The 65,152-nt window shown below is 41.2% G+C and overlaps 3 protein-coding genes across 3 annotated transcripts in view; 1 reads left to right on the top strand and 2 right to left on the bottom strand.

Moving 5' to 3' along the window:
• lysmd2 (LysM, putative peptidoglycan-binding, domain containing 2) overlaps window positions 1-3,733 on the bottom strand; it is a 9,206-nt gene extending 5,473 nt beyond the window's left edge. The window contains exons 1-2 of the mRNA XM_085273565.1: window positions 3,259-3,733; window positions 905-1,254 (exon numbers count right to left, since the gene is read on the bottom strand). Coding sequence (XP_085129691.1) covers window positions 905-1,254; window positions 3,259-3,504 — 596 coding nt within the window. The 5' untranslated portion in view covers window positions 3,505-3,733. The remainder of the gene's footprint in view (window positions 1-904; window positions 1,255-3,258) is intronic.
• A 12,155-nt stretch (window positions 3,734-15,888) lies between these two features.
• Window positions 15,889-32,820, bottom strand: tmod2 (tropomodulin 2). The gene is made up of 10 exons (XM_085273530.1): window positions 32,670-32,820; window positions 27,094-27,313; window positions 25,857-26,013; window positions 20,270-20,392; window positions 19,845-19,919; window positions 19,628-19,758; window positions 19,444-19,551; window positions 19,220-19,363; window positions 18,937-19,081; window positions 15,889-18,352 (listed from the first exon to the last, which is right to left on the bottom strand). Exons 2-10 carry the CDS (start codon window positions 27,217-27,219, stop codon window positions 18,321-18,323), a joined length of 1,041 nt encoding a protein of 346 aa, XP_085129656.1. The 5' UTR covers window positions 27,220-27,313; window positions 32,670-32,820; the 3' UTR covers window positions 15,889-18,320.
• A 2,474-nt stretch (window positions 32,821-35,294) lies between these two features.
• On the top strand, window positions 35,295-44,922 carry leo1 (LEO1 homolog, Paf1/RNA polymerase II complex component). Its single transcript, XM_085273517.1, has 14 exons — window positions 35,295-35,379; window positions 36,540-36,691; window positions 36,995-37,275; window positions 37,482-37,690; window positions 37,958-38,059; window positions 38,169-38,263; window positions 38,427-38,575; window positions 38,684-38,768; window positions 38,860-38,954; window positions 39,054-39,188; window positions 41,725-41,860; window positions 44,010-44,202; window positions 44,335-44,432; window positions 44,623-44,922. The coding sequence occupies exons 1-14, from the start codon at window positions 35,322-35,324 to the stop codon at window positions 44,734-44,736; spliced, it is 1,902 nt and encodes a 633-aa protein (XP_085129643.1). The 5' UTR covers window positions 35,295-35,321; the 3' UTR covers window positions 44,737-44,922.
• The last annotated feature ends 20,230 nt before the right edge of the window (window positions 44,923-65,152 follow it).

The raw sequence follows: 65,152 nt of genomic DNA, 5'->3' as shown, positions 1-65,152 counted from the left end.
GGATCGAACTGGAGGATCTTTTGCTTGTTGGGCGAATGTGTGAACCAAATATTGAAGTTAAATACTAGATAGCGGGAGCAATATGACTCACAGCGTGACTCAGTCCTCCAAAGTGATAGTACCAACAAAGCCCGTTTCTCTATGAACGCTGTACGCCAGGCACTTACTGCTGCTTCACTACTGAGCAGACGCGACCGGCTTCTCTGCCTCAGCACGCAGAGGTAGGACGTGCGAGGGCAAGTCAGATCTCACACTAAATACCTGACTAGTACTGCAGAACGGCAAAAACCTGTACTCCTAGCTTCGATCTTCTCTCTGTGAGAACATTTTAAAAGGGCTTATTCATGCTGACTGGGATTTCTGACGAGCTCCCGCTGAGCTCAAAGAGAAGATGAGAGCGGTTCACTTCAGACGACGCTGCACTGTAAGCCGTTTCCGCAAATTCACTGCAGCCCTGAACTTTTCTGGACTGCGCCCATGTGAGAAAAGAGCAGGAAGCTGTCTGGAAAATTAAAAGCAAGTGTGCGAGCCCCTGCAGTGACATCTGTGTGGGGACACGTGAGAAGGTGAAACATTGGTCAATCGAGGTCAAAACACGCAAACATTATGCGGTTTTCTGTCTACTACGCTTGAAAAAAAATGACTTGGCATTTATGTCGTGTCATTGGTTGATACCAAACCAAGACACAGTATCAGTTTTTGCATCTGACCATGAAGCAAAGGTCAATCAGAACAAAGTCTGATTGGATGCAATGCTTAGAAGAAAGCACCAGTGTGAGAAGCAGCGGCCCAGAGGAAAAAACCTGAAATGAGCAATGGTGCTCACAAAAATAGTATGAAAGTGGTTACTTATCAGCACACATAAAAGAGGAAGCAGTTTGCTGGCTGTTGTTTAACACCTCACCTCACTTCTTCTTCTTCTTTCAGTCTGCGCGCAGCCTGCTTTGACTGTTTAATTTGCAAGTCCAGTCTGTGTAAGAAGTCTTTGGCTGACAGCTCCTCTGGCTGAGGCTGAGCAGGTCTGGAGTGCTCACGGGGCGGGGAAGGGGGCGGCGAGGGTCCCTCGATGTCCTGCGTGATAATACAAGGTGCGTCTGCCTCCTGGCAAGCCGTGTCACCATCCCCATCAGGAGACTCGAGAGACAGTCCATTAAATATGGAGCGCTTCTCTGACACCACGGGGATGTTGAGGCTGTTCCTCAGGAAGATGCAGTCATTGCTGAACAGCTTATTGGCTCTCTTGATCTGCTCCATCTGGAAGATGACAGCAAAAAAAAAAAAAAAGAAAGAAAGAAAGAAAGAAAGAAAGAAAGAAAGAAAGAAAGAGAAATGTTAAAACTCTATTTAATCAATTCTGATGAAATTCTCACTACACACTTATTTTGATGGCACCCCTGCCTCTCATCTGAAAAGAAAATCATCTTATATCTGCGTATCTATATTTGATAGCAGTATTTTAAATACAATCACTGACCACATGGTTAGTTATACCTTGCTGGTACCGGTTTGAATCGCCTTTTGCCTTCAGGACTGACTTAATTCTTCATGGCACTGAAAACATTCCTCAGAGATTTTGCTCCATATTGACTTTAAAGCGTAGCATCATACAGTTGCCGTGGATTTATCGGCTGTACGTCAATAATGAGAATGCCCTGTTCCACCCCGTCAATATGATGCTCCGCTAGATTTAGATCTTGTGACTGTGGAGGCCATTTGAGTACAGGAAACTCACTGTCACGCTCAAGAAACCAATTTGAGATGACTTGAGCTTTGTGATCCTGCATAAAGCAGCGACAATACTCAGGTAGATGTGACATTCAATCTGATGTACCGTCCACAACCACTGGAGACAAGAGGGACATAACCTTTTGTGTTGTTTATGATCAATTCTGACCCTATCCACACATCTCAGCAGAAATCCAGACTATCTAAACTACAGCCAGGCTCTACCGCCTGGCTGTAGTTTAGATAGGCGGTAAAGCAGGTCATCTACTGATTGGAAGGTTGGTGGTTCGATTCCTGGCTTCCCCTAGTCTGCATGCCAAATATCCTTGGGCAAGATATTAACCCCAAATTGCTCTCCGATGCATCCATCGGAGTATGAGTGTGTGTGGATGTTACTTAGAAAGCACTTAGAAAAAATGTGCTTGTGCAAATGGGTGTGAATGCACAAGTTGTGCAAAGCACTTTGAGTGCTCAGAAGAGTAGAAAAAGCGCTATATAAGAACAAGTCCATTTACCATTGTTTGAAATCTTCTTTCATCCTATTTTGATGACCCTGTGGAAACTGTAGGCTTTGTTTCTTGTTCTTAGTTGACAGGAGTGGACCCCAATGTGGTCTTCTTCTGCTGCTGTAGGCCATCTGCTTCAAGATTCAACATGATGTGCACTCAAGATGCTCTTCTGCTTCTTCTTGAATGTAACAAGCAGTTATTTGAGTTAATGTTTCCTTCCTATCAGCTCGAAGACGTCAGGCCATTCTCCTCTGATCTCTAGCAGTAACGAGGCATTTTCTCCCTGAGGATTGACTCTCGCTCTCTGTTTCTTATTCTTCATTCTCTGTAAACCCCAGAGTTGTGTGGGAAAATCCCAGTAGATCAACGGTTTCTGAAATACTCACAGCTGCCCATCCTGAACCAGCAACCATGAAATGTTCAAAGTAACTTCTATCATTCTTCTTCCCCTTTCTGATGCTCAGCAAGTCATCGTGACCATGTCTATATGTCGCAATGCACAGAGTTGCTGCCATGCGAGTGGCTAATTACACACTTGCTATAACCAGCAGCTGATGTATCAAATGAAGTGGCTGATGAGTGTATATGGTATTTATTTATTTTACACAAAAGCCCAGTCTTTAAACTTAAATATATTAGTAATATATTAGAGGAACACTTTCACTCCCTGAAGTCACAGCAGTCTGAACATCAGTCAGTTCTGTCAGCAGCCCTTCAAACAAAGTAAAACTTGTGTTTTACATTTGGAAGTGAGCTTCTGTTCTCTCAAGGTGAACGGAAATAGTCCCCAGGTGTTCAGTCACAATGCAGAGAGTTTACGGACAACTTTCTGGGCTCGGATTTCTTAGTGCGTGACTTTTAGTAGAATCAGAGAGTGGAAAGTAAGAGAAAATGCCTTCCCTTGTGTCCGTTTCAGTGTTTGCTCCTCTTATCTGTCAGTGTGGTGTGTTTAATGCAATCTCTAGTTCCGCCAAGGTAAACATCAACGCATACACTGCTATCTATGGCCGAGAAGCGACCTTACCGTGACACCGTATTTGAGAGCAATCCCTTGCAGAGTATCGCTGTCTGTAACCCGATGCTCTATGTATTTCTCCCCCAGGGAGGCCGTGACGCTGGCTGTGCTGCCGTACGAGCGGATCTTGGTCCGGGCCAGACTCTGGGACAGTTCACTCTCTGACTCGGAACCGGACCTGGACCGAGGGAAGATGGGCTGGGCAAATCGTCCTCCTCCATCCCGCATCGGCAGGACGGGCGAGAACTCCGCCATCTTCTCTTGAATAAATAAACAGCCCGTTAGCCTCTGTTTGTTTTAACGCTCCAGCTCCGTCGCTTCAGTGAACTAAATCGCTGATTTAGGCGGCGGAGAGAGTCCCATCCCGGGTCATATGGAGCATGCAACCCCGGGGAAAACAGGCATGTTTAGGGGGGCACTACCACACAGCCCTCTTTTGTCATTGATCCGCTACATTGACGTATGAACGTACAGAACGCGTGCAGGGGGAGACTATAACACAATTTCCGGTTACTGCACTTTCAAAATAAGTGAAGCAGAACCGATTTAGGGCACGGGCTTTATCTGTTCGCTGTTGGTGTGAAAAATTACAAGCAATGACTGAAATATTTCTAAATAATAAGCTCACAAATAGGAGGAAATTAATTGACCAAAGTATCTTGTAATACAATGAGATAAAATTTAGATGTCCTATTTCGCCTGAAAGTGCTAATGTTTTCGTGGTCCTTCATTTCCTGTCCACAGACGTTATGTGAGAATTCCACTGGCAAAAAAGAGGAAGTTAGTAGTAGGCTATAATTTCCGTGGGATTTTTAAAAACATTACTGTAGACCTTTGGGCTTTTTTTTTTTTGTATGTGTGTGTGTGTGTGTGTGTGTGTGTGTGTGTGTGTGTGTGTGTGTACAAATTATACTATAAGAAATAAAGGACTTTATAATAGTTTTTTTTTTTTAAAAAAACAACAACAGATAATGTGTGTGAATCCACTTGTTGCATTGTTTCAGAGTAAAAACCAGCAAATTTTATTGTGAATAGTGAAAAAAAGGAGCTTATCTGTCTTTAAACTGAGTACTAACAAGAAGATATCCACCACATTGGTTTTTGTTTTCTAACTTGGTAAATGGGCAGACAGTGGGGTGATGTCTTTGCCATTAAAAATTAGGTCTTTGTCATTATTCGTAGTAGTGGTATTACTATTATTAAATGTAGACATGTTTGTCAATTTCACCACTAAAATGAGGCCAAAAGCAAAGAGCAGTGCTTTTATCTCATCTTTTAGCTTCGTCTTGTAGAGGCCCAGGATAAGAATCTAGGTTTTGGCCTTCTGGGGGGATGGTGCATTTTTTTCCATTGCTGAAACTATGTGGGTATGTGCTGTTTGCACTTCTGTTTGTCAGCAAGAGTGTGCAAGAACTACTAGTGCAAATTTCATGGAACTTGTCTGGAGGTAATGCATGAGGAAAGAGGAAAAACGAATTACATTACATTACAAATCACTTTCTGAAAACTGGAAAAATACAGCACTGGCTTTGGTGAACGATGTGCTTTTAGTTAAAAAATATCAGCACAGACTGAGTTTTGATTGGTGGCATCAGTCATGCCCTGTACTAGAAAAAAAGACTGCACTAACTCACTTTTCTCATGTGTGTGTTTTGCATCAGGAGCAATGTTATTATAGTCAACTCAAAAACAGGCGTGGAGAGAAAAAACATTTGAATTAAAAGAAATACACTTGAACAATAAAACAAAATGGACTATAACTGAAACAGCACTTTACAAAACTAACTAACTAAATGAAGCAGAACATGTCTTTAGTTCTGGTCTCTAATCAGGTCATATTGCTCAAACCTGTCAACACATCCAGCACTAAGACTGAGATGTGCACATGACTGTGAATCATGCGCCTTCACAAACCTATTCTGAGCTTCTTTTTCTATACATATATGTCCCAAATTATATTAAAACATTAGAACTATAATATTACAGCTAATTAAAACTTAAGCGAAAGAGTGAACCATCATGGAAAAAATCATGGAAAATCCAAACAATAATAAAGCTGATGTGCTGAACACCAATGAGGACTGGAACAATACTTTACACTGGGTGGGAACATTTGGCAGGTTTGTGTGACTACCAACCGCTGCATGTGACATCTGAGGAGGCTTCTGTGGGAGGGACATGGTCAACAGTCATATGACCGACCATCAATGATAGCAGCATATTTTCCATCATCGCTAGACAGCACGCGGTACAAAAGCATTCGAGGGATTTTCCCAGGCTTGGAAATAATCGGGTCTGCCAACAGAGGAGCTGGCTGTGTGTAGACAGAAATAAAACATTGCCATACTCCCTGCTATTCTGTTGATCTATGTTTTTGGAGACATGGAATGTAAATATGCCTATAAAGCACTCAGCTTCTGTTGTTTAAATGTGCTACAGGCTATAAATAAAAAGAATTTGGCAAACAGCACAAAAACACTCCGATATTTTTCATAGTGCTTTTTAATATTTGAAGTATTTTTTTTTCATTTCAGTAATAATAATAATAAATGTAACACAATTCAGTGTCAATTGCGCTACATACTGAACTTAAAGGATTTAAACAAAGGATCGATCCTGTACCAATACCAGCGTTGGTATCAATTAGTCATTTCTGGTGTTTGTACAACCACAGTGAGAGCTTGGCTGGCAGACTGGTCAGACAGGTATTATATCATGTTATAACAGGCTTAATGTCAAAATGTGGGTAAACAATTGTGTTGCTAGGCAACATGGTGTGCTGCAGTAGTAGTTTTTACATTCATTTCCATCAGGTCAAAAAGACGTCCGTGGTGATTCAAAGGATAAATGGGCATAATTATTATAAATTTTTATCTCACACGGCCAAAGATTCAGTGTTGGATGAATGAGGCCATAGGAAAAGTCATGAAATATGAGAATTTAGTCTAACAGAGTTACACTACAACCACCAAGGGGGTCAAATTAACCCAAAATGACCCCTTTGGTGGTTCTAGTGCAAGAACAGAATCTGACCCAAATGCTTTAGAGATGGGCGCATTTACATTCTAGATCTTCATAAAAACCCAGTTTTAATACACATGAAAAGCTGAAAGGTGTGTTTTTCTGTTTTATCTAATTACTGTGGAAAGTAAAAATCACAGGGATTTAGTGGTCATTAAAAATGTGTTCAGAATTTGCAAATTGATGATGATTCATTTCATAAGTCATGACACACTGCTGTCCCCTACATGCGCTACCTTTATATAAAAAAGTATCAGTATTGGTATTGGTATCAGCAATACAGGTACTGATTTAATTTGGTATAAAAATATGCAATATTGCAATCGGGATGACTCCTGGGTGAGGCCAGGGGCCCCAGTCGGTGCTGCATGCAAGTAAAATATGTCAGTAGAAAGAGAATTAAACAGCCCAATAATGTGAAAGCCAATCTGTGGATGAACAGAAGTCTTCTCATTGTGCATTCATTCGCTGGAAGCCGGATGGAAAGTTTCACTGCATTCTGTCCCTGCTGTCTGTGCACGCCGTGTGGCTCATGGTTATTAAGAATCCAAAGATGCAGTGAAATCTGTTGTTTGTCCTTTATCCAGTTTCCATTTTGGTTAGTTAGTTTTCACTTATTAGTTGATACATGAGTGCCAAAATGTAACTTTCGGGAACGGTTCTAGCTACATTTTGGTTTAAATGCAGATGCTATAGCCTATGTTGCATTTCTATCAGGCCCGTCTTCTATGGAACAACTTTCCAGTTTGCATTCAAGAGACAGATGCCCTCTTTAGTCTTAAGATTAAGCTTAAAACTTTCCTTTTTGATGACGCTTATGGTTAGGGCTGGATCACGTGACCCTAAACCCTCCCTTAGTCCTGCTGCAATAGGCTACTTGGGGCTTCCCATTATGCACTTAGTGTCTGTTCTTTTCTTACTTCTTTTCACTCTCCATGTGTTTATACACTACTCTTTATTTAATCATTAGTTATCATTCATCTCTGGCTCTCGTCCACAGTCCTGTCTTTCTGTCTTTAGACTGCCATTTGGCTCATTGAATCTTTTCCCTTCATGACAGTATAAATATTTTCTTCTACTGCACTTTCCATGAAGTACTGCATTTATTGTCTAGACTACTGTCTGTCACACAAAATGCCCTAATAAAGTTTTACTGTTCTTTCCACTGTTTGTTGGAAGTGGAAAGCATGGATGGTGTAAACATTATTAGCATATTAAGTAATTTCAAGCTGTTGCTGTGTATATGTTATCTAACACAAAGGGTGCAGGTGCTAATCTGGGATGCACAGGATGTACCTCTGTAAAACCTAATTCACTGAAGAACAACAAGTGGATCGACGATCTCCCGATGATTAATTTATTCAATTAGCTTCTCTTGGTTAGAGACGATGCTGAGGTAATCTCACGGGCTGACATTTTCTAATGGAAATCATGTCATTAAACTTGGAGTACAAAGAGAGAGTGGGAAGTAGGAGCTCGGGGCATTCATTATTCATGTTGCTGTCGTTATGAGATCACACTTTTTTTTATTAAACGGCTCGTTGTTCAGGTCATATTTGCGCCACATCTTTCTCTGAGCACAAGCATATAGGAGGGAGAGACGTTTTTATTGTTTTTAATGGTTGTTTTGTTGCGGAAGTGAAAGCATCACAATTAAAATATAACCCACCTTTTAATCTAAATTGAGCTCTCGGGATTTACTGAGAGGTAAAAATAGCAATAGCAGATTGACATTGCCTGGCCTGCAGCAAGAATCGGATTGCATCACTTGCTTTTTGGGGGGGGGGGGCGGACAAAGCAAACAAAGGCGACTAGAAAAAGAGGATGACAACCAATAGCAGTGGGTCATCTGTCACATCTGTAACCATGACAACAATGTCTGTAGCCGCCTTACAGTCTGAACCTTTCACAGCAACGTTACTCCTAAAGCGGTTTACCTGCAAGGAGGTTGGTGCCCCCACTACTTCCAGCACGTGGGTTCTAGTTTTAAGGTGGTGCGAGGGGCTGAAGTCAGTTTTACGTGTTAACTCATTAAGCCTCACTGCTGTCTCGCGTTCACCATCAAATGAAACGTTCCACAAAATACTGAGAACACGCTCCGCTTGAGACCCCTACAGGAGCACTTTGGATGATACCCAAAGAAGTGCATTTACTCTGACCCCTACTGGACCATTTTAAATATTGCACCAACGCCAAGTGCCATATATTTTCAACCACCAGGGGGTGTAAGTTAGTCACAAGAAAAGCCTACGACTTTTTGAAACCAAAAAGGGCGTCTGTGACCTCTGAACCCCTGCATATACACCTCTAATTCACTCTGCATTTCTTAGTAGAGTCTTTTCGTAATGAGATCTGTTTGGCTTGGTTTGATTTGATAATAAACAGGTTGTTTGGGAGGGTTTGGTGCCCCAAAAATCTCTAACAGACAGAGTGAAAGACAGTTTCAGAACCACAGTTCAAGTAAAAATGATATAGCACTCACACTGAGAAACACAAATAGCCAGGAGGGTGTGTTCCTACATACAGTGTCTGCACCATAGCCCTCTCAAACCTTTATTACAAACGACCCACTGGTTTATGGCACTGCTTATGATTAGTTTTCCACCCTGAACAGGAATTGCACTGGCAGTCTCCCTCGGCAGATTGTTCCTCACATTATGAGGATGACATAACTTCTATTTTTAACACGAAAGAGAAGGAATCTAAAAGTACACTGTTGCTGTGGCTGCAAAGCTGACATTTATGACAGGATGCACTTTTTATTTTTCATTAGAGCTATTTTTACATAAGTGTTAGTAGAGATGTAAAAACATTCTCTCCAACATCTCTTACATAACCTGATCTGTCTGCTCCACCTGGAGATAAGACAAGATATGGTTTGTTTCTTGTCAAACACGTACTCGCACATGTTACTTATTTCGTCTCACTTAGTTCACAGACTCCTAGTTATTACATAATCATGTCAGGTGGGTCAGGTATGAGCCCGTGTTGAAGGACAACATCAAAGCCCTCTTTGTTCTAGTTACATACAGTATCAACGCTTAACTTGCAATTAAGATTAAGAGGGCCTTTTAACCTGTTAGGAACTGAATATGGTGTACTCTAAAATAAACATAGTGGTATGTAGCACTTTATTCAGTGTACCTATCTACAATAAGTTTGAAGTTTGTGAATGCAGTACAAGTGCCTTTCCTGTTCTCTCCTCTCCTTTGTAATCTGCAGGCCTTTGTTTAATGACTGCATAAGGTCAGAATGGATAAGGACTTCTGGGAGCTTTGTTCTGGGCTCGCAGGGCTAATTACAGTTCTCATTCTGGTGGAAAATCAAATTGACAACTGCAGGTGAACACACCTGTTTAAAGAGCAAACAACAGAGTGTGTTTGTGAAAGATGAGGAAGTCTGAGGTACAAAATATAAGCATGAAGTGAACACCACTCGTAATGTGCTATAATAGAGTGACATCCTTCAGTGTCCTGTGGAGAAGGTACGTGTACAGGCCTATCTTGAGTTTTCCAGTAAAAGAGAGGCTTGGGGAAAAGTGCTGTGGTCAGATTAAACCAAAATCAAGCTCTTCAGCATCAACTCCACCTGCCATGTTTGCAGGAAGAGTTAAGTATGACCAAAAGGGCATGGAGGTGGAAACAATATGCTTTGGGTCTGTTTTTCTGCTAAGCTTACGGAACAACTTCAGTAAAAATCTCCCTTTAAATCTTCGATGAGAACTTCCTTCCCTCAGCCAGAACACTGAAGATGGGTTATGAATGGGTCTTCCAGAATGACAATGAGCCAAAACATACCGCCAGTGCAAAACACGAGTGGCTAAAAAAGAAATGTGTTTTTATTTCTGTCTCCCTCAATTAAAATGAAACTATCATAAAAATCAAAGCCTATTCATTTCTTTGAGTCAGCAAACTTACAAATTCAGGAGGAGGTCTAATAATTATTTCTCCCACTCTATATTTATATTCATTATAAGCTGCAAACTTTGCTTTATCAGGCTTTGTTAACCAATAATGAGTGTGACATGGAGTGATGCATACTGGAGTCAGATTTTGAACCAAGCTTGAGGTGACAGGTAACATCTGCTTTGGGGTTTTATGTTCATGGCTTGCCAGAAACTAATCCCTGTATTTTCTTGAAACTAAACAAAGGCGTTTTTTAAAGGCAGTACTCTCTGAACAGCCTGTGATAAAGACAGAGAACAGAAGCTGAGTTTTAGATGCTGTTTTTTCCACGTGCGGGGGCAGCACTTATTAATAGTTTTGGTCTGAGGGAAGATTTTTACTGTACTTACATAAGAGCACAACTGTACAGTTTACTTTCAGATTCTGATTCTGAGTTTGAAATAAAGCCTTCTGCTTTCAAACTAGACATGCCGTAAACCAGCTTATTCCCTCTATCCTCACATAGTGGAAACACTTAAGTCATCCCCCCCCGGCCACACTGGCAGTGCAGTTTTTTTCTGACAGCAGCTCACCGCAACACTCTGGCACAGGAAACTCAGAGAGGGATGGAGTCATGTACTAGCAGATTACATCATCTTTTGGGCATGTGCAAACAGTCTTAAAACTGGATCTTATTAAAGGGCGTATACCTCCACACCACCCAGAGTTCCTCCAAAACCAAAAGGCCCATCTGTCAGTCATTAAAAATACTCTTTGAACTTGAGATTTTGGCATGTCAGTTTTTAATCTGTGATTTAGTAGCAACACAGAGAGTTATGCAGTTTAGTAAATGTGGTATCCTTTTTTTGTGGTGATGGTGGGGGTGTGTGGGGGGGAGGGGGGAGGGGGCTCTGTGATGTCAGGATATATTTTGGTTGATCTGCCAGAGTTTAAATTACTGACTTAAGTAATTTAGTTTGATGGCACATCTCAAAAATAGTTGCATGGGCTGCCCTGAAGACACTGGGCCAACCAGAGATGACTTGCTGACTTTGGTAATCCAATGACCTTTTCTCTGGTGCCATAATCAGGTTAATTTTCATGGTGCTGTACTTACAGACCACCGCATTTCACAAAAATTGGGTGGACTAAGATTCACTTGGACTCACTTGGTTAACAACAACAACAAAAAAAGATATCCAAAAGGTAGAGGTGACATCATAATGTTTTGAAATACACACACACACAATGTGGAGATTTAGTCTTATTTTGGCTTCCAGTAACACTGTGAATAAACTTGGAGTTGTTATTAACCAAGATATGCCCTTCAATGCACATATTAAACAAATTTGTAGACCTGTCTTCATTCATTTGCACAATATCACTAAAATTAGAAACATCCGGTTACAGAGTGACGCTGAAAAACTAGTTGATGCATTTAGTACAAACCGGATTCCAAAAAAGTTGGGACACCAAACAAATTGTGAATAAAAACTGAATGCAATGATGTGGAGATGGCAAATGTCAATATTTTATTCAGAATAGAACGTAGATGACAGATCAAAAGTTCAATCCGAGAAAATGTATCATTTCAAGGGGAAAATATGTTGATTCAAAATTTCACGGTGTCAACAAATCCCAAAAAAGTTGGGACAAGTAGCAATAAGAGGCTGGAAAAAGTAAATTTGAGCATAATGAAGAGCTGGAAGACCAATTAACACTAATTAGGTTAATTGGCAATATGATTGGTTATAAAAAGAGCTTCTCAGAGTGGCAGTGTCTCTCAGAAGCCATGATGGGTAGAGGATCAACAATTCCCACAATGTTGCGCAGAAAGATAGTGGAGCAATATCAGAAAGGTGTTACCCAGCGAAAAATTGCAAAGACTTTGCAGTTATCATCATCAACTGTGCATAACATCGTCCAAAGATTCAGAGAATCTGGGGCAATCTCTGTGCGTAAGGGTCAAGGGCGTAAACCCATACTGAATGCCCGTGATCTCCGGGCCCTTAAACGACACTGCACCACAAACAGGAATGCTACTGTAAAGGAAATCACAGAATGGGCTCAGGAATACTTCCAGAAACCATTGTCAGTGAACACAATCCACCGTGCCATCCGCCGTTGCCAGCTGAAACTCTACAGTGCAAAGAAGAAGCCATTTCTAAGCAAGATCCACAAGCTCAGGCGTTTTCACTGGGCCAGGGATCATTTAAAACGGAGTGTGGCAAAATGGAAGACTGTTCTGTGGTCAGACGAGTCACGATTCAAAGTTCTTTTTGGAAATGTGGGACGCCACGTCATCTGGACCAAAGAGGACAAGGACAACCCAAGTTGTTATCAACGCTCAGTTCAGAAGCCTGCATCTCTGATGGTATGGGGTTGCATGAGTGCGTGTGGCATGGGCAGCTTGCATGTCTGGAAAGGCACCATCAATGCAGAAAAATATATTCAGGTTCTAGAGCAACATATGCTCCCATCCAGACGTCATCTCTTTCAGGGAAGACCCTGCATTTTTCAACAAGACAATGCCAGACCACATTCTGCATCAATCACAACATCATGGCTGCGTAGGAGAAGGATCCGGGTACTGAAATGGCCAGTCTGCAGTCCAGATCTTTCACCTATAGAGAACATATGGCTTATCATAAAGAGGAAGGTGCGACAAAGAAGGCCCAAGACGATTGAACAGTTAGAGGCCTGTATTAGATAAGAATGGGAGAGCGTTCCTATTTCTAAACTTGAGAAACTGGTGTCCTCGGTCCCCAGACGTCTGTTGAGTGTTGTAAGAAGAAGGGAAGATGCCACACAGTGGTGAAAATGGCCTTGTCCCAACTTTTTTGGGATTTGTTGACACCATGAAATTTTGAATCACCATATTTTTCCCTTAAAATTATAACTTTTCTCAGTTTAAACATTTGTTCCGTGATTTATGTTCTATTCTGAATAAAGTATTGACATTTGCCATTTCCACATCATTGCATTCAGTTTTTATTCACAATTTGTTTGATGTCCCAACTTTTTTGGAATCCGGTTTGTACTTCTAGGCTGGACTACTGTAATTTTAAAACCAGACAGAAGGCTTTTTATTAAAAGTTAAAATAATTAATTGTTGTCTGAAAATAATATTGACATGAAGGCTATATGCATTTCCAGGAGCTGGAGCCGGTAACTTCTTTTTCTCTTTAATCTTGAAAAGTGCATGACACACTGGAAGAGAGAAAAGACCATTGGTGAAAATATCAATTCTGGGGATCTGGAACATGAAAAGTAGAATATCTAAACAAATGTAACCAGCTAACCTCAAACACCGGTCATACTTTCCGTATCTCCGGTGTTTTTCACCACTGGTTTGTACACACATACATAAACATCCACTTCAAATTTGCCTACAGGATGATGCTGTGATACATTATTTTGAGACATACGATTCTAATCTGATGTTACAGTCTTAGCAAATTTACAGCAAATGAAATGAAGAACAAATTCCAAGTTTTTTATTTTATTTTATGGAATTTTGTTTTGACGGTTTGCACTGTTTCTTAACTTAAAATGTCCTGTTGTAATTGGAGTGCCAAACTACAACAACACTTCCCTCATGGTGCTTTATATTGTCAGGTCAAGACAATAATGCACAAAAACTCCAAACCCTATGAGCAAGCACTTTGGCAACAGTGGGAAGGAAAAACTCCCTTTAAAAAGAGGGAAACCTCTGGCAGAACCAGGCTCCGGGACGGGGTGGCGATCTGCAGCGGCCAGTTGGTGATTAGGGAAGGAAGATGGTTTTAAAATTAAATTTAGGAATTAAATTTTCTTCCTCCAGGACTTTTTTGTCCTCCTCCAGATTCTCTCTCTGTGTTTTCTCATTCCACAGAGTTTCTTTCAAAGAAGCCTCATGTTTCTGAAGCTTTGCGAGCTCAGCAGACAGACTGTCCTTCTCCTGTTTCAGGATCAGGATTTCGCTGTCCCTCTGCTGAAGCTGCTCTTTAAGACGGTTCATCTCAAGGTCAAAGTTTCTGGTCTTTTCCTGATCTGAACAAGTCTGTTCCTCTTCACGTGACACTGAGTTGTCAGTGAGTTCTCCAGCTTGGATCTCACACTGGTCCAGCTTAGTGCGCATCAGTGAAATTTGGGCCATAAGCTGTTTGATTTGCTGTCTGGCTGTCTATACATCCTCTTTTAAAAGTTGATTTTCAGACGCAGTGGTTAGGAAGGCTTTCCTTACCTGAATAAGGTCGTCCAGTGTACTCTTAGGCAGAGTGCACACAAATTGTGGTTTCTCGTGTTTCTGAAGCTGTGCAAGCTCGGCAGACAGACTGTCCTTCTTCTGTTTCAGGATCAGGATTTTGCTGTCCCTCTGCTGAAGCTGCTCTTTCAGGCAGTTCCTTCCTTCCTTATTCACTATACACCACTACGTAGTTATCATTCATATCTGACTCTCTTCCACAGTTTACACTATAATCTTTCATTTAATATAGTGCAACAAGGTAATTTTCTTTTATAATATTCATTTTATTTGAAAGATTACTTAACAGGGACTGTACACATTAATAAGCTATAATTTACATATTATCCAATGTTTTCCTTTTATGATGCAGTCCCAATTTGATATTTTAAAGTCCCAAAATATAGATCTGTAATGACAAAACTCTGAACATTTATAAACATTTGGAACAATAATATAAAGGAAATACTATAGATACTGACTATTGACAGAAAGTAAACATGAGGTAGTTTTGCTATAGAAGATGGTAAACAAAATAAACGAGAGATATTAACCTCCTAACACCAGAGCACTGATTTTGTATTCATTAATTCTGCTAAATCTTCAGCATCTGATAATACTTTATTTTTTTCAAGAAAGTGATTAGTGCATTTTTACTACATGTCATAAAGATTTAGACATAAAGGGTAATGAGACTGAAATTGACTAGTCCTTTTACTAAGAGAAATTTAATATCACAGGATTGCATACCTGATCAAATTCCGATGACTAAGGTGAAATATAATCTCTATCTCCAAGTTGGTTGTTCTACACAAGGTTAGTTAACCTCCACCTTTGAGTTACCTCTTTTTTTTTTTTAAACAAATCTTCAGCGCTTGACAGAGAAACGGACTCTGAAATCTGTCAGATAAAATAAAGTCCAATTTAAATCATCTAAATGTTGTGAAATTCTTTCTGTCTAAGCTCTTTTTTCTTCAAATTTTTTATAAAATAAAATTTGACATAAAACTTGCACTTTCCTCCCGGTCATTGCAGCGGAATACTAATTAGGCTGTCGTGCTTCTGTTACCACTAGATGGTGCAAAAAAGCACATATTAATGAGGACACTAATGAGACATTAATAATATATATATATTTATTTTTTTTGTGTGTGGTACTGCATCTTCCACCATCACTGGACCTCAGTTTGCTTCTTTCTCTCTTGTCTCTATGTCACTGTGTACCTTCCCCATGTGAGCCTCTCATTTTTGTTTTACTTTACTTCTCTCCCCTTTGGGTTTAATTAAATAGCTTAAAACACATGCTAACCATTACTCTAATTTAGGTGATTTTTGTAAGATTGAGCGAGCCTGTGGAAGCACAGTATAAACAAGATGGCTGGAAGTCTGACCAAATGCAGACAGAAAATACAAGGCATCTAATATTCCAGCTTTCCTGAAATGTTGTGCAAAAGTTTTGTAATTTATGCTGAGGAAAAAACAACAACAAAAAACCCCAGAACAGACAAATTATGTAAAAACATTTATTATTGAAGTTGTTTTATATTCAGCAGTGCGTTTTACCAGTCTTGTGGTTTTCTTATAATACAGAATCCTTGCATTAACACCTGGGTTTTGATTTAAGGTACAAAAAAAAAAATCTCAGCAGTGACTTTTGTAGGTTCACGTGGTGCACATATAACATTATGTGTACGTGCACACTTTGAATTTGAGATGGCATTTTTTATCATTTATATAGCTTTTATGAATCAGAGTATTATTAACAAGCTCAAGCAAGGAAGCAGTTTTCTCCTTTAGCAGAGTGTCCACCAGGAAGAGAAAAAACAGTAATGGAAAAAAGAAGCAGATATGCTCGTGGAAAAAGTGCATGGATATAAAAACAGTACAGCTCTTGTGAGGAATGTGAGGCTGATGAAAACATTTTTGGTCAACAGAAACATGATGTTCACAGGTGATGACTTCATGCCAGGATATTGTTCCTATTACACATAAACAGTATATACAAGTTTCAAGTAACTCCTGAATTAGTCCTGTTATACCCATCTCGAGCTAAAGAAAGTCTACTTGATGCGCACACAGCGTGGTGTCATCTAATATTTCAGAAGTGACCTCTTACTGCTGAGAGTGTGGAAGTTTGAGTGGAAAGTTAAAAGTGAGATGTAGTTCAAAGAAACATTTCACGAACAGTCGCAACCTGAGAAGTCAAAGTAGAAAGTTTTGTGCAAACCTTTCGCTAAACCTTCCTCGCACCTCATTGGACTGCTCGAAGAAGATGCCGCTGTGAACATCACACATTTTAAAAAAAAAAAAGTAAAACCATTGTACGCCATGATGTAAATCTCTCTGTCACAAAGCCAAACCTGAGCCAGTAACCATTATGTCTACTATCGATACTTTAAGCACTGCATGTGTTAGTCTTTGGCATGGTTAAGCATCAGTGAAACCAAGTATGTTAAGCAGACATCTGTAGGAGCAGGTCAAGGCCTTAATAGCCATGACTGGCAATAATATCACGGTCCATTTACAGCACAACCGCAGCTTTGCTTACTCCAAAATATCAAAACAGTTAGAACTTCCTGTCAAGAAAATAAAGTGATCACAAAAACTAGCAACAGAAACTGAACCGTATCAAAACAAGATCATAGAATAAAACAGTAAAGCAATATCGCACTGATAAAGTATACATTTTATACGAGGGGCGAGCCAACAGCTACTGCAGGGTGTTTCAAATCAAACCATAGACTGTACATGTAGATGGACACAGTGAAGAAAGAACCATAAACGTGAATCCTTTTTAATGACCAGCAGGGGGCGACCCCTCCGTTTTCGAAAACATCTGATTATATAGAAGCCTATGAGGAAAATGACCTTACTGCCTACGGGAGCTGAAGTTTGTGGCCTCAATGGCTATGTTAACATCCTATTTAATAAAACACAATTTTTAATTTAGTAAATTTGCATCAAAAATGAATATAAAATAAGGATACAACTTAAGGTGGACCCTCCTTGTGACTAGCCAGTTTTCAGGTTTTAAAAAATATGAGACTGCATAAAACAATAGGTAATGTTGCAGTGGCTATATCCATCTTTGATATACAGTCTGAGTGGGGCTGACAGTACAGTACCAGCACTGGCTAAGAGACCTGGTGCACTTTTTGCACGCCTTGTTAGCCACTCCAACTCAGCAGTACTTCTGGCTTTACAAGGCAGCTCTAATAAACAACACCTGCTCATGTAAACTGTTGCCAAGCGCGCTGCACAACACTGCACAACAGCCCTTGTTTTCACAATGCTAACATTCAGCTGTATAGTCAGGCATTCAGGTCAGCAGTCTGGTATTTATCTCCAAGCAATAACCACTGTGTCTCTAGCAGATTAGGCAAGCCTTGAATGACATCACTTCTTGAAGCTAAAGTCATCACTAAACTTCAGAGCTCTCTGTATCGCTCTGATGAGTGCTTAATCAATACAGGAATTCCACAAGACGCTTCAGCCTCAATAGCAAGCTATCAGGACACAAAGGTCACCATTAGTTACTGTCTTTATAGAGCTGTTATTGATGTTGTTGGTACTTGTTGGTAGCTCACATAATTGTAGAATTGTAAAAACGGGAAACAAAGCAAGTAAACAGTGGGGAAAGAATGTAAAGGCTCAAAAAAAGGGGGAGCAGCTGAAATGAATGACTAAAAACTAAGATTTACAGCTTCAATAACAACATAATAATAAACATATAAGTATGAACATGTGTACGGAGAGGGCAATTCCAGTTATTTCCCTTCTTCTCAGATGTATGTTCAGGTTTAGCATGCCTTGCCCCGCAGTTTGGCACAAGACTAAAGTTTCCACACAGTGAGATGAGAAAGACCAGGGCATTGGCTGAAATTATTCCACACAATGAGATGAAAAACAGGATTGGCTGGGAGACTGGTGTCGTGGCGTCCCTACACATCCCCTTCCACTCGCCTCCTGCGAACTGGAGAGGAAAAGCACAATAAAACGAGAGGTGAAAGACTTAAAGAACACACGAATAAAACCAACTGTAAACATGCTACACAATCTTAACCCTACGCAGGCTTGTTAGTTCATCATGAAGACGCTGAGTGAGTCATCATGAGCTGTGTGGTTAAAATGTACACCTATTTATACAGTGTGTGTCAGCATGTGCAGAAAACAAGAAGTGAGATGTCGTCACTCTCAAAGCTGCATATCACGCAGTGTCAATGTTCACACGGTTAATATGGTGAACGCTCCATTCAAATACTGTGAAACTAATCTCCGTTATCACTGATGCACTGACACACGTGGGAGCCACACCCATGCATCACACCTGTGCTACCACGACTCTGTCTGGAGGAGGAGCTAAAAGAGAGAGCAGAGGTCGTCACTGCGGAGTGAGATATTGAACAGATGTTTCAACTATGTCATCACACTCCCATAAAACAGATGACAAGAGGAAGGCGGGGGGGGGGGGGGGGGGGGGGGGGGGAACGGCTCGCCCGACTTTTGCGAGTTTAAACAAATCTCAGAGTGTCGAGTCTGTGCGTGCTGCGTTCATACCCAGGTCGTTGTTCTTGGTGATAGCTGCGGCAGCTCTGGATCGGGGCCCTTGCTGGGTGAAGTGGTAGCCAAATTTCACTATGCTCTTGTTCTCTTCCAACATTTTAGCAATCTCCATTTCTACGGTAGTACCCAGCTGTTGTCTCTACAGTACGCACAAATAGATACAGTTCATTAGAGAAAAAAATACAACAGCTTGTTCAGCTAAACCAAAATTACAGGTGTGAAATTTCCCCTTCCTCCTTTTCCATTACTGGAACTTCTGAGCTAATTGTTACTGTACCTGGTTGTCTATTTTGATCTCTGTGAGCATGTCATTGTCTCGCAATGCATCAACCAAAGCCTGCACTCCTGCCCCGGTGATGAAGTTGGACTCCAAATTCAAACTTCGCAATGTTTTGTTTTCCCGCAGCATGTCGCTGAACGCCTGGGAGGAAGAAGGCAAAGATGTGAGTGTGAAGTTCTCAGGTGTCTGCAAAAGCCACGAGAAGCATATCAACCACTCACCACAGCGACTGGGTCGTTACTCCGCGTGGCTGCCAGGCTGAACTTCTTGACGTGCGTGTTCTTCTCCATGGATTTGGCGAAGTCCTTCAGCGTGGGAATCGGAATGTTCTGGAAAAGCAGACAAAGACACTGCCATTGGTCCGGGGACTGACCAGCATATACATACACGCACGTTTCTACATACCTTAATGTTGTTAAGGTTGACCTCTGTTAAGGTGCTGTCATTGCTTTTCACCCTCTGCAGAGTGTCTTCTACGTTAGTGGGATTGGGAGGCTCATCGAACACTGGGTTCATCTTCTCCCCTTTTACCACATCTAAGACACAAACGCAAGTGTAGGTCAGCAGATTTTTCTCTTCCGAATAGTTGAGTTAACTGGGATAAATTACGTTTAATACTCACTGTTGTAACCCTCTTTACTTCCTGTTCCATCATATGTCTGACTACTGGTAACCAGTGTGTGAACACCCAGGATCGCTGCGAACGAAAGCAGACGGTATTTTCAGTGACTGAGGCTAAGACCACAGACCAGAACATACATGGATACATGTATGCATGCATGTTCTCCAGTGTGGACAAAAGTAACCAATTCTAAATGGCATAGCAGGCCACTGGTGTGATTTTGCTCAATGCCCTTTTTATTCCCCCCATCAAGACACACAGTAAAGGAGTGAAAAGAGCTTGTGTTTTATTGTCCCAGCACAGACTGAGCCCAGAGAAAGTTCCCACCACTACAATACAGCCTTGTCTTCAATCACACCCACTTAAACACTTGTGTTTTTGAAGCCTTTCCACAAAGACTCTCTGAAGTATTTTCTCATTCTTACCTGCGAGATCACACAGCTCCGTATCCGTGGCACTGGAGAGCGCTTCCTCCAATTCTGGATCAAGGGTCGTGACCTCCTCCTTACGTGTTTCTATTGGCTTTTGCTTAGGAACAAACACTTTACCTGTGGGCAAACAAAGAGAACACTTCAGTCAAATTTCAAAGGAGTCGAGTAAAAACAGATACTTTTCTATTTAAAAACAAAACAAACACATAACTGTTAATAAACTCCCTTAGACCTACTTACTTTTTACTTTAACATCAAGTTTTGGGACCATGGATGATGTATCACAGTCTCATTTTAGGCCATTTCTACACAATTCCTTGCAGCATATTAAGCTTCATTTAAGAGCAACTACGGTAGTTACACTGACACTGACTGTCACTAAAGGATTTTAAATTGCGAATTACTTTTTAAACTGGTTACATTTCTTACAAGAGGTTAAGTGTGCACAAGACTCGCTCAACTTGGACCGCATTGACAGTTACAGTATTGCCATGGTAACCCATCAGAGGGAAGAAACGGAAAGCACAAAGGAAGTCATGGAACAATGACTTGAGTCTAATCTAAACTGCACTGCTGGGGCAACCAAACACTTGCACTGGGCAGAGAGACCATCCAGTGGGTGCCATTTGTTGCCTCTCCATTTGCCCGTCTTCTTAAACAAAAACACCCCGGGAACAGCCCTTCATTCCCCCCCCTCCCCCTCCTAAATCAGTCAAGCTGCTCAAATTGCTCAAACCGGTCCCTAGTGGGGTGCACTGGCACTTCCTGAAAGCCAACAAACATTAAATACAGTCATCAGGCAGCATCCTGTGCCAGTCCCTCTGGAGCGAAATTCAACTCGCCAGAAACAAGGAAAAACCAGGGCCATAGAACGACGGATTTAAAACTGGATTTAAAAACTCAAAAGGCATTCACATGGACTGTACATAAAAGATGACGATAGTAATGTATACGTGCCAAGGAAGAAGAAATAAAATCTTTGGCTCAAATCGATTCTCATTCAAAAAGCTTCTCCCATGAAATACTAGATTCTAGCAGTAACTTATCTAATAGGTGTCAAAGGGAGGCATGTTTCTCCAATCAGGTTTCAATTGTAACTTAAAGCAGAAGGCACCGTCTTCGTGCACTAATCTGTTTTTGCATTGTTAAAAAATCTCAACATCTACAAATGAGCAGTTTATCACTATCACCGTTTACAAATGAAAACTTTATTTACTAACTCAAAGTTAACATCACAGATACAGCAGGTAAGGTTAGGTCAACTGAAGCTGCAAACCAGTTTTTCCACCATCGCCGGCATTTACAGCAAACCGCAGGCTTTTGTTATCTCTTCCAAATGATTCTGATCATGTAGCTTTGCTCACCACATAACCAGGTAACAGTAACCAACACGGAGAGGTAATTACAGAACATGAGCAAAAACAGTACAAAACATGTATACCTACTAATAAATATAGGAAATCTTTGGACGTCTGTCCATCTGTTTTCAGCTATTCAATTCGCTCTTGTTATTTGGGTGCGTAAGGCTAACCCAGGTTACACATTGTACTAGTGTGTATTCAACCAGAATAATTAAACTAACTGAACTATTATCATGAGCAGTGAATTTGTAGTAATAGGCTTAGTTGACTTGCAGTATCACATCAGTATAGCTTTGTTACATGGACGCTTAAAGCCATATGCTTCAACTCTGAAAGCAATTCATGAGAAAAACTGAGCACTGTGAGCATGTGGAACACATCTGCTGTGTGTTTGTATTTTCCTTGGTGCAACAGTAACGCCCTCCACTGTAACCTAAGCAAACAAAATGCTTATCAGGCTTCTATCGATCACACATCTTCGCCGCTCCACAGTGTAGCGCTTTACACTTTCGCCTAACAACTGAATAGTCCATGCTTCACTCCCAGGAGGTGGCACAAATAACTTTGGAGTTGCGTCAGGTAGGGCATCCGGTGTAAAAATCTGCCAAATCAAAAGTGCGGAGCTCTACACTGTTACAAAAGCCAACCCTCTAAACCAAATAACCAGTTGTCTAAACACATTTACTAAATCTAGCCATCATTTACCAATATCATAAACACATGTCACATGAAGACACAATTCACAGAACACAATCCTCCGTTGTCATAAATCTAAACACATCTTTCCTTGCTAAAACACAAGCTGCAAAAGAACTCTGCTCATATTCTCAAATGAAAGCTCATGTGATGCAACATGCTTGCCACAGTCAGCAATATTTGAACACAATGACCTGGCGTCATTCATTACACACAACGACTCAAAATTGAAGACACCTGTTGCTAATGCTGTGACCACATGTATAAAAGCAAGTTCAGAGTGCACAGTATGCTGAAGATTCCAAACAAACACAACGGATGAAGGCAGAGTCAGGGGAAGAGGAATTCGATGCAGAGGAGGGAGAAGAGCTGGCCCTGGAAGAAGAGGAGCAGGCCAACAAGGAAGAGGAGTTCAAATGAGAGGAGGAAGAGGAGCAGGCCAACGAGGAAGAGGAGTTCAAATGAGAGGAGGCAGAGGAGCAGGACAACGAGGAAGAGGAGGAGGCCAACATGGGAGAGGAGAAGGTCCAGGGGGGAGAGCAAGACAACCTCGCGCCATCATTACGGACGAGATGCGAGCAACAGTCATTGACCATGTCATTGTCCATGGCATGACAATGGCTGAAGCAGGACTAAGAGTCCGTCCACACCTGAGTAGGTTCACCGTGGCCACCATTATCAGGGCATTCAGACAACGCAACAGGTATTGAACTCTATTGCTTTCTCTGTCACAATACAGTTTTACAAACCTGTGAAAGTAGTCTATTGGTTTCAAATCAGTTGTGACTGTATTGTAACACATGTCAATTGACAACACATGTTTCTTTCTGTAGAGTTGAAAGAATGCCACATAGAGGTGGGAGGGTTGCTATATTTACAGCGGCACAAGAAACCCTCATTGCAGATATGGTTCGTGGGAACAACCTCATCAGACTCTGGGAGATCAGAGACAAAGTCATTGCCGATAATGTCAACTTTGAGAGCACTGACGATGTCAGCTTGGCCACAATAGACCAAGTTCTCCGGCACCAAAAGACACAGATGAAACAGGTCTATAGGGTTCCCTTTGAGCGCAACTCTGCGCGACACAAAGACCTACGTTACGAGTATGTGCAAGTAAGTTTACATCCATGTTCACAGTACAGTTAGTGGACATACTGTGTTGCTCAGTGGCCTACATTACTTCTGCACAATACTGTGCTACCTGATTGACTGTTGTTCTGAACACCTGTGCACTTTCACATTTTCACAGAGGATAATACAGTTGGACACGATGGCCAGACCTCATGATTACCTCTTCCTGGATGAGGCTGGCTACAACCTGTAGAAACGAAGGCAAAGAGGCCGTAACATCATTGGCCAAAGAGCCATCACCGAGGGGGGGGGGGGTAATATTACCCTTTGTGCGGCCATGGGTTCGGAGGGGCTTGTCCACCGGCATGCTGTCCTTGGGTCTTACAACACCCAACGTCTCTTCACCTTCCTAGAGGAGCTAAAGGACATCCTCCTGGACCACCACCAACACCATCCTAGGCCCGCACATCACATTGATGTGATCATTTGGGACAATGTCCGCTTCTACAGAACAAACCAAATCAGAGAGTGGTTCACCACCAACAGTGACCACTTTTTAAACGTCTGTCTGCCACCCTACTCCCCTTTCCTGAACCCTATAGAGGAGTTCTTCTCATCGTGGAGATGGAAGGTTTATGACAGACAACCATACACAAGAGACAACCTCCTAAGGGCAATGGAGCTGGCCTGTGTTGACATCCCAGCGGAGGCCTTCCAAAGATGGATTTGCCATTCCAGGGCGTTTTTCCCGCGGTGCCTGGCAAGAGACAATATAGCCTGCGATGTGGATGAGGTGATGTGGCCCGATGCAGCTCAGCGACATGATGCCGCACAGTGATTGTGGTGTGAATAATGTAAATTTAAAAAAACTTCACACCCTGATCATGTTTTCAAGAGTGTGCAATAGATTCTGTTTTTGCATTGAGTTGTGTTACAGTAGTGTACGTACATGCAGGATTTCCTATAGATTTATACTCTTCATATGAAACACAAATCTAAATGCCTAATCCTCTGCAGAGATCTACGACGATCCGTTACTGTATAGTTTCTAAAAATATGCATTGGCAGTTATGAAACAAAGAACCTTCTCACAAATTGAGCATTGTGTTTTTAATTGTTTTGCTGTAGTGTGTAATGATGTGTATAGTGTTTACATTTTTGAAAGCTTCAAGCTGCTCTTTTGTTGTGAAAGTTTGAGTTTTGCAGTGGGAAGGTGTGGTTGTGTTTATGTAGCTTTAGAAAAGGGTGTTGTGTTTAGACATTGGGGAACATGGTGGAAACATTTGTGAAATGTCTTTTAGCATTTGAGAAAAACTGTAATAAGGGAGCAGCTAAAAGTAGCTTCATCGATCATACATCATCTGCTCGTTATCTACAGATAACACATCTTAGACAGAGGAATAAACAACAGAAAAGATGGATAATGGAGAAGCGACAAAAACAACTACAACAAATTCAGCTGCGAGAGGGTTAAAAATGGTTACCATGGAGTCACACTGAGTGTTTTTCTCAGAAATTATGTGAAGTTTGAAACTAGAGACATAAACACTCATGACCACATTAGTTATCAGCAGGGGGTGAGTCTAACAGTGAAAAGAGAATCAGCTGCATTCCACAAAACCACAGTGATGTGAGTTTTCCATGTTGTCACTGCAAACACACACACACGCACACACTAATTTCCTAAGAGGCCATGGTAAGGTCAGTGGAACACATCAGTCCATGTTTCCTCTCTGGTGAGGGAGTAGCTTTCAGATTCCTATCTGTGGAGATCCCGACAAAAGGAACTGCTTCATCTCATAAAAACTTTCCTACTTTTCCCACTGAGGTTTCTACTCTACTCACTCGTCTGCATTTCTGGCTTTTTGCCACATAAAGAATTTCACCTTTTGTTTCCTCTAAGAGGTGGATAAGAGTGTCACAAGTATGTCACAAAACCCATCAGAACAAGTTTCACACGGAAAGATTAGGATATATCAGTCTGACATTAAACCCATACGGTTTGGCAGACAATCATACTACTATGCTGTGAGTTCAAGCACAGTACATACTATATAGAGTATAATATATACTATACTCTATGTAGTATACTTCAGGCCAACATGGTTCAAAAATATGTTTCAGGCTTGCATATAAATAAACATATCTATTAAAAGCATCAATTAAAACATAGTTTCAAAATGTAAAATCCTTCCTCCCTTCTTTAGTATTAGCACACCCTCCCAACACTGCTCTATGCTGAGCAGACATGCTTATATGTAAGTGCAAGCATGTCTTAATAATATCTGCAAACACAGGTGAAGAGTAATTACTGCTAGGTCTGCAGGTGCACCCTGAATCTCCATCCCCCGAGTAATACAGCACTAACATGTAATAGCACCTTGTTGCCAGTGTTATTGGTGATTAGTTGGTCGCGCTGTCGAGAAAAAAGCAAAAAAAAAAAAACCCACCTTTTTTCTCTCCAGTGAAAGGCACTATATCGTCTCTGTCCTTATACTCCATGGCTTCCTTCTCCAGGTATTTGAGCAGACGTTCTCTGTCGAACGGTCCACTAGCTGTCTTAGACGTCTGGTCTTTTTGACGTAAACCCGCTGGGAGAAGAGCATTCTGGGAACAAGACATGGAGCCACATTAGAGCTTAAGACCTCAGTGCACTTATGCACCGTAATGAAGCCGCAGCACAACTCCTTGACCAGACTTTCATCAAATCCATTTAAGCAGGCTTTAAAAGCCTTTTCCACACATTGAAAAAGTTGCACAATCCAAGCTAAACAATATTTGGCACCATTTGTTAGAAAAAAGAACAAAAAACATTTCTGCTAGTGTATCCTCTGCATCTTCCGGCCTCTGTGTTAGTTGCCAGAAGCAGGAGTTTGACAGTCACATGAGAAATTAAAACATGAAATACAAGCTGCTCAAAAAGGAAGTAAAAGAATACTTTAAAACCAGTTGAACTTGATTAATCCAAAAATGCAGCTTGTGAATATTTAGTTGTGGGTGAATAAAAAATAAAAAATAAAAACTTGGCAGAGAGCAAACAAGGCCGTGTGTTAATCTATACACACAGCAACAAACAAAATTCAGTGCTTTGTTTTGCATCCACACCAAATGAGATTTCATCTCTTCACCGACATGAGACCCAGAAATGATTATTTTCCCATTGCTGCTGACTGTTTCCTGTGGGCCCCGTGTGGTCGCCATGTAGACCGATTTGCCTCACTGAATGGAAATTAAAGAAAACGTCCAGGGGCTTGGAGGGGATTTCATTACGCTGTACAGCTCTTCTCACAAAGACTTGGCAGCCTGAGCCGCTGCAGCTTTAAATTATTTTCCAAACCATAGAGACTGGAGTGGGAAGTGACTGTCAGAGCACACGAGAAAAAAACCCACCATTACATGTGAATTAGTGAGGTTAAAGGCATTCCAGGGGGGAAATTTCCCAACCATTAACCTGTCACAACCAGGTCTACTTTGCGCCATTTGGCACTACAACCACAACAAGAGACGTAAAGTTGGAAAAACGATTAGTCATTTAACAAATCTAATGACCCACTTGTGTCTGCATAGTGTTTTTTTTATTTTATTTTGAGATAAGCCAATAAATCCCTTTCAATAAATCCTTTCTCTAAATGAACTTCCTCCCACTGAGGAGCCCTGGAGCTCCTCCAACCTGCATCGAGCCCTGACCTCAGGGTCCATCTCCTCGAGGGCCGTCTCCAGCTGTTTGAGCTCCTCTGCCGACAGTTTGTTGAGGATTTCATCTTCATCGAGATCCTTGTATTTATCCAGATCCTTCTTGTAGGACAACGCCATGGTACCAGCTATAGCTTGCTAAGCAACACCGAACACCAGACCGCAGCCACACTGCTCTTCTCGGGATTACTGCTCCAAACCAGGAAGACACTACCTGAAAACAAGCACACACACACACACACAAATAAATTAGTGATGAGCGCTGGATGGTGCATACATTTCATTTTATTATGCTGACTCACAAAAAGACAATTTTATTTGCATGTCGTTAACTGAGATAAAGATTGTTTATCTTATTGCTGTGAACCAACACTTGATCACAGCTGGGCTGGATAATAAGGCCTTGGGATGATGTAATGATGGGTGAACACACACCCAACACACACAGAGCTGGAACAAAGAACTTTCTCAGGCTTGGACAAAACATCTGACCAATCCCATAAGGATCAACTACAGCTCTTTGCAAATGAAAATTTTGAGAAAGTTTATAAAACACTATCAAGACAGAAGAAGAAATAAAGGAAGCTTTTTCTAAATAAAAATGAGGAAATGCATGTGTCTCTTTGTCTTTTGGGACTGAAAGGCTGAGCATAACATTGCAGTTAAGTTTAAATAAAGCTCAGATAAGCGAAGGAGTTAGTGACTGAGTGTGTGTCCTTTCAAATAAAATCAAGAGGCAGTTTCCTCTCCCACGCCACAGTCCGAACACAGAGCGACCTCGTGATTTTCCAAACTCCCTGCAGGACTCCACAGATGCTACTTCTCCAAATAATTGGTGTACACTTTTGGAAACACACTTAAACTTGTATTCTTTTAAAACAACTGATTTTTGTCACAGTGAAAAGAAAAAACAGTTGTGCCCCTCTTCTGCAAGAAAAGCAACTGTGCATGTAAGTGTATATTTAGAACAGACATTCTTTCGTGGCTGCTCCAGTAGTGTAAAAGCAAATAAACCAAGGAACCTCATTGCAGTTGTTACCTATAGATTAGTGCCACATCCATTATTACATTCTGACCGGATTCTCAAGTTTGTAATAAGAATTTATGACTGTCACTTTCCAAAAATATTACAGCAAACTCCTGGTAACCAGAAAAATGTTTGCAGTTGTACTAACCAACAGTCATCCTGATGTTGAATGCGCAACACACTCAACTGTACATGTCGCCCAGTGGAAGGCAACCTGCCTCCAGACAATCGCAGTCTGACTCAGACTGTAATCACTATCAGGCTGGTGAAGGTTTGCAAATAATTGCTCATGCAACCAATCGGAGTCAATCTGTGCCAGTGATACGACTCGTCTCTGATGCTTCTCTTTGCAATCGAAGACTCGACTCTCTGGTTGCTAGCTGTTTGCACTCTGATTCTTTTCTTAAATAAACATAAGGCTGCTGAGTTCCTTTGTGATTTTACAATTAAATTGCCACTCTGCAGTAACAATGTCACTACTTGTGGAGGAATTTCTGCTTTCGAAGTTCTGGCTGGACTCTGAATGTCAGGACCAAATGTAAATTTTAATTACCAGCTAGCTGGCATTTAATTGCAGACTGACAACAGACTGTCTCCATCTTATTGCTATTATTATTGCCATCTTGATGCACCAAAGTCAGCCTGGGGACAGCTGACTGTGAGTGGTCTCAGACTGGGTCCCCCTTCTTCAAAGTAACAATTTCAAAGGTAACACAGGATGTTTTCCAACCTCTGTTTTCCCTTGTGTAACTGAGCACTACAGAAAAAGAACAAGTGCGTGCACATTCAAAGAAATGATTTAGTTGCCACAAAAAAAAAAAAAAAAAAAAAAAAAAATTGTAATAAACATTGTGATTCAAATGTTGCTGCTTTTGTATGTTTTAAGGATCAAACTAACACTTGGAGCCAAATCATTTACAGACACTACCACGTCTTTTGTTTTATAACAATTTAGCCAAAAGTCAAGCCTGCCAGAAATATTCATTTCATTTGTTTAACATAACAGATTTTGTTTTGTTTGAGAAAATTAAAAAAATCTTCATTGAAATATTTTAAAATCTTTCATCTCCTCGTCACACTATTGATGAAGATTTAGTCAATGCAATGTGCTCCCCGTTGCTGTCTGGCTAGTTTCTCCAATCAAGGGAATTCCCGAGGAGTCCAACAAGGCCGGTGTCTCTCACACCATTCAGTTCATTGTCTCAACAATCCAGGCTCTGTCCTCATCTAATTATCCCCCCCATCTCCTCCATTACTGTGCTACGGCTACACACATTTATTTCTGAAATGACTGCAATAGTCATTGCACGGGCATTCACAAGTGTGAGTTCCAGCAGATGAAGCTCAAATGTCTTCAATGATGACTGGAAAATCTAAGCTCACAAATGTAATAATCTACACTTACACTGTTATCTTGTTCAATTCTATGCTAATCAATCCTATCACTGCTAACAGTAAGGTGGTGAAGTCGTCATGCAAGTTTATAAATTTCATTTTTACAAATTAAACACCTACGGAAGAAAATCCAAGAAACTGCATGAGAGGAAAACAGTACTTTTGTTGAACACAGTCTACCTTTTAGATTTTATGTCACAGGACAGGAAAAAAAAAAAAATCCCATGCATCCAAATCATATGAAAATCACACTGCATGCTCCAAATACAACAGTCGCCTGGCCTGCGATCATGGAATGGCACTAGGATACGTTTCTCGTGACATCATCACAAGCTTTAGCTCATTCTGGAGGAGGAGGGTTATTGTGCATTTTTATGATCAACACCGAGTGTGGGGGAAACAGGCATTTCTGTGGCTGGGAGTATAACCTGATTTTATGGCTTTGCAGATGTCTTTCCTTTTACTTGTTCTGGAATCCTAACACTATTTATCCAGCTTTCTCTCACTTTCCACTTCACTGACAGATTATTGAACACATTAGAAAAAAGACAGACAGAAAAGAAATGGAGCACGGAGACAGAGATAATGATAACAATAGGTTAGCTCAGGCCGAGCTGGAGACACTGGAAGGATCCATTAGTCCAATCTGACTGATTCCTTTCTCCTTCACCTCCTCGTCTGCTAATCCTTCAAGAGAACAACAGATGGCTCAAGGCCAACAACACTGCAAACCTGCCTGCATGCTACACTCGCCTGTCCACTCAGGCTACACACAGACCCATATAAATATAACAAGCGCTTTGGGTGCCTTGAAAAGCGCTATATAAATCCAATCCATTATTATTATTATTATTAATGTAAATTCACCTGGAGGTCTCCCCCCCTGCAGGAGACATCTGCAAAGTTAAACTAAAGTTTTATTCTTGAGAATCTGTATCACTTCAACCAAAGTTTCATGGGAACTACTCTGTGCTCCAATTTTACAGCAAGAGTAGTGGCCCCATTCTTCAGGATATTATTAAGTAAGACAAATGGAGAGAGTGCAATGTAAAATATCTGGTTCTACCTTTAGCATTATCTCAGTTTCAGGCCAAATGTGGGGCACTATCCTCTTTCCAAAAGTGACAGCGTCTGATATCTAATTGCGTACCTGCTGTGATACGTTATTAGACACCACCCCAGATATGCCTAGAGTAAATGCTATAACCTGATGGGAGCTACAAGAAAACATTAAGTTCATCTCAGTCAAGCGTAATTCTTGCCACAATGGGTTTGATCTCAGCAGGCAGAAGCTGCACAAATAGTAATTTGCAGCCTAAAGATGAACAGGAAGCACTGACTGGTATTGCATTATTACAGAACACCACCCTAACTGCAGCACAAAAAGACTATAGTTAGAATGACCCAGCTATGCTACTCATGGGAGACAACTCTGTACTTCCACCTCCCACCTACTCTCCTCCAGTTTTACGCTCTGCTGTTCCTCTCTCCACCCTGCTGTTACTCACTTTGTGTGTGTGTGTGTGTGTGTGTGTGTGTGTGTGTGTTCAGTCTCTCCAGGTGCCTGAAAGTGTTTGAAATGATAGAAAACAGATGGAACAGAGAGAAAACAGAGAGGCTTGATCACACTGATACTGAAATATTACTATGCATATTAAAGTGAAAACAGTCATTGATATAGGAGTCAGGAAAAGGAGAAAAGTGTTTGAAATATGATACTGCCAGGGTAATAGTTTCATTTTTATTTAATAGCTAAAAAGCTAAGTCATAAAAACAAAACTTTGCACTCACACAATGTTTCCTAACAGCTCCTTTACAAAGTGGACAAGGGTGAGACAGGAAGTGGGGTGGTACTCTAACAACCATACACGATTTGTGTATTCCCTCTGACCTGCCCGCACACTCCAGACACACCACATTATTATATAATGAGAACGGATTCAAGGAGTGGCCTAGCCTTCAGCTCACGGGGGGCTAGGGTATGAATACAGGCTCAAGAAAACTCATCACTTCTTTGTAAAAACTAAAGCCACCATTCACTACCATGGCTCAGAGCCAGGTTTCACCCTTCAGTGAAAGGTATGCGGGGTAAACAAAACCTATTTGAGAAGCCAGTTTATCTGCAATACTGCAGTGGTGGCAGTTCAAGAAAAAAAAAAAAAGAAAAAAAGAAAAGTCAATTCAGCAACCACCACAACATTATTATTTGGCTACAAAGCATGACTCTCAGATCCAGGAAGGAGGCCTCCTGCCCTGGGGCTTAAAGGCAAAAAACCACAAGTACCCAAGCTGACGTCTTGGGCCACACCCTTCATTCACCACTGAGTCCTGCTTGGTGAAACTACCATTGTGAACACACCAATAAACCCTCACGCTAAATCTTGAGCAAAGAATGTGTCAGAATACTTGCGACACAGGTAAAATGACTTTGCACTTTGATGACAAGAAGTACAAAGTCTTCCCTTAACCTCTAACAATGGTGTGAGCCATCCCACCAAAGGTATGTCCTTTAAAAAACACAAAAACAAACAACTCTTGGTCAAATAGAGAAACACAGGCACTATTCATACCGCGTTTCTAATTATTTGTCTGGCTAGCAGGGATGGGCAGCTCACATTATATTGGACCTACATTCTGCATAGCATTAGCAATAATCATACATACAGAAGAGAGAAGACCCGGGTTAATCTGCAGTTACACCACATACCACACAGCACTACTAACATAATAAATATCAAATATGCTACTTTTGGTGAAAACTTAGCTGGTCTCATCTTCTGGAGACACCGCGGGCTACGGAATGGCGTTAGCTAACCCGTTCTTGACATGTTTATGATTACCACGCTGACAGCAGCCATAATGATTGTAATTATCACCGCCTAGCAAAATCCGCCACACTTCAGTTCAAGCCAGAACAAGCGGTTCATGGGGCACTTGCTCTGCTAACTTAGCTGCACGTATCGGACGGACACTACCATGGGAAACAGTCCGATGAAATGTAGAAGCTAACGCGCTAACCTTTGCAGTTCACTCAAGTTGCTAGCCGTTTAGCAGCCACAGTGAACATACTACAAATGACAGCAGGCAAAGCTATACAGTTGTTCTTGATGAGTGATTTCCAACCTCAAACAGTCGTCTATTTCCTTACCTGAGGCTGATGGGACCTAGCTAGGGAATGTCCAAATAGCACCAGTCTTCCCAATGCGATGTCTTCTGTGCTTGACTCCTCACTCAGGGTAAGGGCGGTAACACAGGAAAAGGGAACCGAACAGTATATGAGTAACGTCTGGTTGAACGAATAGGATGGTAGTATCCCAAGCCTCAACCAATGGCACTAATAAACCCGCCCTTTCTCCTACAAGAGACCAATCATATGAAATATGGAGGAGGCAAACTGAAATAAAATAATAAATAGAGTAAAATAAAATAAAACAAAGTAACATAAAATTTCTCTATTTAAACAAAAATATATTTAAAAATGAAATAAAAAAGAGGTATTATTTTGACCAAATTTGGACAAGAATTGAAATGCACTGAGACGCTGAGATAAGCTTTGGATGATTGCCACTGCTACTCATCATGATAATTAAATATGACGTCTTTACATTAAATGAGTAAACTCCACCATGTGTTGCAGACTTTAAGGGCATGTTCATTTAAGATGAAATTCTACTAGGCTGCATTTAGAATCATATTAGTATATTATACTTACTATTCTATATTTTATCATTTATTGTCACTGTTCCACTAATATTAGATTTTGATGCAAATCAAACTCTCTCTCTTTCTTTTATGCAAACACAAGCATTTGCACAAAGCTTACACTGTGTACCAGGGCTGGACTGGGACAAAAAATCGGGCATTTTGACTAGAGACCGGCCCACCAGAAAAGCCATAAAGCCTTTGAATGAAAAGTGTGGTGCTGTGGCTCCAGCAAACATCAGCTGATACTAGAAAGTAATATTAAATAAATTCACAATAACAACAGCTTATCAAGCTTAAACGTGCTGCTGTTGTACAGCGGACACCCGCTGTTTTCCTCTGTCTTGCGCAAAGTGAGCGATAAACAAACAAGGGAGACGGGACTTGCGACAGAAAAGCCAATCAGCTTATCATTGATCAGTTTCATGATTGAAGTAACAACAGGAGAGGGAGGGGGAGAGGGGGAGAGAAGAAGAGATAGCTGTGCAAAGATACAGAATAACTCCAACTTTGTCTTTGTCTGATTGTCTGGGCGTCATAGCGGAGGCAAGTGATGTCCAGATAAACTACATCTAAGGACCCAAAGGAAGGAGGCAGCAGCAGGTCTCTCTCTTAAGCATGTATTTTCACTGAATGGTCTTTTCGGTCTGCCAGTGTGTCATGCACTTTTCATGATTAAAGACCTTAGCAAAGAAAAAAAAAGTTGCCGGCTCCAGCTCCTTCGTATCAATATTATTTTTCAGACAGTTTCCCCACGGCTCCACCAATCAGCTCATCTGGATCTGGAGTTTACCTGCATACATCCCATTCACTCTGTCAGTTTTTTCACACTTACTGCTGTTGAGGAAAAACTACACTAAAAGCCATACCTTGCTCAATTGTTTGTACCTTCTTGGCTCACATAAAACTGTACACGCAGTTTTATAAGATGCCTTGTCCGTAACACAAAAACTTCAGCAAAAGATGAGGGTGCTGAGACATGCCTCGGTTCCCTATTTGCTAAAGCTGTTAAGATAAACAGCTCAAGAATTTGAGCTGCACTGAGGCGCAGAGAGGAACATGGCTTTTAATGCAATCAGTTTTTCTTCATTCATCAACACATGCCTGAGAGAGGGTTAACTGGTGTCAGAGCACTTGGCTGTCGTTATGATTTGCTCCAGTGGTGTCAGACATGAGCGCCTTCCTCTAAAAAACAAAACAATGCAGGGTGGAGCAGGTTTCACATGGATTTTTGCACAGATGTTATCTGAGAGGAAAATAAGCCTCACTGCTTTAGCATCTGGTAATAAACAAAGGTTAATAAAGGCTTACAGATGCTGTCAGGTGGCTCCCAGCACTGACACTGACACAATTCAACCAGTATAGCCAGAAAAAAAACGAAAGACAAACCAGCTGGTAAAATGCACATTCAAACTTAAGCCATAACTAAACACCACTGTAATATTCCTACCAGTGTTTTTGATGCATTCATGAATTCATCAGTCGTTATAGCTCTCCACAGCATCACAACGCCTGCTGTTATAAAGTGAACAATAGCGTCCAGTGTCACACAGCTGCTATTCCCACACACAAAGCCACATTATATGTGTGCCATTGCAGAATTTATTACAGGCAAAGGAAAGTATTTAAAAAGGCTACAGAACAAAGAAAGGAGACCATAAAACACTCCGAATAGCCAGGTTTAAATTTAACCAGACTTTGCTATCTATGTACACGTTTAAAATAAATTACACCCTTTCCTTCTGTTATATCACTGCCTACTTATTTTTATATATATATATATATATATATATATATATATATATATATATATATATATATATATATATATATATATATATATATATATATATGGGGAGAGGGGGGGGGAGAGGGGAGAGACATAACGATGTTTTCATAAAAGTATATATAAACGCGGCACTCATCTAAAGTATATATAAACGAATATTCTTTGGTTAGAAGCTAAGCAGGTGTTGTGTCTCCCCCTGGCGGTTGACTAGATTTATTACATCACTTAAGCTCAGCTTGACCCGGATCCAAAATCCTTAAACCCAGTGATTATATCCTGTAGGTCACGTTTTACTACAGTTTGGAAGAAATGGCGGACATGGATGAATTGTTCGGGAGCGATGGGGACAGCGACAACGACCAGCGAGGTAATGTTGCCCGAAACTCGTGGCTTATATTGTTTAATCATCAGTTTGTGCATTTAGATGAGTGCCGCGTTGTGCGCAGCTGCGTAGCAGAGGGGAGCTTTAACGCGAGAGTGAGGTGTGCAACGTTTCGCGGATGTTCGTTATATCGAGGCAGGCGTTAATAATGTTAATGTGTTTTAAACGTTGGCTTTAATGGAAACCATCGTGGAGTTCTTTTATCCTTCACCTAGTTTCACTTTTCTTTTTCTTTCTTATTTTCTTTTTCCTTTTAAAAAAAAAAAATCGGTTTTCAGTGTTTGGATTCACGTGATGTGTCTGAGACGGAGGGCCATGGCTTAAGTTGTTTTGTTGCTGTGGTGCAGGATGTGATCAGCGCTCATGTTTTTTTTTTTAGCAGCACGACTGCAAATATACATTTTAAGACCTTAAAAAAAAACTTAATTCCCTTATGTCAAAATTAGAATTGTCTTCACGCACAAACTGGTGCAGCACCTAAGTTCACCTACATAATCTTTAATTTCCACAGACTTGCTACTAAAATGATTTTTACAGAAAGAAGAACAGTACGAGAAAACCGTATGACACTGTGTATTTCAGTACTCACTGTTGATACAGCCGTACATAAATAATATTGTGATTGCATCAGATAATCCCATACAAACAATTGTCAGATATAACAGTATTTATTCAAAAAAGGTCTAAATATAATAATATGGGTATTATTCAGAGACATAAATATATTATGTCTGTATGAGACAAAGTGTGGAAAACCATCAAAGCACTTTGTTGTGTTGATGCTGAAATCTTCTAAAAAGTCTACAAAAAGGAGCTAACTGATATCATCTTTGCTTCTTTTTGTCCAAAAGTAGTTGATAATTGGAAGCTTTTTCTGGCATCACTCGTTTTTTCCATAGAAATACTGTGATTTTGTACCCCAAAGAGACTTAAGGTGGTTATAAATAAATAAATATTATTTCTTTTAAACAGGATTGCCCCCAGCCCTGCTTTGTTTGAACAAAACACTGGTATATGGAGAGTATGAGGATTTAAACAAGCTGAGCTTCACCTTTTTAGTCACACATTTGTAATGTGAGAGGAGTGAGTAACATCTGTTTGGCACTACAAACTAGAATAAATCGGACTGCTTTATCTCTTTGCAGAGTCTGGCTCCGGCTCTGGTTCAGAGTCGGAGCAGGAGAGGCCTCGTTCTGTCAGCAACGCTTCAGGCAGCGGCAGTGACAGCGAGAGGGAGCGGGATGATGATGATGACGAGTACGAAGGCCAGGAGGCCGGCAAGCCCAGCATGAATAAGGTGCATTTTGCAGACATCGTTCAGACAGCCGCCCAATCAGTCGTTCAGCTGTGAATTTAGCCACTGAAAATACTGCTTCAACTTCCACAGTGACCTCAGAGAATTGTATTCCTTTTGTAATGTTAATCTTGCATTGACTTGAGTTAATAAACTTTCAACCTACCTCAAACCATCTAGTATGTTTATCCCACAATGAAGGTGTCCTGTGTCTGCAGTAGAAGGACTGAGGCGTGCGTGTGTGTCTGTGTGACGATACAGTCATGAGCTGCATCTAAACGTACTCATGTGTCTTCTCCGTAACAGGAGCTGTTTGGAGACGACAGTGAGGATGAACAACACAGCGGAAGCGACAACCAGTCTGAGCGCTCGGGGAACCAGTCAGATGCCAGCATGCGCTCAGACCGCGGGGACAACGATCACTCCGACGCAGAGCAGCACAGCGGCTCGGACCGTGACCATCGAGATGAGGATGAAGACGAGGAGGATGGGGGTCACCGGTCGGACGGAGGAAGCCCGGCTGGCAGCGGGATGTCTGGCGGTGGGAGCCCTCGATCTGACAGGGGCAGCGTTCGCTCAGACAGAAGGTACGACGTCTCACACAGGCTGCAGCTCACCGTTGTTTAACTGAGGTCGTTGATGGCACGGAGATCGGGATGCTAAAATATATCTTTTCCAGTTTGAGAAACGCAATCAGGTCTTTGATCTGTCATAAGGAAGTGGATGGGGGATTAAGTGACTTCCAGAGGAATAAAAATCAGAATATATGTTTACCGTGTTTGTTCTTATTCAGTATGCACAGCGATCCTGGGACTCCGCAGTCGGGCCCGGGCACACCGCACAGTGACGGCGAAGCTTCAGGGAGGGAGAACCAATCGGAAGATGAGAAGTGGGGCGGAGAAGCTAAGAGCGACCAGTCGGAGGACGAGGAGGAGAAACGCCACTACTCTGACGAAGAGGGAGAAAATTCTGATGATGAGGGACCGAGGAACAGGAAATCAGGTACAACCCCCAGGATCTGCCGCTGAGCCAGCCTCCAGGGTTAATCTTTTTACACAGTAAATTTCATGGATTGGGGCCATATGTGAACATTTTATCCCGAGCTTAAAACTCAGAGGTTAATATGAGATTAATTTTTCACACAGACTCTTTGCACGAGGCGATGAACTGTTTTCCTTTACTGTAAGATGTGCGTGGGTGTCCCGTGCCTCCACTATAAACGTGACATGTGGAAAATGATACATAAAATTTCTTGGTTTTGTTTTTCAGAGTCTGCAAAAGGAAGTGACAGCGAAGATGATTTCATAGGACGGAAACCCAAAGCGAAAGCCGCCTCCGATTCCGATTCAGACAGCGATGCTGAAACAAAACGTAAGCCCTAACCTTACTGGGTCAACGTAGCAGCAACGATTTGTCTTTTGTTTCTGCTGCTGAATTTGATATTTTTATGGTACTGAAAGTTATCCGTACTCTTCCGCAGCAAAGAAGGCCGCAGCAGATGACCTGTTCGGAGAAGCGGACGACATCTCTTCAGACAGCGATGCAGAGAAGCCCCCGACCCCGGGCCAGCCCCTGGTATGTGTCTGTTCTCTCACCCTCTGTTCTTCTCTGCACTCATCACACTTTTAAACGAGATCCAAAATCCCCTTTTTCTCTAAGCCTCTCTGAGCTGATCCCTATTGTCATGGGTCACTGGATTATACAGTGTTTGTTCACTTGTTCGTGTGTGTGTGTCTAGGATGCAGAGGATGGTATGGAGGGGGAGCAGGCAGAAGAGGAGCCTGCGCCTGAAACTCGTATTGAAGTAGAGATCCCAAAAGTCAGCACTGACTTGGGATCCGACCTTTATTTTGTCAAGTTGCCCAATTTCCTGTCTGTGGAGCCCAGGTCAGAGCATGTGCAGTGTAGATGGATGGAAAAATTATTTTCACTTGATGATAAGATAATTAGATGTTCTTTGACGCTGTCTTTTCTTTTTCTTTTTTTCCCTTTTAGGCCGTTTGATCCTCAGTACTATGAGGATGAATTTGAGGATGAAGAAATGCTGGATGAAGAGGGGCGGACCAGGCTCAAACTGAAGGTCTGTGTAGATTGGAAATGACGGATGACAGATTTTATTTATTTAGATTTTTTTCCTACGTCACCTGATGTTCATCATCTTCTCCCCACAGGTGGAGAACACAATCCGGTGGAGAGCGAAGAGAGACGAGGAGGGAAATGAAACCCGAGAGAGCAATGCGCGCATTGTCAAATGGTCCGACGGCAGGTGTGTGTTACGTCAGGCTGGATGCCGCGGGGTGCGACACTGCGATCAGGACATAACTCTGTACTTGGCACGCTTTTCAGTCTCCCATTCTTTCCACAGCATGTCCCTCCACCTGGGGAACGAAGTGTTCGATGTTTACAAAGCTCCACTCCAAGGAGACCACAATCACCTTTTCATCCGACAGGGCACCGGGCTGCAGGGACAGGCCGTGTTCAAAACCAAACTCACTTTCAGGTAATGCACTAACATGCCAGTGTGGCTTTGGTAACAGGCTGCTGTTTCCTTTTAGGCACAGACTGAGAGTTGCGAGGGAGACTCCTCCTCCGTCTGGCTCCCTGACAGTAGAATATGTTCTCAACAAACTCCGGGCTACCTCTGCAAACAACAACAACAGCAGCCACAATGGCACCCTTCATTCAGGCTCCATTTAGAAATGTACTGAATGCTTTAAGTCCCCGGATCACCTTGTGCAAGCTGCACAGGTTTCTCCCAGTAAGAACTGTTTAAGCTTCTTAGCGCCCCCCCCCCATCCACCTGAATGTTCTGTCTTTCACCCCACATGGGTCTATGAGGGCAAACCTGCCTCAGTGTGCAACAGGCCTCCGTGTTCCCAAACAGAACATTATTACAGTTTGTTCCCTTGGAGCATTAACATTTGAGTTTTGATTAGGATTAGAACTGCTCAGCGTGCAGATGGTTACAATGCTTTTATTTTCCTTTTAAAAGCACCTTTAACTCTTTTAAAGCCAGAAAATTCACGTTTAAAAAAAAAAAAAAAATGTGAGCACCTAAAGAACAATACTGTATGACAAGACTTCTTCATTCACGAGGTCATTTGATACAACAGTGAACTTAAGGTTACAGATAAATACATTTTCTTAAATAAGCCAAACAGACACATGACTCTGTCATTCACAGCTTCGAGTGGTCTCAGCATCGTGAGTGATTTGTGTTAAATTTAATGCATTTTTAATAAATGCATAGATTATATTTGTGGTGATATTTTCATAAGTCATCATTAAATGAGGGAGCTGAGGCCAGCAGTTAATGTTTGTATTGTAAGAACATTGTTGGGGATCTAATAACGTGAGACACTCGACAACAACAGATGTCTTTGGTGAAGTCAAACGAACACAGTGTGTTCTTTTAATCAAGCAGACATAATTGATGAATTTGTTACGTCATACCTGGCTTAGAATTGGGGGCTTTTTAATGCGCCAGCATTGTTTACATCCATGTACGCCTACTTAATGAGACCACATTTACCCTCAACAGCCAGTTTGCTAGGTACATCTTGCTAGTACTGGATTAGACCTCTTTTTTTGCCATCAGAGCTACTTTAATTCTTTGTGGCAGAGATTCAACAAGGTGCTGGAAACATTCCTCTGAGATTTTGGTCCGTATTGACCTGACAGCTTGAGATGAGTTGAGCTTTGTGACATGGTGTGTTATGCTGCTGGAAGGAGCCATTAAAAGATGGGTACCCTATAGTGTTAAGGGACTGGGCACGGTCAGCAGCAGTAGTAAATAGGCTTTGGTGTTGTGATGCACAGTTGGTACTCTATGGGGTACACGTGCGCCCAACCCCTTTACACCACCACCAGTAGCGCCTTGAACTTTTGATATAAGGCCAGATGGATCCATGCTTTCATGAATTTAATGCCAAATTCTGAACCTGCCATCTGAATGTCACAGGAGAAATCTGGACTCATCAGATCAGGCAGTGTTTTTGTCTTCTGTTGCTCAATTTTGGTGAACCCAGGTGAATTGTAGCCTCTGGTTTCTATTCTTAGCTCACAGGAGCGGCACCCAGCGTGGTCTTTTGCTGCTGTAGCTGCTGCTTACAGGTTTTTATGTGATATTCGTTCAAAGATGCTCTTCTGCATATTTTCTCTTTTTATAAACTTTCCCAGTAAACTCTGGAGATGGTTATGTGGGAAATATCCAGCAGATCAACACTTTGTGAAATAGTCAGGCAGCCCGTGTGGCACCAACAACCATATCACATTCAGAGTTCCCCTCAGATCACCTTTCTTACTCATTCTGATGCTCAGATTGAACTTCAGTAGGTCATCTTGACCATGCTCTGAGTTGCTGCCACGTGATTGGCTGATCATATATTTCTATTAGGGAACAGTCAAACAGGTGTACATAAGAAAATGGCACATTTTGTTTTATTTTTTATTGTGTTTTATTTAATCCACACCTGCTCTCAGTGCTTGTTGCTGTGTAGCCGTGAATCATTGTGAACAGAGATTCCACAGCAGCAGAGTGGGAGTCTTTCTTATTAGCAAGACATCACAAAATAACATCAGAGGTTCTCAGTGCAACTTTTAATCTCTATGTGGAGCTCATGGAAATGTGTGAAAGCACAGGGCAACATAAAGACCAGCATGTACCTAATGCTGCATGACCTAATAAAGATGACAGTTAGCTATAAATTAGCTTGTGCTTTAGTTTCCTTCTGCATTACATTACTGGCAGGGATATGCTTAACATGCCCTGTGTGCAATGTGTTTGCCCAAGATAAAAATAAAGCGTGCGATATTAAAAACTCCACAAGGTAGATTTAATGAGTGTGGGCTAAAACAGGTTTGGCAGTCGATACTGTGTTTTTCTTTCTGCCTGTTTGCAACACAGAGGTGTGATCTATGTGTTAAAGAAGAAAAGGGAAAAAATGTGTGAAAACCTCCCACTCTTAAGAGATTCACTTTTATGAAGACGTACTGGGGAAATGTTATTATTCAGGTTGTTTTTTCTGCACTTCCAGACCCCACTCCACAGACAGCGCCACCCACAGGAAGATGACCCTGTCTCTGGCTGACCGCTGCTCAAAGACACAGAAGATCAGAATCCTTCCCATGGCTGGACGAGATCCCGAGTCCCATCGCAATGAAATGATCAAGGTAGCACGAGCCGTCCGGTGTGGGAATTCTTTTGTTACCACAGAGACCGGAAGAGTGAGATGAGGTCAGCTGTTGACAGGCACCATGGCTGCTTACATAATAATATAACCTGACATGCTTGCATAATGTGGTCACGCAGTGGCGAGTGAAATGGAAACTGAGTCAACCAGTCTAGAGTTCTGGTGATGCGTTTACTGTCGGCTCGAGAAAGACTGCAGATTACATTGTTCTTCACTGTGCAGCATTAGCTTAAAATGGCTTTTAAAACATATAAACACACATTTGTCTCTTTGTATTTTAAACACTCGTGTCCTGCATGATGACGTCTAATGTGCGTCAGTGGGGATTGTGCGAGTTTGAATAATTAACAATAGACGCCCAAATACTAGACATCAATTACGCTTCCCCCATTGTTTGTAGTCAGTACTCCCAGTTGGTGGTTCTTAAGTTATCATAATTACAGTTCAACAGCAACAAGGGTCCGTGCCTTTATACAAGTGTATGCCAGTCTCACATTTCCACAGAATGTGGATTTCAGGTGTAATTTCAGTACACTTCATAGGTCCTTCCCTCTGTTGTGCCTCAAACAGCCCAAACAGGCTGTTTCAGTACCAGCAGCTGAAATCAGACATCTGTTAGATGTGGTAGGAGCAGCTAAAATGTAGTAGATGTGGAAAAGGGTGGTAATTGGCGACAGAAATCCTTAAGCTTGCACTAAAGTACAAAAAACACACCAGTAGCCCACAGCACAGTCTTTGTTTATAGGTTTTAAATGTCTTTTAAGTTTCCACAGTTTCTAATCGCTTCTGCAGTGTCATAATTCTGACACTGATCTAGCCTTTGGGCAGACAGTCAAAGCTAATCATAATGGGAGCTTCAGTAGCTGCGCAATGTGTAGATTTCTAGAGCAATGGTGGGCAGAGGGGGCCACAGGTTGTCGTGTACCCACATTAACTGCCCACTCCTGCTCTAAAGCCCATGGGGTGTTGAAGCTGTGGCTCTGGAGATCCATGCAGGAAAAATGGATAAGGAATGCTTTGCTTTACCACCAACACTGCTGGCTTTAGTCAAAATCAAATTGAAACTTTATTTTATTTGCTTTCACTTTATTTTTATTTTTTTTAAGATATTAGACTGTTATATTTTTTATTTACTATCAAAGTAGCCTCCTTTTGATTGGATTCAGGTAGGACTCAAAGTAAACAGCATTGCTTTTAGTTACCCAAGTCAAGCTTCTGTTTCAAAGTATGCTGAAACAAGCTAATGGATATTTTTTTTTTCCCCTCTCTTCACAATTGTTTCATTGTTGGTAATAAAAATAAGAACATGATAAATGAATTTGATTAGATTAGAAAACACAGTATTATTGTAATGAAAATGCAAAGTTAAAGCACAAAATACTAATGATCATGAAGAGTAGTCACATGTGGTAAAAGATTTGAAGTATTTAGATATATTAGTAATACTGATGGGCTAAGTTATACACAGTAGACACTTTATTCTGTGAAAGCTGGGAAATTCTTTTGCCACCGCAAACATATGGCAGGTAGCTTAAATAAGTAGGAACATCAAGACTTAAATATGCTTTTTGAGGGTTCAAGAATTGCTTAAAAACGGCTCTTTTGATAGTAAGGTTTGCTATAGACATATTGTAGATGCCTAATAATGTTCAGACTGAGTAAGCGTGTGTTCCTGTTTAAAGTTAAAGGTTATTGAAGCACATTTTTGACTAACTGGCACTAGCTGATTGTCAAACTTAAAATGGGCAGGAGGGCAAATGTTTTAGAAAGTAATTACCCTTTCTCTCGTTTGTCCTTACTCTGCCTGCAGTTGTCCTTTTATTATAGGACAGCTAATTCTGTTTATTCCAGTGAGGAATTGTCATGTTATAGGAATAACAGAACAACAAGCAGGGTAAATGTACTTTAGAGCAAAAACGAATAATAGGCTCATTTCTTATTGTTTTTTTCCAACAAGGCCAGCTTATTGCTTTAAAGGGAAATTAATTAGACTTTTCCCACACCTAACATAAAAAGCGACCTTTTTTCTCAGTGTGTTTGGGGAAAAACAATTAACAACTAAGCAGCTAGAAATTAAATGCCTTGAAATGATTTTTGTATAAATTCGCCACTCGGGTCTGTCTTGGCAGAAAGAGGAGGAGCGGCTGCGAGCCTCCATCCGCAGGGAGTCCCAGCAGAGGAGGATAAGGGAGAAGCAGCATCAGAGAGGCCTGAGCAGTAGCTACCTGGAGCCCGATCGCTATGACGACGAGGAAGAGGGCGAGGAGGCGATCAGCCTTGCAGCCATCAAGAGCAAGTATAAGGGTGGAAGTGGCCTGAGAGGTGAGGATGACTGCGTTTCACATTGACTGCTGTCGTTTTGTTTCTATAATTTTTTTTCCTCGTATGTTGAGACGTGTTTGGGAGTTACAGAGGCCTGATGCACACGCTCTTCTCTTTCTGCCTCACGTACAGAGGAGCGAGCCAGGATCTACTCATCAGACAGTGATGAAGGTTCTGATGACGATAAAGCCCAGAGGCTGATGAAGGCTAAGAAGTTGGACAGTGACGAGGTAGGTGCAGTGATGTGGTTGACAGACAGGGGGCGGTGTGAGGCTGGACACCGTGTAGAAAAAAAGCCAACTTTTCTCATTATCCTTTGTAACTAAGAAGGACAGCAAAAGCTAGACTCTTCAGAGCAGGAAAGCTTTTCTGCACTCACTGTTGAAGTGTAACTGAACGCTGTATGTACTCCTGTCACAGGAGGGCGAGGGATCAGGCAAGAGAAAGGCAGAAGATGACGAGGAAACGGGCACCAAAAAGGCAAAGAAGTATGTCATCAGCGACGAAGAAGACGAGGAAGACGACGACGAATAATTCATCTTCCCTTATCATTCCACTGTATTATCAGTGCTCAGCCCGCATGGCATATAAACAGCCATATTTTTTGTATATTTTCTTATGACCTGTTTGTGGGTGGCTGTGTCTGTGTGTTTGCTTGTTTATGTTGTGTACAGAAGAGGTGAGAAATAAAACAAAAAACGGTGGTTTTATGTAACCAAAGCTTCTCGAGGCCTCTTCATCTTTTTAACACCATGAATCATATATATATGAATCACGCTGTTGCGATGTTATGAAACAAACTGTTACGTTTCGAGGGGAGGCTGTTAATGGCATAATTGCTGTGGGCTGCCGAAAGATTAAGTTAATGGCATAGAAGCAGCATCTGCCATTTCTGTTCCTCTCCCTCATGTACACACATAATTGACCAGTGTTTTCAGTGCGCTGGTTTAGAGGTGGTGGGGTTTTTTGGTTTTGTTTTGGGTTTTTTGCAGTTCGTGTGAATGTTTCAGGAAAGAACCGGGGAGTGTAGTGTTGTCAGAGGAGGAGACGATGCCAAAACCCACCTGATAGAAGACACAAGAGATTAGAGGATTTGGGGTTTGAGACAAAGGAGCTGTAGTTCTGTGGGAGAAGATCCCCCCCCCCCTCAATAACCTGCCTGCAGAGGAAGGAGTAGGAATATCTACTTCTTCCTGTACAAGCAGCTGTAGGAAGTCCCAAGCTTTCACTGGCACCCCCTCTGATATTCTAACCCATGCCATTGCTACACCTCTGCTAAACATCCAGCCCTTATAGGGCCTGCTAATAGATACCCTTTTAAATTGTCAACCATAGATCGGTGCCATTATTATTGCCAAATCGTCACAGTTTCAACTGTCAGGACACCAAGGGTTTTAGAAGATGTGAAACCTCACAGGAACCCTGCAGACTTGAATTACATAGTCATATAAACAAAGAAAACATTTTAAATCTCATATTAAAGTGAGATATGACAGCCTGCCTGCAGCTAAATGCTGTAAAAGAAACACTAATTAGTGTTACTATTAGCAAGCTAACCTGGCTTATTATTCTCCAAACTGCATAAACAACCTGTTTGCTTCACTGAGCAATGTGCAGGTTGAGACCAACACAGGCAGCTGCAGCCACTATAACAGTGAAGCATCACTTCAGTTGATTCATGACAGAACCTCTTGAAACATTTACGGCATTTTAGGGGTTTTTTTCTTACATAATTATTTGGCAAATTATATATTTGCCAATGTACTACTAGAGCCTATCTATGATAACCAAGCTTGTTAACTTATTATATAAGTTTTTGTATAAATAAATAAATAAATAAATAAAATTTTATTTATATAGCACCTTTCAAGACAGAATCACAAAGTGCTGCACATAAGATTACAAGTCATAAAAAGATTTAAGGTTCACACTCCCTTGCTTCCTACCAGAGTCCTCAAAGACACAAAAGACTCTTCCTGTGGAGTTGTCTGCTTCCCCCAACTTCCTTACTAGACCCCCAGCATTTGTCTTACTGTATGAGTGTGAGACATGTTAAAATCCAGTGGCACCAAGGTATCATACAATAAAATAATGTGATTAATGCATAAGTAAAAGAAATTCCTATACATGCCCCTTCCTGATTTCTTATGTTTTAACATGTTTGTTACACTTACATGTTTCCAATTTCAAATGTTAACACAGATGATCAGAGTAAATACAGATTGTAGTTTTTTAAATGATGATTTCGTTTAGTTTGGGGAAACAGCTCTCCAACTTTACCTCATGTAGAAAAAGTAATTTCCTTCTAAACCTAATAAGTGGTTTTGTCATCTAGCAAGAACTGCAATCAAGCATTTGCAATAACTAATAAAAAAAAAGCACTTGGGACAATTGTGTTGGTGACAGCTTTTGTTATAATATCAATAATATTTCTATGAATATGGGATACTGTTACATGTTTGCATAGACTTTTGTGAAATATGGAGACACTCCTGGCATTATATGAGCAAAGTGAGACTCATTTTTTAGGGTTGGTGGAGATGAGTGTGAAGATCCAAACAATCCCTGTCAGTGATGGAGAAGCTTTGATGAAAATATTTGGTAAAAAGTTCACCAGCATGAAGGAAATGAAGTTTCAAACTTTCCTTAGGAGGACCCCAGCACGCCTGCTTAAAGAAAAGTAAGTGTGGCGATGTGGATGCTTGCAGTGACTGCTGTATAGAGGCCATCCTGCTACACATGAAACACATCAGAGTCATAATTGTTATTTTAGTCACGTGTTTGTTTATTATCCTTATTGTTTTATCTGGGACAGTTTGCAGACATCTCAGAGAGAGGAGACACCAGCATCTGAACAGAGACTCAAACCAGCAACCTGCAGCTCCCTGCTTGGCTGCTCCAGTTTTCTCCTCACTCATGTTGCCCACCAGTGATTTCTAGCTGCCCACCCACACAGCAGGCTAGAATATGCGCTGAGCCTCAGCACCCAATACTTGGACATGTTTTCTTTATTATATAATGAACCAGACCCCAAAAAGTAAACAGCTGTTATTGCTAGGCAACGGGAGCAGCATTTGGAGATGCAGCACCTGACATTCCTGATCATGTGGGCGGAGCATGCATGAAATGGAATGTTTAGTAGAACTGTGCAACACAAGCACTTAGTTACAGCATTGTTCATTGTATCCAGACACAGCTAGAGACACATCTACAGCAGCATCTCTGTGCAGGACAAACGACAGTTGACGAAGAAACATCGAAAACTTCACTTCACTCCTCTACAATACGTTGGTTCCTTTGTTTAAAAGGCCAAAATGAATCGAGGGAGAACGAGAAGAGGATCGGCGAGTGCTTCATCTCACAATACAGTACAGCTGATTCATTTTAAATTTCAAATGATACAGGCTGAAAATGTCAAATTAAAAGAAGAGGCAGAAAAATCAAGAGGAGAAGCTAAAAATTCAAAGTTTGAAACTGAAGTAGTATTGCAGGAATTACTGGATGTGGGTCTCAAACTTAAAGGTGAGAAGATGAGAAAACAACAGGCAGAAAACGAGAATGAAAACATGAAGAAAGAACTGTTGGAAGCTCAAAAAGCATTGGAGGAAGAGAAAAGCACAGCACAAGAAGCCAAAAATAAATATCAAACTGCAAAGAAGGAGGCAGGAAATGTGATGCAGGAATTACAGGAGGTGCAGGAAGCTTTTGAAGAGGAAAAAAGCAAAATGCAGTTGGCAACACAAGACGCTGCAAATGTAATGGCTGAAGCTGAAAAACTAAGAAAGGAATTACTGCACATGAAGCAACAACTTGAAGAGGAGAAAAAATGTAAACACGAGACAGAAAATGAGATTGAAAATATGAAGAAAGAATTGTTGGAAGCTCAAAAAGTGTTGGAGGAAGAGAAAATTAAAATACAGGAAGCAAAGAAAGAAATGGAAGATACAAAGAGTTACACTCAAAACATGAAGGAGGAACTGATGAAAGTGCAAGAAGAACTTGCAGAAGAGAAAATTGAGGTGAAGGCATTCAAGAAAGAAACGACGGTGACCAAGAAAGGCTGCAAAGATGAACTTAAAGAAATACAAAAGCACAAAAAGGAAGCTAAAGAGCTCCTCAAACACAAAGGGAAACTGGCCAAACAGCAGCTGAAAGAAACATTTAAAGATGCCGAGGAGCAGCTCAACAAAACCTTAAAAGAGCTGAAGGCAAAAGAAAAGCAAGCCGAGGACAGGAGGGGATTCTGGAGCAGACTGCTGAGAAAGAACTGACCCAGCAGCATCTTCCTCCTTCCCCCTCTCTCAACCTTTCTTTCACAAAAATCCCCCCAAACTTTACTTGGGACGTTTGTTTGTTTTTTAAAAACTCTATTCTGAATACATGTACTGACATACAAAAATAAAATTGCCATAACTTGACCTCATGTTGCCTGCTTCTTTTCTTGTGTGTCTGTGGATGTAAAACAGTAACACACTTTCTGCTCTGTGTGTTTTTAATTGCAAATAAATGCAATATGTTTTCATTTTAAAATGCAGTGCAAAAAACTTCTGCTCTAAATCTTTTTTTTTTTTTAGCAAAAAGCTTTTTTTTTTTGCCTGTTGTGGAAGTTTTCCATTTAAATAAAGCTGCAGACGAGCGGTGAGCGATAGCTAACATTCTTTAATCCAAACACACATAGAACAGACAACCAAGCTTGATGAAGTCCCTGCATGACCGCGGGACAGACGGTCAGCAGAGTCTCCCTGAGCCTAGCATTGCTCTCAGTTAAGTACCTTCTCCAGGAACTAAAGGCAGTACACAGCTGTTTCACACCTTAAGGTTCACACTCCCTTGCTACCTACCAGAGTCCTCAAAGACACAAAAGACTCTTCCTGTGGAGTTGTCTGCTTCCCCCAACTTCCTTACTAGACCCCCAGCATTTGTCTTACTGTATGAGTGTGAGACATGTTAAAATCCAGTGGCACCAAGGTATCATACAATAAAATAATGTGATTAATACATAAGTAAAAGAAATTCCTATACATGCCCCTTCCTGATTTCTTATGTTTTAACATGTTTGTTACACTTACATGTTTCCAATTTCAAATGTTAACACAGATGATCAGAGTAAATACAGATTGTAGTTTTTTAAATGATGATTTCGTTTAGTTTGGGGAAACAGCTCTCCAACTTTACCTCATGTAGAAAAAGTCATTTCCTTCTAAACCTAATAAGTGGTTTTGTCATCTAGCAAGAACTGCAGTCAAGCATTTGCAATAACTAATAAAAAAGCACTTGGGACAATTGTGTTGGTGACAGCTTTTGTTATAATATCAATAATATTTCTATGAATATGGGATACTGTTACATGTTTGCATAGACTTTTGTGAAATATGGAGACACTCCTGGCATTATATGAACAAAGTGAGACTCATTTTTTAGGGTTGGTGGAGATGAGTGTGAAGATCCAAACAATCCCTGTCAGTGATGGAGAAGCTTTGATGAAAATATTTGGTAAAAAGTTCACCAGCATGAAGGAAATGAAGTTTCAAACTTTCCTTAGGAGGACCCCAGCACGCCTGCTTAAAGAAAAGTAAGTGTGGCGATGTGGATGCTTGCAGTGACTGCTGTATAGAGGCCATCCTGCTACACATGAAACACATCAGAGTCATAATTGTCATTTTAGTCACGTGTTTGTTTATTATCCTTATTGTTTTATCTGGGACAGTTTGCAGACATCTCAGAGAAAGGAGACACCAGCATCTGAACAGAGACTCAAACCAGCAACCTGCAGCTCCCTGCTTGGCTGCTCCAGTTTTCTCCTCACTCATGTTGCCCACCAGTGATTTCTAGCTGCCCACCCAGACAGCAGGCTAGAATATGCGCTGAGCCTCAGCACCCAGTACTTGGACATGTTTTCTTTATTAAACAATGAACCAGACCCCAAAAAGTAAACAGCTGTTATTGCTAGGCAACGGGAGCAGCATTTGAAGATGCAGCACCTGACATTCCTGACCATGTGGGCGGAGCATGCATGAAATGGAATGTTTAGTAGAACTGTGCAACACAAGCACTTAGTTACAGCATTGTTCATTGTATCCAGACACAGCTAGAGACACATCTACAGCAGCATCTCTGTGCAGGACAAACGACAGTTGACAAAGAAAACATCAAAAACTTCACTTCACTCCTCTACAATACGTTGGTTCCTTTGTTTAAAAGGCCAAAATGAATCAAGGGAGATCGAGAAGAGGATCGGCGAGTGCTTCATCTCACAATACAGTACAGCTGATTCATTTTAAATTTCAAATGATACAGGCTGAAAATGTCAAATTAAAAGAAGAGGCAGAAAAATCAAGAGGAGAAGCTAAAAATTCAAAGTTTGAAACTGAAGTAGTATTGCAGGAATTACTGGATGTGGGTCTCAAACTTAAAGGTGAGAAGATGAGAAAACAACAGGCAGAAAACGAGAATGAAAACATGAAGAAAGAACTGTTGCAAGCTCAAAAAGCATTGGAGGAAGAGAAAAGCACAGCACAAGAAGCCAAAAATAAATATCAAACTGCAAAGAAGGAGGCAGGAAATGTGATGCAGGAATTACAGGAGGTGCAGGAAGCTTTTGAAGAGGAAAAAAGGAAAATGCAGTTGGCAACACAAGAAGCTGCAAATGTAATGGCTGAAGCTGAAAAACTAAGAAAGGAATTACTGCACATGAAGCAACAACTTCAAGAGGAGAAAAAACGTAAACATGAGGCAGAAAATGAGATTGAAAATATGAAGAAAGAATTGTTGGAAGCTCAAAAAGTGTTGGAGGAAGAGAAAATTAAAATACAGGAAGCAAAGAAAGAAATGGAAGATACAAAGAGTTACACTCAAAACATGAAGGAGGAACTGATGAAAGTGCAAGAAGAACTTGCAGAAGAGAAAATTGAGGTGAAGGCATTCAAGAAAGAAACGACCGGCTCTGTGGTGACCAAGAAAGGCTGCAAAGATGAACTTAAAGAAATACAAAAGCACAAAAAGGAAGCTAAAGAGCTCCTCAAACACAAAGTGAAGCTGGCCAAACAGCAGCTGAAAGAAAAATTTAAAGATGCCGAGGAGCAGCTCAACAAAACCTTAAAAGAGCTGAAGGCAAAAGAAAAGCAAGCCGAGGACAGGAAGGGATTCTGGAGCAGACTGCTGAGAAAGAACTGACCCAGCAGCATCTTCCTCCTTCCCCCTCTCTCAACCTTTCTTTCACAAAAATCCCCCCAAACTTTACTTGGGACGTTTGTTTGTTTTTTAAAAACTCTAATCTAAATACATGTACTGAAATACAAAAATAAAATTGCCATAACTTGACCTCATGTTGCCTGCTTCTTTTCTTGTGTGTCTGTGGATGTAAAACAGTAACACACTTTCTGCTCTGTGTGTTTTTAATTGCAAATAAATGCAATATGTTTTCATTTTAAAATGCAGTGCAAAAAACTTCTGCTCTAAATCTTTTTTTTAGCAAAAAGCTTTTTTTTTTTGCCTGTTGTGGAAGTTTTCCATTTAAATAAAGCTGCAGACGAGCGGTGAGCGGTAGCTAACATTCTTTAATCCAAACACACATAGAACAGACAACCAAGCTTGATGAAGTCCCTGCATGACCGCGGGACAGACGGTCAGCAGAGTCTCCCTGAGCCTAGCATTGCTCTCAGTTAAGTACCTTCTCCAGGAACTAAAGGCAGTACACAGCTGTTTCACATCTTAAGGTTCACACTCCCTTGCTACCTACCAGAGTCCTCAAAGACACAAAAGACTCTTCCTGTGGAGTTGTCTGCTTCCCCCAACTTCCTTACTAGACCCCCAGCATTTGTCTTACTGTATGAGTGTGAGACATGTTAAAATCCAGTGGCACCAAGGTATCATACAATAAAATAATGTGATTAATGCATAAGTAAAAGAAATTCCTATACATGCCCCTTCCTGATTTCTTATGTTTTAACATGTTTGTTACACTTACATGTTTCCAATTTCAAATGTTAACACAGATGATCAGAGTAAATACAGATTGTAGTTTTTCAAATGATGATTTCATTTAGTTTGGGGAAACAGCTCTCCAACTTTACCTCATGTAGAAAAAGTCATTTCCTTCTAAACCTAATAAGTGGTTTTGTCATCTAGCAAGAACTGCAATCAAGCATTTGCAATAACTAATAAAAAAGCACTTGACAATTGTGTTGGTGACAGCTTTTGTTATAATATCAATAATATTTCTATGAATATGGGATACTGTTACATGTTTGCATAGACTTTTGTGGAATATGGAGACACTCCTGGCATTATATGAACAAAGTGAGACTCATTTTTTAGGGTTGGTGGAGATGAGTGTGAAGATCCAAACAATCCCTGTCAGTGATGGAGAAGCTTTGATGAAAATATTTGGTAAAAAGTTCACCAGCATGAAGGAAATGAAGTTTCAAACTTTCCTTAGGAGGACCCCAGCACGCCTGCTTAAAGAAAAGTAAGTGTGGCGATGTGGATGCTTGCAGTGACTGCTGTATAGAGGCCATCCTGCTACACATGAAACACATCAGAGTCATAATTGTTATTTTAGTCACGTGTTTGTTTATTATCCTTATTGTTTTATCTGGGACAGTTTGCAGACATCTCAGAGAGAGGAGACACCAGCATCTGAACAGAGACTCAAACCAGCAACCTGCAGCTCCCTGCTTGGCTGCTCCAGTTTTCTCCTCACTCATGTTGCCCACCAGTGATTTCTAGCTGCCCACCCACACAGCAGGCTAGAATATGCGCTGAGCCTCAGCACCCAATACTTGGACATGTTTTCTTTATTAAACAATGAACCAGACCCCAAAAAGTAAACAGCTGTTATTGCTAGGCAACGGGAGCAGCATTTGGAGATGCAGCACCTGACATTCCTGACCATGTGGGCGGAGCATGCATGAAATGGAATGTTTAGTAGAACTGTGCAACACAAGCACTTAGTTACAGCATTGTTCATTGTATCCAGACACAGCTAGAGACACATCTACAGCAGCATCTCTGTGCAGGACAAACGACAGTTGACGAAGAAACATCGAAAACTTCACTTCACTCCTCTACAATACGTTGGTTCCTTTGTTTAAAAGGCCAAAATGAATCAAGGGAGATCGAGAAGAGGATCGGCGAGTGCTTCATCTCACAATACAGTACAGCTGATTCATTTTAAATTTCAAATGATACAGGCTGAAAATGTCAAATTAAAAGAAGAGGCAGAAAAATCAAGAGGAGAAGCTAAAAATTCAAAGTTTGAAACTGAAGTAGTATTGCAGGAATTACTGGATGTGGGTCTCAAACTTAAAGGTGAGAAGATGAGAAAACAACAGGCAGAAAACGAGAATGAAAACATGAAGAAAGAACTGTTGGAAGCTCAAAAAGCATTGGAGGAAGAGAAAACCACAGCACAAGAAGCCAAAAATAAATATCTAACTGCAAAGAAGGAGGCAGGAAATGTGATGCAGGAATTACAGGAGGTGCAGGAAGCTTTTGAAGAGGAAAAAAGGAAAATGCAGTTGGCAACACAAGAAGCTGCAAATGTAATGGCTGAAGCTGAAAAACTAAGAAAGGAATTACTGCATGTGAAGCAACAACTTGAAGAGGAGAAAAAATGTAAACACAAGACAGAAAATGAGATTGAAAATATGAAGAAAGAATTGTTGGAAGCTCAAAAAGTGTTGGAGGAAGAGAAAATTAAAATACAGGAAGCAAAGAAAGAAATGGAAGATACAAAGAGTTACACTCAAAACATGAAGGAGGAACTGATGAAAGTGCAAGAGGAACTTGCAGAAGGGAAAATTGAGTTGAAGGTATTCAAGAAAGAAACGACGGTGACCAAGAAAGGCTGCAAAGATGAACTTAAAGAAATACAAAAGCACAAAAAGGAAGCTAAAGAGCTCCTCAAACACAAAGGGAAACTGGCCAAACAGCAGCTGAAAGAAACATTTAAAGATGCCGAGGAGCAGCTCAACAAAACCTTAAAAGAGCTGAAGGCAAAAGAAAAGCAAGCCGAGGACAGGAGGGGATTCTGGAGCAGACTGCTGAGAAAGAACTGACCCAGCAGCATCTTCCTCCTTCCCCCTCTCTCAACCTTTCTTTCACAAAAATCCCCCCAAACTTTACTTGGGACGTTTGTTTGTTTTTTAAAAACTCTAATCTAAATACATGTACTGACATACAAAAATAAAATTGCCATAACTTGACCTCATGTTGCCTGCTTCTTTTCTTGTGTGTCTGTGGATGTAAAACAGTAACACACCTCCTGCTCTGTGTGTTTTTAATTGCAAATAAATGCAATATGTTTTCATTTTAAAATGCAGTGCAAAAAACTTCTGCTTTAAATCTTTTTTTTTTTTTTTAGCAAAAAGCTTTTTTTTTTTGCCTGTTGTGGAAGTTTTCCATTTAAATAAAGCTGCAGACGAGCGGTGAGCGATAGCTAACATTCTTTAATCAAAACACACAAAGAACAGACAACCAAGCTTGATGAAGTCCCTGCATGACCGCGGGACAGACGGTCAGCAGAGTCTCCCTGAGCCTAGCATGGCTCTCAGTTAAAAAGAGAAAATAAAACGGGCATAAAATTAACCAAAAGCAGTTTTAAAAAGGTAAGTTTTGAGTTGTTTTTTAAAAACAGCTACTGAGTCCACAGTTCTTAATACTTGGAGTTCCAGAGTCTCGGGGCCACAGTGGCAAAAGCTCTATCACCCTTAGTCCTCCTCTTAGTATTTTTTATAGCAAGTAAGCCCTGATCAGATGACCTCAGAGACCTGCTAGAGACACAGAGCTGTAGCAGATCAAAGATGTAGGCAGGTGCCAGTCCGTGCACAGCTCTGTAGGTCAAGACCAGGATCTTAAAATCAACTCTAAATTTAACAGGAAGCCATTGTAACTGAGATAATAACGGTGTCACATGTGACTACTTGGAGGATTTTGTCAAAAGTCTAGCTGCAGCGTTTTGCACAACCTGCAGACGATCCAGAGAACCTTTGCTTAGACACATAAACAACGAGTTACAATAGTCCAAGCGTGACGAAATAAAAGCATGTATAGCAATCTCAAGTTCAGAGCGAGATAAAACCGGGCTTAGCCTAGCCACATTTCTTAAATGATAAAAACAAGACCAAACCAGAGATTTCACATGCCCATCCAATGTGAGACTCGAGTCAAAGGTGACACCTAAATTCCTGATAGAGGATTTAACATAAAGTGAGAGAGGACCAAGGGCTTTCACTATCTGCGATAGAAACCTATCAGGGGCGCATAAGAGGACTTCGGTTTTCCCCTCGTTGAGTTGGAGGAAATTTGCAGCCATCCAACGTTTGATCAAATCTAAGCAATCATTCAGACGCTGAAGCTTAGATAAATCCTCGGACATAAAAGAAACGTACAACTGAATATCATCAGCATAACAATGATAAGAAATGTCCTCAAAAGAGCCCATCATATGCTTCTATAAATAAAAGGGAAGCATTGCTTTTGCAAAAACTGTATCCTCAAAAAAACTTGTAATATCAAACAAATGAAGTCAACACCAAGTGACAATGAGCTGGCACTGATCGTTCTAATCATGAATAGGAAGAAACAGGTTCTGGGTTAATCAAATTCTCATAAGCAGTCAGCAGCAGGAAGAATTTTATGGTTTGATCCAGCAGTTGAAGCTGTACCTTCATACATATTTAAGGATGTCAGTGGGGTAGTTTGAGCTCAATAACTGTACCTTGTTGTGGACTAGACACTGCTGTGTGAGTCTGCAGTGCCCCTTGGTTTCTGAGTCAGATCCACCCCTCACTCATCACATCTGGTTTCAAAATATCAAGATGGTGACAGCGAAAAGGGTCAACTCAACTCTAAAGACCCTTATACGTTAGCACCTGGTACCAAGTTCTCTTTCAGAACCTTCTCTGCCGGGATTCCGACCGATTCAAAAAGACGTCAGCAGACTGCATACCAACGATTGGCTGGTCAGAGGGGTCACTTGATGAGTCATGAGAGCATCTCCTTCACGAAAATCGCAACCCGGCAATGAGGGAAATGGCTACAAAAGACAACGCTGTGGTCCTCGAGTCTAACTACAAGCCACAGATGGAGCAGCAGGTATATCGTCTCCTCGACGTCCACCTTTGTTGTGGCATTCATGTAGCATACTATTACGTCACAGGATGCCTTTTCGCATTGCTATAATGACCATTAGCTGGTACTCGATTCTCATGGAATATGAGTCAAGGTGAATCGTGCCACTTCGAGCCGCCTCAGGCCGAGCCGAGTAGGTACTAATGGAAAAAAGGCTTAAATGCATCTTTTATGTACAGTCTATGATTAGTGTGTCTCTAAGCACCAAGTATCGTACCTGGACAAAATGAATGCGATGTACCCAGTGAGATATTTCATTCTACAAGAAGACTGGTGCTTCAACAATAAAACATAACTGTATTAGTAGTATATTGCTGCAGTTAGTTATATGTAAAATTGAATTAACTAAAATAAAAATTAGCGATACCTGTAGCAATACCTGTGGATTTATCTAAATCTTGCCCCTAACATATGTCCTTCTTATAGTAATACTGTAATAATAAAAAAAAGACTATAACTAACAAACTAAAACTAAAACAAAACTACAAAAATGGTAAATGGCCTGTATTTATATAGCGCTTTACTAGTCCCTAAGGACCCCAAAGCGCTTTACATATCCAGTCATCCACCCATTCACACACACATTCACACACTGGTGATGGTAAGCTACATTGTAGCCACAGCCACCCTGGGGCGCACTGACAGAGGCGAGGCTGCCGGACACTGGCGCCACCGGGCCCTCTGACCACCACCAGTAGGCAACGGGTGAAGTGTCTTGCCCAAGGACACAACGACCGAGACTGTCCAAGCCGGGGCTCGAACCGGCAACCTTCCGATTACAAGGCGAACTCCCAACTCTTGAGCCACGATCACCCAAACACCCAAAAAATCCAAACTGTAATCTAAATTAAACTAAACTGAATTAAAAACAAAACGTCAGTCGCTTTCAATTTGTGGTGGTGGTCATTACAGGTTACGGCTGCAGGCTTCCCACCCTCATCGTTAAGTACATTTGTGACACTCTCATACACTCACTCATACTCGCTCTCTCTTTCTCTTACACACACTATAAGAAGATTGTTGATTTATGTATCTGTGCTTTTTCTTTTTGTGTGTGTGTTCCAGGTGCTGTATGTTTGTTTGGGAGTTTCCTTTGTCTCTTACAGGTGCACCAGTTGGTGATACATTGTACATTGGTATTTGTTTTTATCCCCCCATTTCTATCCCCCCACCACCACTTCTTTTTGTCTCTTGCCTGTCTTGCCTTAGACATTGCCATACTATTCCACATATGATGCAATATCTGAAATGACACAAAAACAAATGAATAAACGAACAGATGAAAGATGAACAAGAAAAGCCTATAGAGACTCTCCATAGCTGTTCTAGCAAAGGCATAATGTGTTCAGCACCACGATGCAGCATTTGCAATCAGAATTGTGATCTGAAAGATTGATGCTGCCAGACAAGACAGACAAAACAAAACAAAACCAAAAGTCAATATTAAATAAAAAAATTGAAACTGTTTTGGAAAATACAAAACTAATTCTGGTGCCAATTGTCAGCCAGTAGCATTAGTGGGATCACCAGTATGAAAATATTAATCATAGGCTTACAATCTTTTCAAATTCATCAACTTGATAAGTTTTAAAACATTTTTTCTGTATACTCAAATATGTCACTCTGTCAGATATGCTGATTTGGTATAGTCTAATAGGTTTTATTTCAAAATGCACTTCTTTTTAGGCTCCTACTATCAATCTATTTTTAAAAAATCTTCATTAAAAATATACCTTCAAGATGAACGTCATGTGCTGCTATTGGCTAATTCATTGGGTAATTCAAGTCCTGAAGCTTTACCAGGACCTTTACTAGGAAAAAGGTTCAGTCCAGTCCAGTTGGTACGTCAGTCCTCCAGCTGTTAGAAAACAAATGAGGCTGACTGAGGTAATGTGACTTGATCCCTTCTGAGCTACACAGTAAGAGGAGAATGTAGGGAACAACAATCCTGGTAACTGATTCAACTTCATCAGCCAGAATGACGCAGAGTGTCGCACACACAAGCACACAAACTGGGTTCCCAGAGATAGATAACAGCCCTGGAAAGTGACCTCTTGCCCAGCTCCATCCAGACAGAACTGGCTGTAGCCAACAAGCCTATACAAAACTGGTAAAACACGAAGTGATTAAGTAAGAGTTGCATAAACTGGGTGCATTCTCTCTCTTGACAACGGCCCCTCTGTGCGGCACACACATACTTTTGATGTATCCGGAGACTACTGTCATTACAAGAGAACATATCAAAGACCTCTTGAATACTGTTCACATGGTACAGGCTTATGTGCGAGAGGGGGACGGCAGTGTTTAAAGAGCTATGGATATTTTTATGCACCTAAACCACTCATTGCTGTGGGCGACAGCAATGAGTGATGGAAGAGCGTTAGCGTTTTCCATTTCATTTACTCAGAAGAGGCCTGTGAGCGCGCAGATGTTTGTACATACGTGTTTTTGCACACAACAATGGCGTGCAGAAACAGTAGCCTTTAGTATACCACATACTAGTCTATGCATGGTACTGCCATGCATGTTTAATGCTGCTTCATGCAAATGTTGTGTGTCTTTGTTGCCTTTAAGGAGAAGATGTCGCCAGTCGTGGTGCGCTGCGTTATCTCAGACTGCAGTAGGTTATGTAAACCCAATTTCACACAGTAAGGAGTGGGGGAGTGAGAGAGGCACTGCTACACAGTCAGCACTGACTGAATAGGGGTGAGGCAGAGAGGAGAGGACTGCAGCATTTTACCCTCTTTTTTCTTGTTTTCTTCTCTCTCTTTTTCTGTATCACCTCTGATGTTTCTTATAGCAATCTGCCTGCTGCTCAGCCTGTACCTGGAATCTGTAACATCACATATTCTGTGCTTGTGGCAGACCAGCGCAGAGAGGGTAAAGACTTGCAACTGCACAGCAAAACACAAGTCACCTTGGAGGTTGTAATTTGGGGCTAAATTGTGCACCGTTCTGCCAACTAGGACCAAGAGAAGGCAGTGGCTAGGTCAGTATTATGCTAGGTGCTGCTCTAAGTAAACAATGACGTGTTTCCATGTGTCTGAATCAGAGACAGTATAAAACAGGTGAAGCTTCTGGGTCTGAAAAGTGAAGCCACTGTGCAAGTGCCTTAAACCTGCACTCTATCTGTAGGCTGCTGAGTAACCATAGCTGTGGGTACAAACAGACCTCCAGTCCGTGGGAGAATGATATTTCCTGATGGGTTTATGGGCTTACAGGCTCTGTTTTTAAAATCTTGGTCGTACTGTTTCAAAATGGGGGCTGATCTGTGATTGGCAATTCTTCAACCTTGTCAAATCCAGCTATTTGCAACCAAGACAGTGATAGTGGGAGCATTGATCTCAAGGCTCGAGAGCAGGACTTCTGAAACCATTGGATGACATTACTGTTAATACTGTCTGTGGTCTGATAACACTGATTTCCAAGGGGAGCCTTCAGTGTGGCCCATACAAAGAGCCACACAGAAGGCTCTGTGTATGGGTGCAGCAGGTCAGACAGGTACTGAAGAGAAGAAGGATCTCGCAAGTAATGCGTGACTTAAACGAGAGCCAGTGGAGATTTATGAGGGTGGGGGTGATATGTTCTCAGAGCTAGTGGGTGTTAGAAGCCTGGTGGCTGAGTTCTGTCCTGGGCTTTGGTGGAAATCCAAAACACGACCCCATTGTAATGATCCATCCAGGTGGAGACAAAGGCATGGATAAGGGTCTCTGCTGCAGAGTCAGTGAGTGATGGACAAAGTTGAGAGATGTTCATTAGGTGGAAAAAAAGCTAGTAGAGATTTGATCTGACCAATGGAGAGCATATACATGGTGTAGAGAAGAGTTCCAAGTGAAAAACCTTGAGCATACTGAGTTAATAGGAGCAAAGGTGGACCAAGCGCCTCCCATGGTGGCAAAGTGTATTCTGAAAAGAGCGTACAGTAACAGTGAGGCCAAGATAGTTGGCTTAATAACAGAAAGAAGGAGATTGTGAACACAAGCAGGATACAAGACGATTAGCATGCCTCATCTTGTGGCATGCTCATAAGGATACAAGACACATCGTGGCTCTGGGACATCCCCGGGGTGAGACCAGGACATGTTAGTGAGATTATGTTTCTCAGCTGGCTTGGGTATGCCTAAATGTTCCCTTGGATGAACTGGAGGAGGTGGCTGGGGAGAGAGAGGTGTGAGCTCTGTAAAGCAGCGGTCCCCAACCCCCGGGCCACGGACCGGTACCGGTCCATAAGTCATCTGGTACCGGGCCGCGAGAGTTGATGCTCGTGTGTGAAATGTATTGTTTTCAGGGTTTTTATCGGGTTTCAGCGTTATTTTGTTATCGTTAATTTCGGTTTTCCTGGGTCTTTTCACGTATGTTATGAATAAATCTTCTTTTTTTCGGTACCGGTACTAGTTTTATTTTGTTGTATTTATCCGCGACACCTTACAGGCCGGGCCGTGAAAATATTGTCGGGCATAAATCGGTCCGTGGCGCAAAAAAGGTTGGGGACCGCACTTTGTAACAGATACATTTTACTTTTTTACTTTTGTGTGTAGGTTGCTGGACCCCTGACCTAAACCTGGATAAGCAAAAGAAAATAGATGGATGGACAGACGGATGGATGGACTCTAGGCCCCTTAGTACCAACTCAGCATCATGTAAATGTTGGACCCAACCTTATTATTGTTATCCAGCTATTTATGTCCACAGGGTACCCATCTTGTGATGACTGCTTCCGGTGGGATAACGCACTATGTCACAAACTTAAATAATCTCAAACTGGTTTCATCACAGGAAGTTCCTTGACACCAAACGGCTTCCATAGTGACTGCACAGAGTAGTAGAGCACTTCTGTAATCTGGTGGAATGGGAGATTCTCGTCACTGATCTGCAGCAACTGCGTGAAACTGTCATGTCAAGATGGACGAACATTTCTGAGGAATGTTTCAGGCACTTTCTTGAAACTCTGTTGAATCTGTGAATTTGTTCTGAAGGAAGAACCTTCTACTAGCGAGATATTATTAATGAAATAGCTGCTGAGTGTACAGCCCTGTGTTCCTTCATGTCTCTGAGTGTCTGTTGTTTTCCCCTGTCTCTATTTACACATGTTTGTTTTTTAGTTGTTGTTTTTTTCTTGTATTTTGTTGTTGAATTTGAAGGTTTGTTCTGTGTTTTTTTCATCTTTCCATCTGTTTGCTATTTATTCCTGCTGTCTACTATTTATGTTTTATTCTGGCACAGTCAGTGTGGTTCACCTACAATTTCATTGTACATGTACAATAACAATAAAGGGCTATTCTATTCTATTCTATTCTATTCTATTCTATTCTATTCTATCTTTCTCCAAGGCTTGCATTTGGGTTTTCTATATCACCAGAACCTCATGAAATAATTGGTCACTAAGGTTACACGGCTTGGTTATAGTCTATGATTTGTCCCACACAGTAGTAGTAGCCATTTCCAGGGCTGAATAATAAAGCCAACATGGATGTGCAAAAAAACCAGTTCATTCAGTGGCCAATTGAAGCTGCCTCCCATAGACTCTCAAGTTTAATAAAATAAAATGTGTTCCTTCAAAATAAAACAAAATAAAATAAAATAACAACAGCAGAGTCTGGTTCAGATCCTGCCTTTTTTTGCTGGAGGGGGGCTCATATCAGCATATTTGAACCATTTGAACCTGTGTTGTTTGGTGTTGTTGCCTTTTCACACCAATTCGCAGGGATTGATACCTGTCTCATTTCTATGGCTGCAGCCTGATAACTCATCTGGTCACTTAAGATACCAAAAAACCAACAAGGCAGTGGACACAATTCTAAAATGAATGCTTCAAACTGTGGAGACCATAACACAAGTAGGTAGCATCACTTTTGTTTTGTTGGTACGGATCGGGCTATAAGTAACAGTTTCAGTCTCTGAAGAATGTGGTGGTTATCCATTCAACTATTTTCTTAACTGTTTATCCAGTTCGTGGTCACAGGGGTTTGGAAACTATCCTAGCTGTCACAGGACCAAAGGCAGTTTACACCCTGGACTGATCGCTAGTCCATCACTGGGCTAACATTGAGCCAAATTGTTTTCAGAGAATACACATTTTAGAAGACTCAATAATCGGAATAAGTCTGTGTAGTGAAAAGCCTTTTTTTTTCTGCCGTTTGTTGACTTACTTCAATAACAGTTCAACTCTGTCCACTCTGATTGTATTTCATAGCTCGGTGCCCTTTTCCCCTGTCTCAGTATGTCCCCTCTCCCTGCTGGTGCTTATATAAGAGGCTAATAAATAAAATAGAAATACAATACCCTACCCTCACTACAGGATCCTCAAACACTCACAAACACTCACACATGACACTGGCCCAGAGACCGCTGCAGGGGTCTTAACACTAACATTTCCCTTATGCACAAGCAGGTGTGTGTTATTCACACACACACACAAACACAACTGTAACAATCCCGTATCATCTGGGTTCTTTTTTTTTTTCTTCTGACCTTAACGATTTGGGTCAGCCTGTTCTGTCGAAGGATCGTGATTTAATCTGTAAACAACGGGTTACCTTCAACTGTGAGCTGCTGCGTATGCAGATTACACTTGAGCTTTTCCAAATGAAAAAAAAAACAGAGAAAACTTAAGAAAAGCAAGGTGACCCTTTGTGTTACAGATTCTCTTCAGTCAGAGTCACTTTTCTCCCTCATTAAACACAAAAAGTAGTGCACCATCGATAAATGCACCAGTATCCCGAGTAGCTCTCTCCCTACTGCTGTCTGGCATGGATAGATGTTAGTGTTCATACAAGCAAAGCATGGTTAACAACAGGTTTAGCTGCAAAGATCTGACCTGTGTGTTTCATACAGACAAGTACAGATGTAGTCATACACATGCTTATAGCATGGGCTGCTCACAGTGATTTAAACTATATACTAAGTTTTGTAACAGAACTTCATACCACTAATCACTTCATCATCTTTGGAACTATCTTTTAGGCAACATCTGGGCAGAACATCTGGGCCATAGCCCAAAACGGGAAACCACCAAACCAAGCTAAACATTTTTTATTGTAGCAACAAATACTGCAGATATAACTAAGTAAAACATCACACAAGTGCTGCTCACACATTTGCTCATCTATATTAACATCCTATGATGTGGTTGTGTATGAGAAAATGCATTTTGAGCAAAATTGAGACATTGAACACTTTTTGACATTTGAGCTACATTTTTTTGATGAGTAACTGTTTCATTTAAGTCCTAAATGTCAGCTTTTTTAAATGTAGGTAGTTTTATCAAGTAAACATGAGTTCAGCTATCATCTTTGGTTGTTTCATATGCGAGAAAGAGTTAGCATTGGATGTGTGATTATCAGCTGACATGTAGACACAAATGGGTCAAATTCATATAGAAAATACAGTATTGTGCAAAAAACAAACAAACCAAAGTTTTAAAAGGTACAATAAAAAACTAAGTACCCACTTATTGCTTCCATAGAAATATACCAGGTCAGTAGCATGTGAAATACATCTGAAAAATCACAGAACTTCTGGTACAATGTTTTTTGCGCACATGAGAACAAAGTGGAAAAATGTTTCACCACAATGCGCAGCACTATATTTGGCAAAAACAAACACAGCACAATCACCTCACACCAACTTTCAAGCACAGCGTTGGAGGGCTGATGATCTGGGTTTCTTTTGCAGTCACATGACCTGGCCACCTGCTGTCATTTAAACCACAATGAACTCCTCTGTGTACCAAAGTATTCTGGAGTTGAAGGTGAAGCCATCTGTCTGACAGCTAAAGCTTTGCTCATGCAACAGGACAATGGTCCCAAGAAAAACAGCAAATCTACACCAGAATGACTGAAAAATAAAAGAGTCAAGGTGCTACAGCAGCCTAGTCCAGACCTCGACCTACTTGAAATACTCTGGCAGGACTGTGCATAAGCGAATGCCTGAAAACCTCAATGAACTGAAGCAACGCAGTAAAGAGGAGTTGTCCAAAATTCCTCCTCAATGTGAAAGATGAACAAAGTAATGCAGTAGATGTTTACTCCAAGCCCATCAGCAGATCATACATTTAAGCGGATAAAATAGAAAAGACTTAAAGCTAATGAAAGAATGCATGGCTTGCCCACCAGGGAGAACGAGAGGAAAATTAAGAGAGAGAGAGCTTAGGTATGTTATGGAGGAAGGGAGAAAGGTGCTGAGGTCAGGTGTGGGCAGAGAGCTCGCCCAGTCTCCCTAGCCTGCAGTATTTCAGAGCCCGCTGCGACTCACTGCACAGTACATTCTGCCCCTGACCTTCAGTTATCTAACCACCCTGACAGCACCAAGCCAAGCCAAGCAAACTCTCTGTCTTTCTCTCTTCCCTCTTGACTCATCCGCTGTCTACCCTCTATCTTACCGCCATGATTTTGATAAGCTAAAGCATGCAGAGTGGGATGACAGATGCCTAATGTACCATCTCTACATTTGCACACACTAGTTGATTGGTTATCTTAGTCTAGTATAATCTGAATTGCCTAGAAACCAGTTTGATTTTACTTTTAAGTTTGGAAGAACAAAAGTTTTGATGAAACTTTTTTTCCTGCAGCTGAACCACCCACAGCTTTTCATAACTGTCATAGTAACAGATATTTAGGAGTCCCTGAAGAGATCTGAAATACTTACTTTGTCACACACTGCGTCATGCATTCGATAGCTTTAAATTAATGTCACAATAACGCGATGTCCTCAATCCTGTGACACAACGCTGTAGCTTTAAAGCATCAGAGAAAACGATGTCAGCAGCACGCAGCACCAAGGGTAATATTTAGATTCCACTTTGGACACTTTAATATAA

The sequence above is a fragment of the Mchenga conophoros genome, linkage group LG1, assembly GCF_057382185.1.
Source record: "Mchenga conophoros isolate Kocher_MC1m ecotype Shallow Benthic linkage group LG1, M_conophoros_male_GT1.1, whole genome shotgun sequence".
In the NCBI taxonomy this organism is placed as follows: domain Eukaryota; kingdom Metazoa; phylum Chordata; class Actinopteri; order Cichliformes; family Cichlidae; genus Mchenga; species Mchenga conophoros.
The sequence above is the reverse complement of the archived record's forward strand: the minus strand, read 5'-3'. Positions and strand labels throughout refer to the sequence as shown.

Bases quoted from the DNA above. Each gene is read 5' to 3' on its own strand.
- tmod2 (XM_085273530.1), bottom strand. From the start codon at position 27,219: ATGGCGTTGTCCTACAAGAAGGATCTGGATAAATACAAGGATCTCGAT. The intron at 19,920-20,269 runs GTAAGAATGAGA...TTTCGTTCGCAG, and splicing joins GGAGCTGTGTGATCTCGCAG to CGATCCTGGGTGTTCACACA. The intron at 19,082-19,219 runs GTACAGTAACAA...TGCGTACTGTAG, and splicing joins AGATCAAAATAGACAACCAG to AGACAACAGCTGGGTACTAC.
- leo1 (XM_085273517.1), top strand. From the start codon at position 35,322: ATGGCGGACATGGATGAATTGTTCGGGAGCGATGGGGACAGCGACAAC. The intron at 38,955-39,053 runs GTGTGTGTTACG...TTCTTTCCACAG, and splicing joins GTCAAATGGTCCGACGGCAG to CATGTCCCTCCACCTGGGGA. The intron at 44,203-44,334 runs GTGAGGATGACT...CCTCACGTACAG, and splicing joins GGGTGGAAGTGGCCTGAGAG to AGGAGCGAGCCAGGATCTAC.